Consider the following 72,089-nt stretch of genomic DNA (forward strand, 5'->3'; position numbering starts at 1 on the left):
ACCGAATGGGAGATGTTTTGTGACTTCACAGCGTCTTCGCGTAAATCTAAATCCCATTCCTCAAAAAAGAGAAAAAACCCGCCCAAGAAGGCGAAGAAATCCATCCCTACCCAAGTTTCCACATGAGAGGCATGTTTTGGAGTAGCAGAGGTCTTTCAGACTTGGCTAAAGATAAACACATCGGTGATTGTGTGCGAGAACATGGGTTGGATTTCGTGGCAATTTCCGAGGCTGGTAAATGTGACTTCCGTGCACATGTCCTAGACCACTTATCAGGTGGTTTCGACTTCACATGGCATATTCTACCAGCACGTGGAAGGTCTGGAGGAATCTTACTTGGGATACAAACTGCAACCATGGAGTTGTTAGCCTTTTCGACTGGTGACTTTCACATGAAATTCCACCTTCGAAATAGAGTTGATAATTTTACATGGAGTCTGGTTGCAGTCTATGGGGCTGCCCAAGATGAGCATAAATCCGCTTTCCTTCGGGAATTGGTGAATCTGGCTAAAGATAACCCACATCCAATGCTTATTGGAGGGGACTTTAATATCCTTAGGTACCAGGAAGAGAATAATAATGACCGCTTTGACACTCACTGGCCTTTTCTGTTCAATGCTGTAATTGACAGTTTGAATCTTCGAGAAGCTAGTTTGTTTGGCCGACAATTCACTTGGGCCAATAACCGTTCTGTGCCAACATACGAAAAGCTTGACAGGGTACTCATGGATACCGAATGGGAGATAAAATTTCCTCTGGTAACTGTAGGGGCCCTAGAGTGTATCGAGGCACGATCGGATCATGCGCCCATAATTCTTGATTCTAATTCTACAAACCCATCCGCTCGCCGCCCTTTCAAGTTTGAATTGGGATGGTTGCACCGAGATGACTTTGCAGACATAATCAAGAATATATGGGAGAGACCAGCAATTGGTCGCATACCTATTCAGAGATGGAACTTTAAAATAAGAGCCATAAGGCAATACCTATCTGGATGGGCAAAACACACCAATGGAATATACAAAAAAGAAAAGCAACGGCTCGCCACCATTATTGATGACCTCGATAAAATCACAGAAACTCGCATCTTGTCACAACAAGAGATTGAATTGAAAAATCAATCCAATGAGAAGATTGCACGTCTTTCGCGAGAAGAGGAAATCAAATATTACCAAAGATCCAAAGCCGACTTAATCTTGAAGGGAGACAGTAATACACGATACTTCCAACTTGTCGCCAATGGTCGGCATAGGAAGAAGTGTATATTCAGTCACCAACAAGATGAGGGGCGGATCGAAGGTCAGGCAGAGCTCAAAAGTTATATCTCGAAATACTACAAATCTTTGTTTGGGGCACCTGATGAAGGGAACTTCACCCTTGACGAGACCCGAACAGATGATATTCCACAAGTCACAGCAGAAGAGAATGATATCCTCACGGCACCTTTCTCTAAGGAGGAGGTGAGAGTGGCGGTGTTTCAAATGGAACATAACAAAGCTCCAAGCCCTGATGGCTTCCCCGCAGAATTCTATGAGAATTTCTGGGATATCATCAAGACTGACCTATTGGAGTTGTTCAATTGTCTTCATGTTGGCCAACTTGATCTATTCAGGCTTAACTTTGGCGAGATTGTTTTGTTGCCGAAAATTAAGGATGCTGAGCGAATCCAGCAATATAGACCCATATGTCTCCTTAATGTCAGCTTCAAGATTTTCACCAAAGTGGCTACTAATAGGCTCAAAACGGTTGCTGACCATGTCGTCCGGCCATCTCAAACGGCTTTCATGCAAGGTAGAAATATACTCGATGGAGTAGTAATCCTGCATGAGACCGTTCATGAGATGCACCATAAACACATGAGTGGAGTAGTGTTCAAGATTGATTTCGAAAAGGCCTATGATAAGGTCAAATGGTCGTTCCTTCAACAGGCCCTAAGAATGAAAGGATTCTCCGATAAATGGCGCCAGTGGATCCAAAATTTTGTTGCTGGAGGTAGTGTGGCTGTCAAAGTCAATGATGACATAGGCCATTACTTTCAAATAGAAAAAGGACTATGACAGGGTTACTCCATGTCTCCAATGTTATTTAACATCGTGGCTGACATGTTGTCTATTCTGATTGATCGTGCCAAGCAGGACGGTCAAATTGCAGGAGTAGTGCCCCACCTTGTGGATGGTGGCCTCTCTATCCTGCAATATGCCGATGATACAATTTTTTTTTATGGAACATGACCTGGATAAGGCTCGAAACCTGAAATTATTACTTTCAGCGTTTGAGCAGATGTCAGGTCTTAAAATTAACTTTCATAAAAGCGAATTGTTCTGCTTTGGAGAAGCCAGTGAGGCAGCGGCTGAGTATGCCGACCTGTTTGGTTGTCTGCAAGGCCAATTCCCGATTAAATTTCTGGGAATTCCGATTCATTATCGGCGACTCACTAATGCGGAGTGGAAACATGTAGAGGAGCGCTTAGAGAAACGGTTGAGTAGTTGGAAAGGCAAGTTGCTCTCTGTTGGAGGACGACTGGTCTTAATTAACTCAGTCCTCACAAATATGGTTCTCTATATGCTCTCTTTTTTCCAACTCCCAAGAGGGGTCTTGCAGAGGTTGGATTATTTTAGATCCAGATTCTTTTGGCAAGGGGACAGTGAAAAGAAAAAATACAGGCTAACCAAATGGAGCGTGGTTTGTAGGCCGAAAGACCAAGGTGGACTTGGTATTCATGACCTTCAGGTCAAGAATGATGCCTTACTTAGCAAATGGTTGTTCAAACTACTTACTGAGGATGACGTTTGGCAAACTCTGCTGCGCAATAAGTATCTAGGCCAAAAAGCTGTGTCACAGACCTATTGGAAACCTGGTGACTCACACTTTTGGGCTGGTCTAATGACGGTGAAGAAACACCTTTTCCGTTTTGGATCCTTTGCAATAAAAGATGGGTCGGAGATTCGTTTCTGGGAGGATAACTGGCTGGGCAATGCCAGCCTCCGAGAACAATATCCAGCTTTGTACCGCATTGTTCGCAATAAAAATGATACTCTAGTGCTTGTGCTAATGAAAAAGGGCTATAGATGGGATTGACAGTAATGGCGCACCTGACAAGGGGTGCGCCATTAGTAATGGCGCACCTGGCACAGGGTGCGCCATTAGTATCAAATTTTTTTTTTGGAACTAGTGCGCCTGTCCAAACATACTAATGGCGCATCCAGACAAAGTGCACCATTACTAGTTGTAACTAGTAATGGCGCACCTGTCGGAAAGTGCGCCACTAATGTTGTTTTTTATTATATTTTTCCCTTTTTTGCAAAACTACTAATGGCGCACTGTCGCACCGTGCGCCATTACTAGTTCAAACTAGTAATGGCGCACTGGTGGACAGTGCGCCATTAGTAAATTTTTTTTTGCAAAACTAATAATGGCGCACCACCAGAAGGTGCGCCATTAGTAACCTAGATTACTAATGGCGCATTTTGAGTTGGTGCGCCATTAGTAAGTGGGCAGCAACAAGATATTTTGGGGAGCCTCTCCTACCCACACTCACTTTCTCCCTACTTCATTCACTCCACCTCCTCCTTGTCTCGGGTGCCTCCTCTTTTTCACCTCATTTCCACCATAGATTCATTCAATTTAAGTGGTTAAATTACCTTGTTTTGATAGGTAAGTAATGGGGGAAGCTATATTTATGTATTTCTCCCTACAACAATGTGCACATATGCACTTTTTATAGCCTAGCTAGATCTATGTATGTTCGTGGTGTTGCATATGTTTGTGGTGTTGCATATGTGTTTGTGTTTGGAGGTGTACCGGTATTTGAAATGCGATAGTTGCCAACATTTTGCCGGAATGTTGATTCATTTCCGTTTCGGCGAGAATTTTCGCATTAAGCATTCTTTTTGGTCCTATTTTTAGGGGAAGTCATGCCAAATGTTTTCTTGGTTCTAAAATATCGTTTTTCTCTACCCCGCAGGCGACCATGGTCCGCATGATGACCGAAGGCATCGTGAATAGGTTTTTGAGGTCCGCGAAGGCCGAGATGCTTCAAAAGAACGAGACGGAGATAAGATGTCCGTGTCGAAGATGCAAGCTGAAGAGCCTTATTGCGGACCCGGAATCCGGGCAGGTGCGGGACCACCTGCTCTTGCATGGTTACATGGATGGCTATCGGTGGCAAGGTGATGAAGATGACTACGAAGTCGTTCATGGGGGCCGGGCCAGAAATGAGGAAGGGCAGCAAGACAACCACCGCGGCTCGGGCGGGCGAGAAGACGAAGAATCCCCAGGAGATGATCACGATGGTGATGCTGTACACAGTCATCATGTAGAAGATGCAGGACATGATGATGAGGAAGATGCCGGAGCAGACGACGCTGGACCATCGATGGGCTGGGTGCAGGACCCTCATATTCAAGAGCTGCTTCTCAAGCAGACGGATAACGCAAGAGCTGCCTCCCGAGAGAAAGCCAAGATGGATCAACTTGAGTTAGACGCGGTCACTCCATTGTATGAAGGATGCAGGCCCGAGGATACCTGCCTGAAAGTAACGCTCATGGCTCTGGAGATGAAGGTAAAACACAAAATGACCGACGCATGCTTCGACGAGAACATGTCATTCTGGCACGAACGTCTTCCCAAGGGGAACAAGTACCCGACCAGTTTGGAGGAGGCGAAGAAAATCGTGTGTCCTCTGGATTTACCGCACGTGAAATACCATGTGTGCATGAACAATTGCATCATTTATCGGGACGAGCACGCGGAGTCTACCATATGTCCGGTGTGCGGCGTCACTCGATACAAGAAGAGGAAGAAAGCTCCTCGAAAAGTGGTGTGGTACTTTCCTATCACTCCTCGTCTGCAGCGGTATTTTGCGGACCCTAAGGTAGCAAAGCTCCTGCGTTGGCACGCGGATAGGGAGGAGAAGAAGCGAGAAGATGACGCAAATGATCCGGAGATAGATAAAAAAGACAAGATGCTGAGTCACCCTAAGGATGCGAGCCAGTGGCAAGCGTTGAACTTCGAAGACCCAGAATTTGGGAACGATCCAAGGAACATCGTGCTGGGCGCGAGCACCGATGGAGTCAATCCGTTTGGCAGCCAGAGAAGCACACATAGCACCTGGCCTGTGTTTGTGTGGATGTACAACCTTCCCCCCTGGTTGTGCATGAAGAGGAAGTATATTCACATGAGTATGCTAATTGAAGGACCGAAACAACCAGGGAACGACATCAATCTGTATCTGGGGCTGCTAAAAGAGGAGCTTGACACGCTGTGGAAAACTCCAGCCAATACGTGGGACGCCGCAGAGAAAGAATATTTCCCTATGAGAGCCGCGCTGCTCACGACGGTGCACGACTATCTCGGTTACGGATATGTCGCGGGGCAGGTGGTCCACGGATTTTCTGGATGCGCCAGGTGCATGGATGACACAACGTATCGCCAGCTAGATAGAGATCCCGGGTCTTCGAAAACCGTGTTCATGGGACATCGAAGGTGGCTTCGCGACGATGACCCGTGGAGAAAACGCAAGGATCTGTTCGATGGTGAAACCGAACCCCAAGGACGCCCGCGTACGAGGAGCGGCGAGGAAATAGACGAGCTGTTGAAAAATTGGAAAGACTGCCCACTACCGGGAAAGAAGCAAAAGGCGTCAGAGCCGGGAAAAAAGCGAAAGGCGCCAGAGCCGCTGCTGAAGGTATGGAAAACGAGGTCTGTTTTCTGGGACTTGCTGTACTGGAAGATCCACCGTGTGCCTCACAGCCTTGATGTCATGCATATCACGAAGAACGTGTGCGAGAGTCTGCTTGGTACCCTGCTCAACATGCCAGAGAGGACCAAAGATGGGCCGAAAGCAAGGGCAGACTTGAAATCAATGGGCATCAGGCAGGAGCTTCACACTATATATGATGATCATGATGATGATGATGATGATGATGATGAGGCGAAGCAGGACACGAAAAGTCGTCGCAAAGGCAAGAAGGCCAAGAAGACCGGAAATGACTACCCTCCCTCGTGCTTCACTCTAAGTCAGGAGGAGATCGAGCAGTTTTTCACCTGCCTCGTAGGAGTAAAACTTCCTTACGGTTACGCGGGGAAGATAAGCAGATACCTAGACCCAGCGAAGCAAAAATTCATCGGGATGAAGTCTCACGACTGTCACGTGCTGATGACGCAGATACTTCCAGTTGCAATCCGTGGGATCATGGACGCGCACGTCCGTGAAACCCTATTTGGCCTATGCAATTTTTTCGACGTCATCTCTCGGAAGTCTGTTGGCGTGAGGCAACTCAGAAGGCTAGAGGAAGAGATCATGGTGATACTATGCGAGCTTGAGATGTACTTTCCGCCCGCATTCTTCAACGTTATGGTGCATCTGCTGGGCCATATCGTGGACGATATCATCCAACTCGGGCCGACGTTCCTGCACAGCATGATGCCGTTCGAAAGGATGAATGGTGTCATCAAAGGATACGTTCGCAACATGTCACGTGCAGAGGGAAGCATAGCCAGGGGCTTTCTAACCGAAGAGTGCATCTCCTACTGCACGAATTATCTAGGCATCGAGAAACCCGTTGGTCTGCCCGTGAACAGGCACCTCGGCAGGCTCGCTGGATGGGGTCACCGTGAGGGTCGTCGCGAAATGCATGTCGACTTCGAGGGTCGACTCGCCGACTTTGAAAGAGCAAACCTAGTCGCGCTACAACACATAGACGTGGTCGATCCTTGGGTGGTACAGCACAAAACCTTTATTAAGAAGACGTACAATGACCGAGGCCAACAGAGGACGGACGGAGATATACTCAAAGAGCACAACTCATGTTTCACGCGTTGGTTCAAACAGAAGCTTCTGTCGTACCCTTTACATGAGGATTCTTCCGCGGAAGAACAACTCATATTCGCCTTGTCACAGGGCGCCGAGCACAACCTGATGACCTATGAGGCGTACGATATCAACGGCTACACATTCTACACCGAGGCCAAGGACATGAAGAGCGATGGTTATCAGAACTCCGGGGTAACGATGGAATCCTACACCGGTAACGACAAGGACTGATACTACGGAAGGATCGAGGAGATTTGGGAGCTGAGCTACGCAGGAGAGAAGGTCCCGATGTTCCGTGTCAGATGGGCCAAGAGCGTCCTAAAAGAAGACCGGTATTTCACCACCATGGTTATACCCGAAGCCAAATCCAAGACCGCGGGTGCAAACGTCACCGCGAAAAATGAGCCATGGGTACTGGCTTCCCAAGTGGACCAATGCTTCTTCATTACCGACCCGTCAAAGCCCAGTCGTGTTGTCGTGAGGAGAGGCAAAAGGAAGATCATCGGAATGGATGGAGTAGCCAATGAGCAAGACTTCGACAAGTATGGCGACCCGAGGATCGAACATGACGACGATGATGAAGTAGCAGCATACACCACAAGAAGAAGCAGGACCACCCTACCTAAAGTACGTCCGTTCCACAGAAGAACTCCATTTGCGAAAAAGAAGGGCAAGAAGATTGTGAACAGATAGCTAGCTAAGATCGATTGTATTTAAATCGGAGCCTTCATTTCTCGATTGTATTTCATGGGCACTTTTTGAACTATCATGAATATTTTTAAATCTCATGGACACTCAATCTCGATCCCCCTCCATCTCGATCGCTATCCCACCTCGCCAGATCCGGTCCTCCTCGCTGCCGAGCACCCCCCGGTCCACCGGCCGCCGCCGCCGGCCCCCCGCACCCTCGATTCCCCTACTCAACCGCCGCCGCCGACCCCCCGCACCCCTCCCCTACTCAACCGCCGCCGCCGACCCCCCGCACCCCGCGCACCCTCCCCCGCTCCACCGGCATTACTGTTTGATGATATTATTTAAAAAATTATTACTGTATTATAAAAAATATTACTGTGATGATTTAAACAAGTTTGAACATATTTAAACACAAATAAGTATCAAACAGCATTTTAATGCATAAAAAAATTGTGGAGCCTGGGAATTGAACCCAGGACCTCCTGGTGTGAGAACTAGCTACTAACCAGTCGAGCTAGTAGAGGCAACTTGGTGTCTATCAGGTCAGGTGGAAGATAACCTGTTGGCTCGAGCAGAAATTAAAAAAAAATACTGATGTCGCACCACGGTGAGGTGCGCCATTAGTATGGATGTACTTATGGCGCACCGAGGGGTGGTGCGCCATTAGTTTTGTGCCCGGCCCCATCCATATTCCCTCCCCAGCCGGCCCCTCCCTATCCCCTCTCTCTCCCTCGCTCTCGCCCTCGATCCCCTTCCCCTCTCCTCTCCCGACGCCACTGCCCCGCCGCCTTGACGCTGCCCCGCCGCCCCGACGCCGCCTCGACACCGCCCCGCCGCCCCGACGCCGCCCCGACGCCGCCTCGACCCCGCCCCGACGCCCCGACGCCGCCCCGACACTTCAGCCCCGCCGCTGCCCCGACGCCGCCTCCCTCCTCCGCTCCTTCTCCTCCCAGGTAACCCACGCTTCCCCGCCCCTCTCTCACGCGCCGTTCCTCTGCCTCGCCGCGCCGTTTCTCTGATCGGTGCTGTTGGGTGTAATGAGCAGGGGAGGCCCTGACACCCTCGCCGCCCCTGACCACCTGCCGCCCCGCCGCGCCGGTCCACCACCACCCACCCCGCCCGAGCCGCCGCCATCCCGACGCCCTAGCCGCCCCAACACCCCGCCGCCCCGGTACCCTGGTGAGCTTCCCCCTGTTTTTTCTATTAGTTTGTGATTGGGCTGCCTAGAATGTTTAGGATGTTAGTTTACTCGTAGATTTTGTCTCTGTGGTAATCTGTCAAGTCAATTAAGCCCAATGCTGATGAGTTTCTGATTTAGTTTGTTTGGCATCTTCATGCTGCAATTTTGCTTCTTTAGTTGTTCTCATCAATTTGCACAAGTTTGGCGTGAGTTTTCTAGCATCTTAGTAAAACTGCTTGTAGTGTTAAGATTTATTGGGGGCAGCTTTCAGCCGGACTTGCAAAGACTTCTTAGCACCCCCTTCGATGACGGGTGAGATGGCAGCACCCATGGAGTTCATTTGGTTCAGTTTCTATAGTGCAGTTAAGAGTATTATGCTTACCGTTATTGAGTAAAAAAAGGAAAAGACAAGCAAGGTGAAAGAATCAGATTACGTGTGGTAGAGAGAAGTTCCTTCATTTTTTTCTAAGTGCACTGTAGTAATTTGGAGCAGTTGTTCTATGGCTTTTTTAGCACAAAAAGTCTGATTATATAAGCAAAAACAATTGTTAGCTTTTAGATGTTGTGGTGGTTCACTTGGGGGTATGTGTAGCAGTTAGCAAAAACAGAGGACTAAAGTGCTCTGTTTTGGCAAACCAGTGCATGCATGCCTTTTTTCTTCTTCATTTTTAGTAAAGTGCTTTGTTCTGGGTCATGCACTTTGTGCCATGGCCACATTGGTTTTCTGTTTGGCCTCAATTTGGCCTGACAAATGATGGTCTACTAGCTGGCAAGATGCTTGGTATATATATGTTGTGTTCAGTTTTGGCAGGAGTTCAGAACAACTTATGAAGCTGTATTTCTGTAATGTGGTGATCTTATCTGCAAGAATGAAAATGATGAGCTATGTTTCTAAAATGTGGTGATGATCTTATCTTAGCTGTATTTCTGAACTGGTAGCTAAGTCTATTACTTGTGATGATGCTGCTGCTACTGTACTACTTGTCAAGTGATGCTGCTGCTGCTTTCTGCGAGTTGCTGCTGCTAGTTGTGATTTTGTCAAGTGATGCTGCTGCTACTTGTGATCTTCTAAAACGACCCCTTTCTCCTGAAACGTTGATTAATTTCCGTTTCGGTTGAGAAATGGGGCACTCCAAGGTCAAGAAAATTAGCAAAGGTCATGCCCAATTTTCTTGATCTAGAAGGTGCCCGATTATCAACTGAAATAAAAATTAATTTGCTTTAGTGGTTGGATTAGTTTAGTATTTTTTTCACACACTCAGACACCCTTGCTTGCCATGTGTGTGAGAGAGATAGTGAGAGGAGACAAGAAGATTGGGCAGCTAACCATCTCCCCCTTTTCACCCCTTTTCCTTTGTCTTTTGTGGGTTGCAAGGAAGCTACTGTCTTAGCTAGCTTAGCTTGTGCACAAATCCCAGTGTTACAATCTAGAAAATTAGCCTGCAAAGATGAGGTCCCATGCTGGCTATACCACTTCATCATGCAAAAGTGCCTTCAAGATCCAAGGCAATATCACAAACATCATAGGCAATTTGACCAAACTCACAACCTTGTATCTTTGCAGCAACCAACTTTCTAGACACACCCCTCAAGAACTAGGTTACCCTGAGAACGTGGACTTGGACCTTAGCAACAACACACTAACAGGTTCTATCCCAAAACACCTAGGCAATATCACAAACATCTCTCAATTGTTCCTTGACAATAACCAACTTTTTGGCGACATTCCTCGAGAATTAGGTTATTTGGTCAACATAGAGATCTTGTTCCTTGACAATAACCAACTTTTTGACCAAACTTTGTTCCTATTTAGAGAGAAACATGGCCAACAACGATGAGGCCGGGGGTTCGGGCGTCAAGGCATTCTGGGAGCTGTCCCAGGAGATGGAGGAACAACCTCACTTGTATGAGGCCGCCGCCTTCCCCACCGATCCTGAGACCACTGATGGTACCGCCGAGGATGACCCCACTGATGCCACCACTGATGGTGCCGTCGAGGATGCCACCACTGATGATGGCGGCGCACACACAGATGGCAGCCAACCGAAGAGGCAACGGAAGGACCGGCGCCCAACCGTGCTCCGCACCCTCAAGGAGGAATACTGAAGTGGACTCTGACGGGAATCCAACGGCGCCCGAACGAATAGTCAAGGGGTACTCGCTTCAGCTCGGGTGCATTCTCCGGAGCACCGTCTCGATCAACACCGAGAACCTCAGGCATCCTGACCGAGGGAATTTGCGCAACCTCCTCTTCACGAAGCTGCACGAACAATACAAGTTCCCCGCTTAATTTGAAAACACAAGCCTTAAAGGGAATAAAGTGAACAATGTTGCCCTCACGAAGATGAGCACGGCCCTGTCTACTTGGAAAAGCAATGTGAAGAGAATGATCCAGAAAGGTGAGAGTTATGAGAAGATCAAGGAGAAAAATCCTTCGATCACCGAAGATGACTACAACGACTTCAAGATCAATTGCTCGAGCACCGCAAGCTCCGATTCAAGTAAGTGGGGGAAAGAAATGCGGGAGCTGAACTTAGGGGAACACACACTCGGTCCCGGCGGTTATAGAGTGGCGGAGCCTATATGGGACAAGGAGGATGCGGACCGTGCCGAGCAAGGCCTACCGCCCCTCTTTGATAAATACGGTGACAAGCAGACCAGGAACTTTGTCAGGGCCCGGTACAAGAAGGACCCGAAAACAAAGGAGCTTACCACGGATCCGAAGACCAGGGAGCTTGAGCTTGTTCTGGTAAGGAATACACCCCCGCGTAATTAGCTTCATATGGTTGCATTCTAATTAATGAAGCCAAATTTCTAAATGGTTCACATTCCTTCCGCAGGCGACTGAAAGCAGTAGCGCGGGGTCGACTAAGAGCAACCCTTGGGACACCACTCTAAATAGGGCGTTGAATGTAACGAAGAACAAGGATAAGCTCAGTAAGCCGACGTCAGCTGGTCGTGTGGCCGGCAAAGGCTTGTCGACAAAATGGTCGTCATACTATAACACTGGTGGGCGAAAGGAGAAAAAGACTAGCTCAGAAAGCCAGGCGCGCGAGGTTCAAGAACTCAGGGCACAGGTGGCGCGGATTCCGGAGATGGTCCAAGAGCAAGTGGAACAACAACTCGGAAGGACGATGACCGCCATTGTGCCTACCTTGATCCAGGGGATTAGTGCGTGGATTGCGGGCGGCCAACAGGGGCCGCCCCCGATTCCTAGCTTCACGTCCAGCAACTCGCAGAACGCGATGGCGGGGCCATTGGTGTCTCCGACGGAGGCGGCATTGGTGTCTCCGACGCCGGCACGGGAGCTTAATGCACCCGGGTGTACGTCGGCCGGCACCTCTGCAGCAAGCGGCCCCTCCGTCAACTGCACGCCCGCCGTTGGCGGTGCCTCGACATTAGCCGAGCTCGACGCCATCATTACGGTAACTAATTAAGCCTCTCTCGGCCGAGGACTTCATCTCCTTGCCTTTGACTGGGCATCCCTGACGCCCTACATGTTTTCGCAGGGCGCCGCCGACGTTCCGTGCACTCTCCTGCACTTCGTGAACAACGAGTTGGTCGATGTCGCCAAGGGCAAAATCGTTCAACCGGGCAACCCCTTGTTCCACGGTACCCAGATGCCACCCAACTTGTTTAGGGTTCAACTGGTTCGGGTGCTGCCAGGTTGCGACGATTTGTTACCTCCGATTTGAACCGTCGGGGCCGACGATGATGACGTGATGACCCTCAGCGCCTGCCTGAGCTGGCCCCTGCTTTGGCCGAAGAGCCAGATTCGTTTGGGGGCGGGGGACACCACCCCAAAGACAACACCGCCAGTCGTGCCGGCGCCAAGCCGGCCCCATGGCAAGACCGCCGCAACGGTGCCGTACATCCCTATGCCACTGGATCCAAACATGCATATGGCACAGGATCAGAATGACGACGACGACGATACATTTGCCAACGTCGATCAGTACTTTGCCGATCATGGGTACAGTGGCGACTTCATGGGGCCTCCTTCTCAAGAACCCAACCCAACAAAAGACGTGCGTGATCTAGCTGGTACCGCGGAGAAGCCAAGTTGCAACAGGCGTCGTCTAGCGTTCAGCTCTCAGGAGACGCCTCCAGCTGCCGACTTCACCGAGCCTCAGATAGGCGAGGAGCGAAATATTATCAGCCCCAACACACTCCAGAAGGCGGTCCGTGAGCAGAACTCGGTCCCATTACAGGAGAAGAAGAAGGCACGCAAAAGAAAGACTAACAAGGGTGCGGGCCAGCCGGCACCGAGTACGATCCGTGCTCAGGACGGGCCACCTGCACCTGAGGATATCTCGAGGAGGGTGCATGTGGCGGGTAGGCCGATGTTACCGAGAAATATGCTCGATGCTGCAACCGGTGCTATGCGGAGTCTGCATGACAGTGTTCTTTCTTTGGAGAAGCGGCGTCTCGGAGAGAAGGATGTGGCATACCCGGTTTTCGCGGCCAAGGTGCCAGAGGGCAAGGGCTTTGTGGATAACTCCATCGGGGGTACGATCGTCCTGCGGTTTGATGACATCCACGCTATGTTGAACCTTCATCCGCTGCACTACACCTTCGTTCGGCTATTTTCGCTGAGTATGGAGATGCGGATCATTCGCGACAAGACCCCGGACATCGTGATAGTAGACCCCTTCTACATGCGTGCCAAGATCTTGGGCAGCGCTGGGGACCGGCAAGTCGCGAGTTCTTACCTCGAAGGCGTCATTCTGGCAAACCAAGATAAGGATAACTTCCTCGTGCCTTACTTTCCCGAGTAAGTCCTCCCCTCAACCGCCCCGTAACATATGAATTCTTAGATTTCGATCGTTTTTCTTTTAACATTCCGTGTTTTCTGCAGTGACACACGTTGCACGCTCATCCTCCTAAGCCCCAAATATTCCTTGGCCACATATTTCGACCCAGACCGTCAGTCGAATGTAGACTACACAAATGTCAAGAAGGTTCTTGATGATGTTCTCCCCGGCTACGTCAAATCTGGAGGCACCTTCACCAGGCCTATTCGTAAGTACGGCAAGCACGTCTTCTCCCACAATACGACGTTCTGCTGCGTCAAGCAGCCAACTAGCGGTCAGAAGGGTGCCTACTACGCCATCCATCACATGCGGGCGATCGTACGGGACCATCATCAACTTTTGCTACCGAGTAGACTCAAAGATTGGGCCGCGAGCGTTTCGGCAATCCAGGACGCGGACATCAGACAAGAATTCTTTCGCATCCAGTCGGAGTTTGCGGAAATCATCCATCAAGATGTCCTTCGTACCTCGGGGCAGTTCTACCTCAGAAATCAACCGTCCAACAGTGGCATCGACACAATCCTACAAATGCAGGCTGACAACGCCCGTTGTTTCATGACTCCCATGATAGACGGCGGCTTCATCCACGCTCCGGTCCCTTGAGTCGAGTCGAAAATAGTGATGCTGTGTCTAGTTCTGAAACATCGATTGGCTCATATGTTGTAATTAAACTTTAATGAAATTGTAGTATGTCTCTTTCGTTTCGAGAGTCATTCAACTTAGATGTAATCGATGCTATTAATGTATTGTCTGTGAATTGGTACTAACGTTTCGTTTGGCTACTGCATAGCGATGACGTGGTATGTCGTGTACAAGGGTAAGGTTCCCGGAGTCTACAACGACTGGGAGGAGTGTCGGAGACAGGTTCACCGATTCAGCGGTAACAGTTACAAAGGGTACACCACTAGGGCCGAGGCCGAATCTAGATACGCCCGCTATCTAGCGGGAGAGGGGAGGGAGCGTTGGAGGAACCGGATGAAGACGAGTTTCATCGTGATGATGCTCATCGTGATGACCGCAGCTCTCTTCTATGTGATGGTAGTTTAGATGATCGATATCGACTTGTAATGTGAAGACAAACTCGCGGTCTCGAGACTTGTAATATAATGTTCTATCTTTGTTCGGTCTTTTCAATTTGGAGACTAATATGATGAATTGTATTCAGAGACTAATCTTCTATTTTATTTGATAAATCTGTTGTTGATGTGTGCTGTCTATATTTTGTCCAATTATACATTTTGTAACTTGTGCAAAAAATAGAAAATTAAAAAACAAAAAAACCTAATATTCATACTAATGGCGCATCACATCATAGTGCGCCATTAGTGTGCCAAAGGATACTAATGGCGCATCATTAAACAGTGCGCATTAGTATGCCGAAGTTACTAATGGCGCATACTGTTGTTGTGCGCCATTAGTATGCCAAAGCACCAGGGTATACATGGCCCCCTGGGAGGCATACTAATGGCGCACCGTGGACTATACTAATGGCGCACCGCGTGGTGCGCCATTAGTATACCAGATACTAATGGCGCACCAGTGGTGCGCCATTAGTAAAATATACTAATGACGTGCTACTAATGGCGCACCACTAATGCGTCATTAATGGCCAAATTAGGTGCGCCATTAGTAGGCCTTTTCCTAGTAGTGAATATTTCTTTTAGGCGGGATTTGATTGGCCCGCGTCTTATGTCATGGCAAAATTTATTGTCTCGATTGGAGTCGATAAGCCTGACACAAGGACGGGATGTGTTTCCTACATCTGGGTCCTTCACAGTCGACTCTATGTATCGTGCGCTCACGCATTCAGTGGTCCCAGTGGATAATAACAAGAAAATTTGGATGTCGAAGATTCCACTAAAGGTTAAAATCATTATGTGGTATCTTCGAAAGGGAGTTGTGCTAACCAAAGACAATCTTGTCCGTCGCAATTGGTTCGGAAGTAAGAAGTGTAGTTTTTATACTCATGACGAGACAATCAAACACCTCTTTTTTCAATGCAAGTTTGCGCGCTCTACATGGTCAGTTATCCAAATAGCGTCCAATTTGTATCCGCCCACAAGTGTTGCCAATATTTTTGGTCATTTGTTGGACGGCATTTCAAATAGGTTCAAAATGCTAATTCGGGTGGGAGCATATGCCTTATTATGGGCACTCTGGCTATGTAGGAATGATTTGGTTTTCGAGGGCAAAAACACCTCTCCTTTGCAGGTTATTTTCCGTTGTACGCACTCGCTTCGTACGTGGTCTACACTACACCGACCGGAGTATCAATCGCTATTCAAGATGGTGTGTACGCGGTTGGAGCGGGTGGCCAGGGAGGTCTTCACTCAGCACGGGTGGCAGCATAATCTACGGATAGCCGCACCAACTCCTTCGACATAGGCGGACTGTCGGTCCTATATGAACTTACAATTGCTGATATGTCGTCTTTTTTATATTCTTTCATTTTGTTTTTGTTTGGCAATGTGCATCTTAGTTATGCAGAAGCTGAATGATGCTCATTATGTTTTGTATCCGCTTGATGCTACATTTTGAGTTAATAAAAATGCCCTTTATCAAAAAAAGTGATCCCTTCAATCACGCCTTGGCCTCCCGTCTCTTTCCCCGCACGCACAGGGACCACTGCACCGTGCGTGACAGCGTGTGCGTCCCGCCGCAGCCATCGCCTGGATCGCGTGGTCTCCTGCCCGGCTTGCGCCGTCTTCCATCGCGTCGTCTCCCCACCTGGATCGCTCCGTCCCGCCGTCACTGTTCAACAGCACCGGCTGCACCAGACCCTGTCGTCGCCGCCAACAGCACCGCCCTCCCCCGCTGTCGCCGCCGCCAACAGGTCTCCTACTGAAGCGGCCGGCAGATGGATTCTTTCTAAATTCCCTTACAGGTGGATTCTCCAACACCATCCAGTGAACGTATTCCTTTCAAAGAATTGTCCAACTCCATCAACGCAGGTAATATTGATTGATCGGATAAATTGTAGATGTACCATGTGTTGCACAACACCTAATGATTACATTATGTATTTTTTAGGCGTTGTCAACCTTGAAGGCCAACCTACGGCTGCGGGAGAACGGAATAGACAATGTGCTAGGGAGCGATATGTGCAAATGGATCAACCGAAGAAAGATGAACTACTTAAGAAGCGTCGTGAAGCCTACAGAAAAAAGAAAGGTCAAACATCAATTAATTCCGAAGAGGCACACTTAGGGACAACTCGACTTATGCCCTCCCAACTGCAAAACAAGTGAATTGTTGAAGGTGCACTTCACGATCAATAACCTCATTAGTGCAATCATACCACTTATTGGTTCCATTTTTCTAACGTAACTAAAAAATCTGGTCCTTGATTCTGCCTAGGAGACAAGGCATGGAATGAGGAAAATGTGGACCACAATGAAGCTAGCGAATGGTTAAACATAGATGCCACATACGAACGTCAAACAATCCATATGCCATCTCATGGGCAAGACAACCTCCTAACTGGTATGAAGGCAACTAATTCTTTGTTAAAATGAGTGCATATATACTGATAATTCATGCCTTATGGGGCTACACACGTGAAGATTTTTTGCCTAAGTAGATATTGTTGGCATACCTAATTGCAATAATGATGGGCTCCCATCATCCATCATTGAGCCACGACGTACAGATGCCATAGAGCGGAAGAGGCAGCGTGATAGGGATCGATATGCACAGATGGATAGCACGAAGAAAGCTGAACTATTAAAAAGGCAACGTGAAGCCCATCAAAAAAAGAAATCATCGACAAGGAACAAGGAAAATGAGGTTCCTGTTGAAGATAGCGAGTGGCTAAACAGAAACGACACATACCAGAGGCAACCCGTTCATATGCCATCTCAAGTGCAAGAAAACATCATGGCTGGTATGATTGAACTAATTCCTCTTTGAAATGAGTGCATCTATGTTAGTAATTATGTCTTGTGGTGACAAAGTATGTGATGCCATTATGCTATGTAGATATTGACATCAATAATTTTAGAAATGATGAACCCCCGCCATCCGTCATTCAACCACAACCCCTAGATCCCAAAGAGTGAAAGAGGCAACGAGATAAGGAACGGTATGCACAAATGGATATCAAGAAGAAAGATGAACTACTACAAAGGCAACGTGACGCAAGGAATTCATCGTCAGGCTGCGTTTTGATTTTCGGCCGAAAAAAACAATTTTCGGCCGAATTTCAGCCATCTCGCCTGGGCCCGACATATGGGCCTTTCGGCCAAACAATTCAGCCCAAGTTGAATTTATCTGGCCCGACCCAGCTTCTAGAGCCTTCCTGTTATGCTTCTGCTCAGATAAAACAACGAAACCAATCGCCCTAACCCTAGTTCGCGATTTCCTCTGGCTCCTCCGGTGTGCGGCGCCGCCGCTGCACATCGAGCAGACACATCTCACTCGAGCGCTGCTTCTCCCGTCTCCCGCGTCCTCCGCATCTCGCCGGCGCTCACTAGCCTCCTGGCCCCCTCCACGTCTCCTCGCATCCACCCCATCCACTCCTTGTCCATTGCATCTTCAAGACGGCGGCATGGTGCTCGGAGGCTGCCGCAACGGAGGTGATGGTGCGCGAGCCGAGCAGTTCAACGGTGGCAGGAGCACAGGGCAGCGGCAGCAGCATGGAGGGCGTCCTCTTGGTTGGGAAGGTACAGATGTTCTTGATGCCTTTATATCTTCCTACTTGAAGCAGCAATCTGTACAAAGCTAGCTAGCTATTACGAGCAGCTTGATTAATTGTACGTACAAAGCTAGCTAGCTATTACAAGCAGCTTGATCGATTGTTCTACGAGTAGCTTCCTGCTTGTTGCTGCATCAGACTTGTTGCTTGCTAGTTGGGTTCGCCCTCTACTTGTTGCATCTGCTGGCATTAGAAAGATTTTCCTTCTACTTGCTACTGCATATGCATGGAATACGACGAGTCGGCAACCAACAATTAAGGAGCCTGACTGCGAAAGGATGGAAGAAGCAAGATGTGCTCTATTACCATGTAATTTTGTATGATTCACATGTGTTTTCATGCATATCTTGCTCACGATCTGGTAATATTTATTTTGGTCCAAAAGAAAAGTGGGTTACAAACCTTGTTATTAACATCCTCAAATATACAATCGTTCATAAATCTGGGTTGTGTGCTTGTGTTTTGAGCTGTTGAGATGATTCTTGTGTGCAATGTTATAGTGTCTTTTATCACATCGAGCCACTGGCTTGTATATTTGAAGAAGCATCCGATGTTTGAATCGATCATTTATTTAGATCTACATCACGTCCAATAAAAAAGCAGTTGTGTTACGTGTGTATTTAAGTAAGTAGATGTTTACCCAATGATTAATTTCAATGTTCAGCAATACCATTAAGTAAGCAAGTGACACCCTAGTAGATCGGGTTGTACTGTTTTTGTTTATCATTCATATGGGGACACCCTAGTAAACAAGTGTGGCTTCCTTAGTCATAACTGACCGTTGTTCTTTTGTCATGTGATTTTCAGGTAATGGAAATGCAAATAGGAGTGGTAGTGGCAACCATGATGCAAATGCAAGTGATTCCCAAAGATCTTGGAAAGGTATTACTATGCTTTTCTTGTTCACACGATGCAAATGGAACCATGATCTTGATTTTCTAGCTTCAGTTGAAGTGATGTTGTTTGTAACTTTGCAATGCAGGAATTAAAGATAATAACTTGTATGATCCTTGGAACCATGCATGGCCGTATTATGGGGGGTTTTGATTGTGTGTACTACAGCCTAAAGCACAAAGGTGGAGGTGCAACCCGTGTCACGGAGCACCTTGGTGGTATTGTAGGTAATGTGAGGAGCTGCCCCAATGTGCCAAGAAATGTGAGAGATGCTATGAGAGAGTGCTGGGATGAATCAAAGAGGAAGAAAAGAGACAAACAAAATAGTAGGCTGAGAATTGAAAGAAATATTATGGAAGGGTTGTATCAAAAAGGAGGGGTGATTAACATACTAGATGATGTTGAAGAAAAAATTCAAATGAATATTAGAGAGGCCTTGCATGACCCGAATGTCTCCCGCAGAGTTGAAAGGAGGATTGGTAGGGGGGCGTGGGTGATGTGCGGGTTTCTGTTGGCAAAAAGAGTATCACTCCTATTTTGACAAACAATTATCCAGCAACAAAGTATCTATGCAGCCCAAGATCACTAGTGCTTTGGATCCTAATTCAAGAGATGCATTTGGCCTAGCTTGGTCCAAGTTTTTTCATGCCAATGATATTGCTGGACGTAAAGCTGATTGCCCATACTTCCGAGCTGCTGTGAAGATCACTCAACAATTAGGGCCTGCTTCTATACCAACCGGGAAGGAGATTAATGGGAAATATTTGGAGGCTAACTATGATGAAGCTACTTTGTTTCTTCAAAAATTTAAACAAGATTGGAAAAACTTCGGTGTGACTCTTATGTGTGACTCTTGGACAGGTCCAACAGGAATGAGCCTCATAAACTTCATGGTATATTGTAATACACAAATGTTCTTCCTCAATACCATTGATGCATCCGGTCAGACTCAGAATTCAGGTTACTTCTTCCTCCTCTTCTTCGCATTCTACTTGCTTCTTGAACACTTGTATTTGTCCTATACATGCATTTCACATATGTTCTTAGAATACTTGCTTCTTGAATACTTGGATCTGTTTTAGGATTGTTTTATGTTCTCAATGCCTTGTTCTAATTAGGTATATATGCATTTTACATATGTTCCTACAATACTTGCCTTTTCAATTCTTGGATCTGTCTTACAATTGTCTGATGTTCTTAAAATACTTGCTTTGTTCTAATTAGGTATATGCATTTTACATAATTTTGCAGACTTTATCTATAGAGAGATTGAGAAGGTTGTAGAAGAGATAGGCCATGAACATATTGTTCAAATAGTAACCGATAATGGGTCCAACTATAAGAAAGCTTGCAAAACCCTTATAGAAGAACCAAAATACTCTCATATTGTTTGGCAACCGTGTGCTGCCCAGACCATCAATCTTATGTTAAAAGATATAGCCAAATTTCCCGAGGTTGATGTGATAGTCAAGAGTGCCAAGACAATCTGTAGGTTCTTGCATAAGCACAATAACCTACATGATAACATGAAGAAGAACATACGTGGTGAACTAATTAGACCAAATGCCACCCGTTTTGGGACTGTCTTCATGTTCCTTGAGAGTTACCATTTGAAGAAAGATAAATTTAGGGAGTGGATGGTTTCGACTGATTGGAAGGAGTGTCAGTGGAGGTATGAGCCTGGATATGTGTTTGCTGAAGAATGTTTGTCTAGTAATGTTTGGTCGAACACACTAGAGTGGGTATTGGGTTTGTTGAGGCCACTTTATAAGGCCATGAGGTATGCTGATGCACAGAAACAATGCACTCTTTCTGGATTCAAGAAAAGTATGATGCTTGCAATACAATGGATGGAAGCACATCTAGGCCCTACATCAAGGTTGTACCTTAGTTTCATGCGCAAGGTGGGCAAGAGGATAGATGCAATGGAAGAAGATACATTTATGGTTGCAGGTATTCATAAATGAATGGACTTTCGCAATTTATATTTCTCTTTTTTCTGTTTTTAATTCATGTTGCTCTATTTTTATGCAGCTGCCGTCCTTGATCCATATACAAATTACCAGCTCAACCTTTTCAACCATACAGATTATGCTACCTCACTAACAGATGCGATAGCGAAGATATTAGATCCAAAGAGTGCTCTTTTAGCCATTGATGAAGTAAGTAAGTTTAGGGAGTGCCAAGGCAGGTTTGGGACCAGATTAGCAGAAGAAGCTACGGCGAGAATGGAGCAAAGTAAGACATGGTCCTTTAGTTTTAGAATTTTCATCTCCTTTTGGTTTGCAATTCTGAAAATTTCATTGGTGATATCTTGCAGCCCAATGGTGGTTTCAATTTGGAGGGGATGTTCCTGCATTGCAGAAGTGTGCAAAGAGAATTTTCTCACAATCTGTCTCATCGAGTGGGTGTGAGAGGAATTGGAGCGCTTTTGTTTTGGTGCACACAAAGCCAAGAAATCGTCTTTTATATGACAAGCTCCACAAGCTAGTTTCTGTCCGCTACAACCTAAAGGTATAAACGAACTCATTTTACTTTCTTTATCAACCTTGTATTGTCATTGCATGTCATATAATTTACTTGCTTTACTATTCAAACTTTTAAGATACCTGCTGAAGAAGATCAAGAGAAAGATATATATATAATGAAGTTGATCCAAGTGCACTATTGATGGACACACCAATGTTTGAGAAGCAAATCCAATAATGGAGTGGCTAAATGAGGATGAAGAGGATCCAATTGTTGATGGAGCTGATGCAGCCAGTGCTGTTTTTGAGAAAATAAGGCGTCTCAACTCAAGCAGGAAGGATTCTTATGTTGGTACAAAGGGTAATAAGAAGAAAAGAAAGATGAATCATGATGAGGAGAATGAGTATGCCGAAACTGAGAGTGAGGATGAAGATGAAGAGAATGAGTATGTTGATAATGTGAGTGAGGATGATGATGGGGTGAGTGAGGATGACGAGGATAATCAACAAGATCAGCAAGAGACACACATGCAAGTGGAAGAAGAGACACAAGTACAAGCTGAAAAGGAGACAACAGCAAGTGTTGGCAATTTGGAGACTCGTAGATCTGGACGACTAGTTAGGAAGAAGACCAAGGAAGTGAACAACCTCTACTTGTAGATTTGGTAAGTCTCTTATTTTCGGCGTTTCCGCTTCAAAACTTTAGCTTGATGTTTTATATGTTTGAAGCAAATATCTTGATGTGCATTCCTTTCTTTAAGTAGGTTGATCTTTAATTGGTATGGTGCTCTAATGTTTATGCTCAGTGTGTATGATCAGTACTTGTGTATGATTAGTACTGCTGCTCTAATTGCTAGTACTTGTCAATTATCACCTAGTAGTGTTGTTATAATTGCTACTTATCTTCTTGTTTTGCTGTTGTAGTTGCTACTTATCACCTATCAGTGTTCTAATTTCTACCAATCACCTAGTAGTGATGTTCTCTATTAGTCCATTTTATTTGATTATGCACAAAGTGGAAGAAGAAAATTCTAATGTTGAACTACATCCATCCTGATCCTTTCTCTGTTTCTCTAAACCAGAAATGCCACATGAAGAACTAAGGATATCAAGACGCTTTTGGATGTATGCAAGCTTGGAGCTGCTGTTTTATAGGTATGTTAACCACTATATTTATCCTGCAATACCTTGAGCTTATGCATGATTTTTTATTCACATTTTTCACCGTGGATTTTCCTTCTGTGTGACAATTGACAAATGGCTAGTCCAAGCCAACAGCGGGATGTTTGTGTCTATGTTGCTTTCTTTGTATCCTTAGAGTTTTGTTGTGCTGGAGTAAAAACTATAAACTAAAATTCATCATTCTAGTATATGGAGGCATAACCTTTGCTCCTGAAGCTTTTTGGTGAATAAAAACTATATTGCTGTAGTAGATTTGTTATTTCATTCATGAGCATGCATGACATTTGAATATTGTTCTACTAGCTACTTCTCGTGATAATCCATTTTATTTTTTGTTGCACAAAGTGACAGAAGATAATTCCGATGCAGAACTACCTCCATCCTGACCCTTCCTCTGTTTTCTCTAAACCAGTAATGGCATGTGAAGAATATCCAGGGATATCAAGAAGCTTTTGGATGTAGGCGAGCTTGGAGCTGCTGTTTCAGTGTCATGCTTTGATGGTTGTCTTTTGGAGCTGTTGTTTCTACGTGTAATCCTTTAAGTCTTTTGGCTGTACCAGACTATTTAAACTCCGAACTACGCTGTGATGGTTGAATTGATGTTGGACTGTTAAGGGTTATGTTGGAGGCAACTTTATAACTAATGTGTGCCTGCTATGTTGGATAGATGCAGTTTTATTAAACCCTAGAGCTTATTTGCTGAAGTTTATTCGATCCATGCTGATGGTTGTTGTGCTGCAATGTTTATGTTTTGTTTTATTTCAAATTTTGTTTGAATTTCGGCCGAATTTCGGTCGAATTTTGGGTAAATTTTCAAATTTTGATTTTGCAATTTCGTCCGATATTTTGCCGAAAAATTTAAAATTCCCTAAATTCGTCCATTTCGGCTAAGGACGAAAAAAACACAAACCGAAAATCAAAATGCAGTCGTCAGGTAGGAATTGCATAACACCGACCACTAATAGCATGCAACACATTTTCTATGATCTTTCCACACCAGCCAACCATCTTAATTATTTAGCATTATCATTAGAGCAAACCAATACTACACATGCAGAGGATAGGGCATGCTATGCCAGTATGACTGCAGAGAAAAAGCAAGCAAAGAGGGCTCTCCACGCGTCAGGCCGGAACATCAAGATTCCATAGCCATGGAGAACCCATAGTTTATCCCCGAGTTTGATCATATTAATGCGAACGCATCTTGTACTCATAGCTCCATAATCACACATGATTGGTCTATTCCCCAGGTCAATGGTACCCCTGTTTATATCCAATCTGCTTCTAAGCATATGTCGGGTGTGGAGATCCCTGATATGGATGTCAGTAAAGTACCACGAAGAAAACATGTGATACCCGGAGAAAGAAACGCTTTGATGGAGCACCGAAACCAAGCTTTCCACACAAGTGGTAGGAAGAATATGACCACATCAATGGATGAAAACCCATCAATTAACAATGGTAATATTTTTTACTTCATTTGTATGCTTCTCTAATATAGGTCACTGAAAATTGTAATGACCATACTTTATGTTGTATTCGCAGAAAGTACATCCCAAGTACCTGAGACTGACAAAATACATTCAACGCCGAACAATGATGTGGATCCATTGACGAATGAAAATCTGTTGATGACTATGGAAGGTTGTAGCCGTTTTGAACTTTCAACACAGTCAGAAGCCAATAATGATGGTATTTTTTTACTAAATTTATAACACAACTATTTGAGGCATAGGGCTCATAAGTAATTATAAAATAGGCAAGGAAGAGGGTGTCATATTGGAGGAAGACTTAGAAGACGAGGAAGGTTACATGTTTGCTGGGCAATGTACTTTTGCCAGGTTCCACGTCTTTGTGGATATATCATGTGTGTATTTTTCTACTCATGGTGTCAAGTACCATTTCAGAGGACACCGATGAGGATATCGATATGGATGAGGCTGACGATGACCCTGCTTCAGTATCAGGTGTTCTAGATCCAATGACATGGTGTATAGCAAAATCACGACAAACACGCACAAGCTGAAGCCAGTGGAAGACTGCAAGCATTGCTATGCATAGAAGATTGAATGTGAGGCCATAGGATTCTCCCGTCGTAAGGGGAAGATCAAACTAGCCAACACGGAAACACCACCCGAGCTCATGAGGCTGTGGACGAGTGCAGACCCTGATGCTATTCATTTTCATGACAACATCAGGTTTTTAAATAGCCATTTCTCATTCACCTCACTATATTTTCACCTTGATAGTGATACAACAAACACATCAAAGCACCCTATCTATACATTTTCTGCCCATGGCCAAATGTACCACAACATACAGTCATTTGGTAAACAAGAAGGTTTTGATCGTAGTCATCTAGAGCTCTACTTCTATGATGATGACCCCAGTTTAGAGCATAGGTACCACAGTTGCCGCAAAGAACAATGTCAGAAAGACAAACAAGTAATCACACAAGTGGTCGACATACTTCGTGGCAACCCATCCTCTGAAAACCATTAGAGTATGGGGCATGTTGATGACCATTGTATAACATTTAACCTTGACCAAAGGATGGACTAGAAAAAATATAATGCACCAACCACTTCAGAAGTAGCCGTTGTGTGGGTGGAGGGTAGTGAACGCCGAAGGCAGTTCGATAACAGCATCATCCTACAAGGGAATAATAGTGATATATATGGCATCAAGTCCTATCATGGATGATATGATGCCCTGTCCTACCCAATGTTCTTCCCTAGAGGTGACCTTGGGTGGCATATCGATATCCCAAAGGAAGGTGTGTCCTATGAAACTGTGATGGCAGCCCGTCTAGCTCGTCGTGATAACAATGTATCTAACAAACCCCCACTCAACGGCAACAATGATGATGATGAAGGTTAGTATTGCAATTAGTTGTTACATGAGTAGTCTAGTTTGCAATATTTTCTCCAGTTATTTTTTTGACTATCTACTGCAAGGCACAACCTCATAGTCCTTTATTCAAAAAAGCAAGAATCCAGTACAAGTTAACTATATACAAAAGAGGAAACAAAAGAGTGCCAAAGAAGGCAGACTTACCTAAACCTACCTATACAAAGAAGAACTCAAGGCAACCCATCCAACCAGGCTAGAAGGAGAGGTCTAACATGAGCCTTCACTCTATGAGAAAGCAAAGTTAGGTCATGTACAAATTTACAACGCCAAGCACTAAACGTAGGTCGTTCCCCTATGAAAGTCCTTCCATTCCGGAGTATCCAAATATTCCAAGCTGCTGTGAACACCACCTCAAAGAAAAAGCAGTTACCAAATCTTTGTCTGGCTAACGAGATGCATTGATGGACGTTGGAACCACCAGACCAGTCAATCTGCAAATAAGTCCAGATCCTTATACTGAAGTTGCATGAAAAAAACAGGTGGTGACGATCCTCATAAATCAGCTGGTGGCACAACACATAAAGATTATCGGCATCCCCGGCCCGCCAGTGTCTCCTCACCAGCAAGTCCTTGGTGTTGAGCCTGTCAAAGAATAGGAGCCAGGCAAAAACCTTGATTTTTAGCGTGCATCGACTACTCCATAACCATTTGCAAGGCTGAATGGTCACCATATGAGAGTGCATGATGGTATAGTAACTCTTTGATGTGTAAGCTCCCGAGGGTCCTACCCAAGACCAAACATCATTAGCCAATGGGTCCCTATCCAAATTGTTCACCCAGACTGTGAGCGAATCAAGTTCAATGGCAGCCTACTGGGAGATAGGCAACTGAAAGAAGGAGGCCCTATCATGGCTGTCAATGAAATCTGCCACAGAAATCTTGTCATCCAAAGCGTAAGAGAATAACCGTGGCAATCTTTGTCTCAAATGCATCGTTGAACCTCCCAAAGTCCAAGCATCAGACCAGAACAAAACTGAGTCCCCTTTGTTAACTGAGGCAGAGGCAACAGCTCTGTAATTATCAGCTAACTTAAAAATATCCTTCCACCAAAAGGAACCACAAAGGACGGTGGCATGAGGGACAACTCCGTCATAATATGAGTTCCACAACAAGGATACCCATGGTATATCCGCTTTGTTGTAGAATTTATGTAAGTGTTTAATAAGGAGCCCTTGGTTCTGAAGCTGGAAGTTGATGACCCCCAATCCTCCTTTCTCCTTGGGTCTACAAACCATATCCCACGCAGCAAGCGATTGCCTCGGGGTATCGGAGTTGCCTCTCCAAAGACATTGGCGCATAATCCGCTCTAGTTGCTTGATGATGCCAGGTGGGATGGATAGGGAGCAGAGGAAATATATAGGCATTGACGAAAGAACCGATCTCAGCAACTGAAGTATGCAACCTTGGTTTAACATAGCTGAACTTGCAGTCAAATGCCTCTCCAGAGCATCCACCAAAGGCATGAGATCAAGGATAGTGGGCTTCATGGTTCCCAAGGGGCGGCCAAGATAGGTAAACGGCAGTGATCCAAGAGTACATTGAAAAACCTGAGAAAGCCGAAGAGCCTCATCTCCAGGAACATTAATAGGTACCATCATGGATTTAGCAAAGTTCACTCTTAGGCCAGTAGATTCAGCAAAAACCTGCAACATATCTCTGAGGGCTACGAGCTGGGCTTCATCCGTAGGGAGTAGCATGATAGTGTCATCAGCATACTGGATTATTTGAAAATCTTTGTCATTGCCGTCAACCGACAAGGAAAGAATACCATCAAGCAACATCTTGTTAACAACCGACTACAACAGGTCTGCTGCCAAGACAAAAAGCAATGGAGAAAAGGGGTCCCCTTGCATAACCCCACGCTTACGCTTAAAGTGGTTGCCGGGGATGCCATTAAGAAGTACCTGGGAGTCACCAGAGGACAAAATTTCCTTGACCCAACCAATCCATTTAGGAGGAAACCCTTTTGCCATAAGGAGAGCCAGAATGGCCTCATGCTCAACAGTATCAAACGCCTTAGCAAAATCCAATTTTAAGAGGATCATTGGTTTCTTTGATTGCTTGCACTGATAGATGTACTGAAACGCCCATGCCAAACAATCCTGAATAGACCGCTGCTTCAAAAAGCCATATTGGTTCTTGTGTATGCACTTGAGAATAACCTTTTGCAACCGATTGGCCAACAGCTTGGTGAGGAATTTGAGGCAAGTGTTAGTTAAAGAAATAGGCCGGAAATCATTAGGGCCCATTGGCGCCAACATTTTGGGGATGAGGGTGATGAAGGAAGAATTAATATTCTGCAAACTGATCCTCCTTTCAAAGAAATCCTTAACTAACTTCGTGAAATCCATCAGGTCCAGGTGCCCGATCAGTAGGCAGATCTTTGAGAACCGCAGAAATCTCCTCATCAGAAAAAGGGGCGTCCAATCCCTCAAGACCCAAGACAAGGGTAATCAGAGAGGAGAGATCAAAACCCATGGAGATACCCTGTGCTTGACCCATTCTGGATTTAAAGGAGTTATATAAAATTCCGGCCATTTGGTCATGAGCACGGACAACGGAACCATCCTCTCTCTGCAGCGAGGAGATCGTATTACGTCTAAGCCTCTCCGAGGCCATAGCATGGAAGAACTTGGAGTTTTCCTCCCCCACCCTGATATATCTGATGGTGCACCTCTACTTCCAATACAAATGATGCAGTTTCAGTACTCGTTCATACTGTAGCTTGACCCTTTTCCTGAATTTGAACTCAGGCCTGGTAAGGGGTCTCAGTTCCTCCAGATTATCAAAATACAACACCACCTCCGAACAATTAGTAGCCAACTTTTTTAAGAAGGAAAGGTTGGTGCTCCACTTCTAGAGTGCAAATCTCAACCTCTTGAATTTAGTAGACAAAGTGGCAGGTGCAGATAATCCCACAGCAACGGGCTCCTCCCAAGAGGTCCTCACACAGTCAAGAAAACCTGTCATTTCCACCCAAAAGTTTTCGAAGCGGAAGATCTTCGATTTCGGAATAGTGGTATCGATTGACACCACACAGGGCACATGATCAGAGGAGGTTTTAGCCAAAGGAAACACTACTGTATTCGGATAAGCAGATATCCAGTCAGCAGTAGTAAAAAACCAATCCAGCTGCTCCAAAAGAGGCTGTTCCTGCATATTAGACCAGGTGTAGGCTCTGCCTTTCAGAGGCGACTCAAGCAACCCTAGATGGCCGATGATCTCATTGAACAGGAAAATATCATTAACATCTCCCCCCGGCCTATTCCTATTATCCAGAGAACGGATAAAATTGAAATCTCCAAGGAAGAGCCAGTTTTGATCCAATGGTATAGGGAGGTGATACAACCATTGAACAAAATCATCCCTTAGTGACCCTTGGCATGGGCCATAGACAGACACCAGAGTCCAAGTTTCAGAATTGTGCACAGACTCGAAAGAAATGACTAATCCAAAGCATTGGACCTCAACCAGATTGCCATTAAACACTGCTGAATTCCAAATAACCAGAATACCACCCGAAGCTCCCACAGAAGGTGAAAACGCAAAGTGATCGATCCTACGCGGACAAAATGCACGTATCGATCTCAGATCAAAATGATCAACCTTGGTTTCTTGCAGACATGTGATAGGACATTTGCTTTCTTCAATTTTAGCCCGGACATCCCTTTGCCTGTCCATAGAGTTCAGGCCACGCACATTCCAGCATAACACTCGCCAATTACGATAGGATGTATAATCCATAAACGCAGTAATAAAAGCAAAGTAGACTCATAACTGCATAACAGAACGAGTAGCAGGGCATAACATAGTTCACCCAAACGACCAACACACCGAAATTCAGAATATTAACAACCCAAAAGAAACGAGGTCCCTGAACCCATCCCCATCCGAAACAAACAAGATCAATCATCATTGGGAGGCTTGGTCGATTCATCAGACTCCGGGCCCGCCGTAAGCTTGGCCACCGTAAGATCTTCAGGAGGAATTTGCAGTGCTTCACCCAACAACTGCAGGGTAGGGATAGGATTTGGGGGTGGAAGCACAGCGCCATCTTCATTCGGCTCCAGCACAGGGATGCGTGGCTTCTTGGCCCGCGGTCGTCGTAGACTTGAAGTCCTCATCGGGATGGCAGAGGTGGGCTTGAAACCAGTCGCCTTGGCGCAGCTCCGAGTTGCCCTTCTGGTGGAGAAGTCTGGCTATACAGCAACCAACTGGGCAGCCTTGCGTGATCTACTAGATGTTCGCTTCCCAAGGACAGGTGGAGTCTGAGCCTGAAAAAGGAAATCCCCCGAAGTATCCTCGTTGGGCGGCTTCTCCTGCACGTGCTGCACCTCCTGAGTAGGCTGCTCTGAATCCGGTATGGTAAGCGGCTGTGGCAGTAGCGGCGCAATTGTAACTGAAGATCTGTTCCTAGGAGCACACAGGGCCGACGAGAAGAAACCAGCAGCTGCCGTCTGATTGATAAACTCCAGCTCAATCACCCAAGGCCAAAATCGCTTGGGCAAGACAAAAGGTGGGAGCGCTGACAAAGAAAGAGAGCAGGGTATCCGTGCAGTAACAATATCTGGTAGCATCGTACGGAAAGTTCATTCCCAAATCATCTATGGCGGCAGAACCGGCCCGTAAACTACACGCACAATGCCCAACTGTATTGGGTTAACCATAGGCTGGTGCACTTGCTGCTAGACTTCCAAATTGAGCACCTGGTGCTCCATCATTGCCACAGAGCCAGAGGAACCAAAAGAAGGCGCGTCCATAACCATGGAATTCTGTTCAACCTCCTCCTCATTCTGCGCGGCGACATGGTTCTCCTCTACAGGCTGGTTCTGAGCTTGATCTTCCCAAACTCCCCATCCCTCATCCTGCTGAACATTCGGTTCCCAAGCATTGAATGCTTGCTGAACTGGCTGATGATGTGGCGGTACGGCATTCCACCCCAGGGCTGGGTAAGGTGGCATAGCCCAAAATGGTTGTGGGGGGTTTTCTCCAGGCATCGGATGTGGATTGCCATCCAACGGCATCGGGTCCTCATCCGCCCCAATCATGGCTTTAGCAAACTCGGCAGACAGAATATAGCATGCAGACGTCCAAGACACAATCGTACCTCCCCAATTTGCGAACTCACGGAAAACCACATCACGGGGAACCAGAGCATTGTCCGAAAAAGAAGCTCGAACCAGGGAGCGGGCACGTCGACGGTCAGTGTGGTTCCAGTAATGGAACTGACCAAAAGTCCCAACCACATCAGCAAGTCCCTGCGTGTTTCGAGAATCCAAAGGGATTCCAATAAACATAAGCCAACCCGTACGATATCCATGCAGTGCACGAAACCCCTCTCCATGGTCATGCGGAATAAATCTGACAAAAAACTCATCACCCTCCTCGTCTAGGCCCAAAGGAAAAGGTGGATGCAGGGTAAAGGATCCACGGACTACTGGGTCTTCCATCTCAAACAGACCAACTCCATGAACCCATGGCTGAACTGAACGTACCGGAACTTGCAGATTCTGGGTGATGAAGTGCAGCACCTGTTCCCGCCTGATGGCCACTAGGTGAGCGGGTGGCACCGGCTCAACAATGGCCACCATGAACTGCTCATGCCTACGCGGGGGCGGCTGCTGAGAGGTGAAGTAGGTGCGCGGCAGTCTGTCTCCTCCACCATCGATGATGTCGTAGCCAGCCGGAAGAAAACGCCGCTGGTCAAGAGCATAGACTGCCATTGAGAGATCAGGCGTAGAGACCACTGGAGGTTGCAATGGAGGCGGCGACGGCGATGAAGAAGTAGCAGATTGGGGTTTTTTTGGGGGGGCGGGGGTGGATTAGAAGGCGGAGAGGCCAGCTGCTTTGCTCGAGCGCGAGAAATGAAACCTGGCGATGGGACTTTGGGCACCCAGATGGATGACTCGGGCGGCTGGTGGACGCAATCTTTTTTAATTTGACCAGACCTAAAGCACATGCGGCACCGGACCAAGTTTGTGCAGGTCACTGAGGTGTGGGCCATGCCCAAACAATTTTGACAGTCCCAAAATTTGGCAGCGAGGTCTTCAATCATCTCATCAAAACTCTGCAGATCAGAAACAATATCCTGTGGGGATGGAATATGAGCAGCCTGAGGTCCAACATCAATAGAATCATCATCAGATACGTCGATTGGGGCATTGACAGTATCTGGGCCCGGGGAGTCAGGGCTAGGTGGGCCAACCGTAACTAGATCAATATGAAAATCTTTTGAACCCAAGAATTTCGGCCCAACAATAACTTTCAAAATCCCTGAAGATCCGGACGAAGAAGGAACCGAAAGCGGAGATTCTGGAGAAGGCGGCAGAGATCCAAATTTGATGGCCACCGGCGGTGAGGGGGTGTGTAACTCCGACGAGGGAGGCTCCTCATCAGAATTAACCACATAACCGCCTCCCGAACAGTTAAACAATCTTGAGAGGAGGCAGGGTAACGATAACCTTTGCACGCCTCATAGTTAAGGAAGGCGGCAAACCTAAGCTTCTTCTTGGCCCCCAAAGAGGTTTTAATAGATGATTTGGCCGGAGGCTTTTTCATGGCTAACAAACCTAATTTGGCTCTGGCCTTAGAGGGACAAACCTATTTTGGCTCTGGCCTTAGAGGGACTAACCAAAATTTATCAGGGGTCCACAGGACAAGAGGCGTCGCTACATGGATGCTATAGCCTTAGTGCAGAAGTATGGCAAGCCGGATGTCTTCCTCACAATGACATGTAACCCAAACTGGGACGAGATTAAGCAACAACTCTATCCTGGTCAGACACCTCAGGATCGTCCAGATCTCGTTGTTCATGTTTTCAGGGCAAAGTTGGAGGAACTCAAGAATAAGTTGCTTCAAAAGGGCATCTTGGGCAAGGTGAGGGCTTATGTGCATGTGGTGGAGTTCCAGAAGAGGGGTCTGCCCGATGCCCACTTGCTTCTCATCATGGAGGGGCGGTACAAGCTCACATGCTCCGAGCAGTATGACCGTCTTATCTCAGCCGAACTCCCAAACAAGAAGTACCCAGAACTATACAAAATGGTCGTGAAGCATATGATGCATGGACCATGTGGTGCTTTGAATCGTGAATGCCCATGCACAAAGGGTCGTCCTATTTGCAAGAATCACTATGCTTGGCCTTTCAGCGCAGCTACCTTGCAAGGCAAGGACTCCTACCCTCTATACAAACGACGTGAAGACGGTCGCAAAGCAATGGTCCGAAAGGAATGATTAGATAATAGGTGGGTCGTCCTATACAACCCGCACCTACTGCATTACTTCAATTGTCACATCAATGCTGAGGCATGTGGAAGCATAAAGGCAGTTAAATACCTATTCAAGTACATATACAAGGGTCATGATAGGGCATCTATTTCTATGAGAGAGGCTGACAAGGGTGACAAGAATGGAGAAATAGATGAGATCAAACAATATAGAGATGCTAGGTGGGTGACTCCTCCCGAAGCCTTATGAAGGGTATATGGCTTTGAATTGAGTAAGAATTCCCCACCTGTGCTGCAGCTTCAACCCCATCTGCCAAACATGCACATCGTGTCATTCAAAAAGGACCAAGATATCGAACAGGTGGTTAACCGTGAAGGTGCTGAGAAGTCAATGCTTACCGAGTACTTTGAGGAAAACAGGTTACATGAGGAGGCCCGTTCTATCTTTTACAGGGACTTCCCCGAGTGGTATACCTGGCAGACAAGTCAGCAAAATAAATATTGGAGAAGAAGTCAACAAGTTGGAAGAATTATGGCGGCTCATCCAGCCGAGTGGGAAAGCTATTACTTGTTGATACGTCTCCATCGTATCTACTTTTCCTAACGCTTCTCCTCGTGTTTTGGACTCTAATTTGGATGATTCGAATGAAACTAACCCGGACTGACGCTGTTTTCAGCAGAACTACCATGGTGTTGATTTTTATGCAATAATAAAAGTTCTCGGATTGGAACAAAACTTTGCGAGGAATTTTTGTACAATAAAAGAGAATTTCTGGATCCAAGAGCCACCGGAGGGGGCACAAGGGAGGGCACAACCCACCAGGGCGCGCCCGTGGAGCTGGGTTGTCCCAACCTGGTGGCCCCGTAGGCCTCAACCCTCATAATATAATATCACATATTTGGATAAAAAATCAGGAAGAAAGAATTATCGCGTTTCACGAGACGAAGCCGCCACCACCTCCTGTTCTTCATTGGGAGGCCAGATCCGGAGTACGTTTGGGGCTCCGGAGAGGGGCCTCTTTAATCTTCGTCATCACCAACCCTTCTCCATCGTCAATTCCATGATGCTCCCCACCGGGAGTGAGTAATTTGTTTGTAGGCTCGCTGGTCGGTGAGGAGTTAGATGATATTCATCATGTAATCAAGTTAGTTTGTTAGGGCTTGATCCCTAGTTGATGTTGGATGAGATTCATTATGTTCTAAGATTGATGTTGCTATGAGTTTGCCATGCTTAATTCTTGTCACTTTGGGCCCGGGTGCCATGATTTCAGATCTGAACCTTTTATGTTATCACCATCATATCTATGTTCTAGATCCGATCTTGCAAGTTATAGTCACCTAGCTACTACATGTTATGATCTGGCAAACCTGGAGTGTCAAAAGTCAGGACACTTCGCGGTGATGACCGTAGTTTGAGGAGTTCATATATCCACTGTGTGTTAATGCTTTGTTCCGGTTCTCTATTAAAAGGAGGCCTTAATATCCCTTAGTTTCCAATAGGACCCCGCTGCCATGGGAGGGTGGGACAAAATATGTAATGCAAGTTCTTTCCATAAGCATGTATGACTATTTACGGAATAAATGCCTACATTATATTTATGAACTGGAGCTAGTACCGTATCGCCCTAGGTTATGACTGATATATGATGAATATCATCTAACGAATTCACCGATCCAATGCCTACAAATTTCTCTCATATTGTTCTTGCTAAGTTACTACTGCTATTGTTACTATTGCACTTGCTACAAAATCATTGCTATTACTATTACCATTACTATTGCTATTGCTACTACTATCAAAACTATCATATGCTACTGATCACTTTGCTTCAGATAATTAATCTCCAGGTGTGGTTGAATTGACAACTCAGCTGCTAATAGTTGCAAATATTCTTTGTTGAACAAATAAATTTTGGTTGAATACTCTACCCTCGAAAACCGTTGTGATTCCCTATACTTGTGGGTACTTCTAAACCATGTAACTGGCGCCACCTCCTATGAGGACCTAGGGACAGTTAATGGTGAGATCGTACCAACCTTTCGTGAAGCTGCAGAAAGAAGGGGGTTGATCGAAGGAGACAACACACTAGATGAGTCCCTCCCTAAATCTACGTTAGATGATATGCCATCATCTCTACAAAGGCTCTTTGCAACAATATTGGTATTTTGTGAGCGAAGCAATGTGCGTGGGCTCTAGGAGAACCACTTGGAGGCATTGTCAGAAGACTATCGCCCTAACAATCCATCCAAAGTTGCAGTTGAGCAAATGGTTCTAACAGATATCAGTAATATGCTACAATCAATGGGCAAGGAGATAGTGTCATTCCCTCTTCCCGATATTAACAAAGATTATGACACTGCCAATGGTGTGCCAAGGGAGATCTTCAAGGAATCCACCATCGAGCTCAACACTGAGGACACAAACCTCTTAGACTCATTTAATACGGATCAGAGGAATGCGTACGATGAAATTATATCTGTTATTGATGGTGATGTGGGTGGCGTGTTCTTTGTAGATGGACCTGGAGGCACCGACAAGACTTTTTTGTATAGGGCACTTCTTGCAACGCTGCGTATGCAGAATAAGATTGCTCTAGCAACAACTACATCTCGTGTGGCAGCTACCATAATGCATGGTGGGAGAACGACACACTCACGATTTAAGATATTGTTGAGCATTGATGATGGTGGTTTTTTGTAGTTTCACTAAACAAAGTGGGGCTGCCAAGCTCTTACAATCAGCTTCTCTCATTATTTAGGATGAGGATTCCATGACAAAGAGACGAGCAGTGGAGGCGCTAGACAACATTATGCGTGATATAATGGGCCGACCAAACTTGCCATTCGGTGGAAAGACAATAGTGTTCGCTGGAGATTTCAGGCAGGTACTCCCTGTCGTTCGTAAGGGTTCAAGGGCTCAGACAATCGATTCTCCCTTGCATAGGTCTTATCTTTGGGATTGCATGTGTCATCTAAAGCTGACACACAATATGAGGGCAGATAGCGACCCATGGTTTGCACAATACTTGTTGTGGTTTGGTGATGGAAAGGAGGAGGCCAATGATGATGGTAATATCCACCTTCCAGACAAGATCTGTGACGTGTACTGGGAAGGACACTGACCTTGATACACTGATATATAATGTTTTTCCCGGTTTTAGTGCTAACATGGCAGACCCAAACTACATCACCTCAAGAGCAATATTATTGACCCGAAATGATTGTGCGGATAAGATTAATATGACAGATGATCAATCAATTTCGGGGAGATGAGATGGTGTATCATAGCTTTGATTTTGCGGTCGACGACCCTCAAAACTACTATCCTTCTGAGTTCCTTTACACATTGAAACGTAATGGGTTGCCTCCGCATGCATTGAAAGTGAAGATTAACTGCCCTATTATATTACTTAGAAATATGAGATTTTTACATCTCTGCCCCTGGTTCCTTAACTCTACTCATTCATCCCCGCGCTCTTAACTTTTACTCAAATTTTCCCACTCCCTTGCCAGAAACCCTAATAACTGGGCACAACGGACGTTGCCGTCGGGTCAAAGGCTTGACCGTTAACTCTTACTAGTGGGGCCACGCTGGACTGTGCCGCATTGGGTGGTGTCCCTGTTCGATAATTGGGCCATGGTTTCGTTGGGCCGTCCCTTGCATTAAACGTCTGCGCGATCTGCCAGGACGAAAGCCTGCTATGCATGCACCCAACAAACCCTGCCTACATGCGTGGATCGAGCCTGCATGCGCCGATGCGGGTATGTAGCTTAAATAGTCGTAGTGCTACGTGTTATTTGGCCGTGGCAATAACTGGGTCAAATGTGAAGTTAGTAGCCCGTTGTCAAACCCACCGCAGCATCGGGTGTGTACACGCGTGGGAAACCGTGGTTTGAAAAGAAGAAGAAAAAGAAGCTAATTGCACGGGTGGGAATCCATGGTCATACCCTATATTATATGAACAAAAAGAGACAATTTTTGAAGAGCTTGTGGCCAATTTGAATGATAAAAATAAATTTGGCCCTTAAAAAGTTGGTAATTTTGCATGATAAAAAGAGATAGAGGGCTTGTGGCCATTATACAAATGCAAAATGACCCATTTTTTATAGTTTGTAGCCATTTTACATGATAAAAATAAATTTAGCCCTTATTAATTTGGTCATTTTACATTTGTATAGAACAAAAAGAACGATGCAAAAAATAGAGCAAACGATGCAAAAGTACAGAGCAAACACATTCACAAAAAACAGAGCAAACGATGCAAATTGGGCCAGCACATTCACAAAAAACAGAGAAAAAAACAGAGTAAATTGGGCCCAATAACAACGTTTTCTTTTCATGGAGTCAGTTTGGGCTAGCAGCCGTGCACAACCAATAGGATCGCCTCTCACGGATCGCCCCACGATCCAACGATGCGGAGCCGTCCTTGTCATCCAACGGTGTGGAGCCTGCACACAACCAACCCACCTAGTTCCTTCTAGAAGGCTAGATCTGAGGGTTGTGGCTTGGCGCGAGGGTATGATCGGATGGCTGACGTTGGGAGCTAGGGTTAGGCAAAACCCCGTGGGGTTTTGAGGGGTTTTGAGCTGGTCAACAGGGTTTCGAAGGCTTTGATTGAGCATAACTAATTTAAAAAAATCAAAAAAATATGAAACCTTCGCCGTTCGTCGTTTTATAAGACAAACTAATGAGGAAAAATACTAAACTTGGTCTATGATCGTTTTCATGAAAAAAAACCTAGCTGGCACGATCGAGGTCAAATGCGCGCCATTAATTTTAAAAAAATATAAAAAAACCTGCGCACAATGTTGTCTTATGTGACATGTTACCAACCAAAAATCATAAACTTGCTCTATGGTCATTTTCATGAGAAAACCTTCAAACATATGAGCTATCATCTACATGATTTCATAGGGTTCGAGGAGAGGAGGTGGTGTTACCTTCTGTTTTTGAGAAATTAAAAAAAAAACAAAAAATAGTGAGACTTCGAATCTACACTATGGAAAGTGAATATGTGTTAATAAAAAAACATTTGGCTCATTTAGAGTAGGTTCAAAAAAACTTGATTACAAATGGGTTGTTTACCCTAGCCTGGGTGCTCATTTGGAGGACATTTTCTCAAATTCACATTTATTTGACCTCCTCTAAATCACTTCAAATTTGCGCCCCAAACGCGTCGGCGCGGACGTGAACGGACGCCAGCCGCGCCTTCTCGCTGTCTGCCGCGTCCTCACCTGGCGGCCGCCCACTCGCGGCCAGCTTAATTTATGACCACGGGTCCACGCGTAAGCGACGGCAGTCGCCCTTTTTTAAGCCGACCGTGCGGCGGGGCCATCCTCATCCAAACTCGCCGTCCCCATCTAGGCACGCTCTCTCCCCCATCGCTGGAAAACCCTGGCCAACCCTGCCAAATGGGGCTCTTCTCTGGCGCTGGCAACAGCAAGTCCAAGGGCAAGGCCCCCACCGTCCCTTTCCCCTCGGAGTTCGTACCGCCTCCGCCGGCGCCGGCTCGCCTACAGAGGGTGCGAGTGAGCGTGCCAAGGCACCAGGCAGAGTGGCACTGGCAGCACCGCGTCCCTCTGTCGTACCCCGGCGTCACCCTGTTGCACGACTGGCATCTGGATCCAGAGAGGATCCCAGTGTCGGCGGCGCCGCGGTCGACTAGGGCGCACACGGAGGAGGTGTGGCGCCAGCGGGCAATGCTGACGCTGAAGTAGCGTCGCGACGCCACCTACGCCACCGACTCGCCTAACTAGGCGAGGTGGTTCGCCTTCGAGGACGAGGAGGCGTGGCGACTCGACGTGCGGGAGGTTGACCGCAGCGTGCCGCCGCCCCCGCTCGTCGTCCGGGAGGAAGACCAGGCGGCCCTTGAGGCTGTCTACCACGAGAGCGAGGAGTACGAGCGACGCAGGGTGGAGGCAGTGGAGGAAGAGGAGGCTCGCTACAAGGCGGCCATGGCGCGGGCCCTCGCCCTCTCCGTGGCCGGCGATTCCGCCGGGCCACCGGTGGCCCCGCCGTCCCCTCCCCGACGGCTCGTCAAGGCCGACCCGGAGCCGCAGCCGGAGCCGGAGCCGGAGCCGGAGCCCATCGCGCGCTTCTCCAGGACGGGAGTGGTGCGCAAGTGGGTGTCCGCGCCACCGGTTTGGATGGGGGCGACCCCGGAGCAGGAGGCGGCGTACCTCGAGATGTGGCGCCAGCGACGGCTCACCGAGGAGCGCCGTCCCGGCGAGTACGAGGAGATGCTCGAGCGCGACCTCGAGGAGGAGGCGCCCGAGGCTGAGGAGGAGGTGCGCCAAGCCACGGCCGCACAGCCCCCCGCGCTGGCACTGCCCCCGCTGGAATAGCTGCCCGCGGCCGACATCGCCGCCGCCTGGAAAATGGCGTTCCCCTGGGCTGGCCCTGTGCGCCGACGCTCATCGACCTCACCTGCCCTGAGGACGACGACGACAACGACGCCTAGGGCACGCTAGGCAGCGCCCCGCCTCGTAGTTAGGTTGTTTTTAATTTCTTTTAATGCTAATGTGGACGCATGGACTCTCGCCGGCCTTCCTATGGCCGGCTTTAATGTCTAATTAAGTTGTTTTTATTTCAAATATGCAAGCATAGTTTTTTTGTCGGCGCCGTTAAAATGGGTCAGGCCAGCGTTGGGCGCACGAGCCAACCCAAACGCGTTGGGCGCAGCGAGGGTATTTGGGGAAAATGGTAGGGGTGATGGAGGCGGTTGCCTCTTTATATGATGTGCTACCCCACGACCGTGGTCTTGCATGCACCCACGTATACGCGGCCCCACTCGTCAGCTAACAGTCAAAGCCTTTGACCCGACGGCAACGTCCATTGTGCCCGGTTATGAGGGTTTCTGGCAAGGGAGTGGGGAAAAGTGAGCAAAAGTTAAGAGCAAGGGGATAAATGAGTACTGCTAAGGAACCAGGGCATGGAAATAAAAAAATCCTAGAAATATTGACCCTGCAAATGGACTTTGCAACCACACGAGGCTGGTTGTCCAAGGATTCCAGTGGAATGTCATCGATGCTCAAATTGTGTTGGGGCAACATGAGCGTGGTCTCCACCCTATCACAATATGTCTAATGGTCAATCCCAAGGCGATGATCTCGGCCACCGCATGGCTCACCCTCATTGAACCGCGCTAGTGATAGAGAATGTTTGGAACATCTTTTAGTTTGTTAAAATACTAGCTTAAATATCATGGAGCACCGAGCAAAAAAATTGCCCGTTGAACTATTAGCCACAATAGTTGCTTCTAAATTGATGGGGCTTCCTTCTACTTGCGTCTTGGGTATGAGTGAAAAAATATTCAGTCTCAAAAGTCAACAAATAAATGAGAGCAAAAAAGAGAGTATTATTAAAATTGCATGCGCGCCTTATATATTCAAATGAGACTGAAGAAGCAACATGCCCTTTAGTCATATACGCATAGAGGCATAGAGCCATTTAGAAAATGTTTGAATTATAAGCATCAACTTGTATGTTGTGCCACTTACAATGATATATTCTACCAATTGGTCCACAAAGATTGGCTCATCATTCTTTAGGGACCCTCCCTCTTTTCAATAAACCCTAGCGATACAACAAACACTGTGAGACGCAACCTAATCAACTATTAGACCTGGAGCATAAAACACACCGCATCATGCTTACTCAAGCACATGTAGGCTGGATCAAGAGCCAATCATGAACTTTAAATTGAATTTTAAAATCATCAATGACAGATCAAAAGTAGATCATGAAATTTAAAAACCATCAATGAACTCCACCCATCCACCTCATCATTGGTTCTATCTACCTTAACCTCTGCGGCAAGAGGCTCATGCCATAGACGCGATGGCGGCCTATAACCTCCTCCTTCTTTATAGGGCATAACCACTGGGAGCGATCTGAGCGAGATGATGGCACCCTGATGTGGAACTACACCAACACGTCTCTGGCACACTCACCGTGGACCCCTTCCATGAGGTGAGGCTTGCAAGCTTCCCAGTCTATCTCCTTCTTCATCTCCTGCCAGTACCTCCATCGCAATGGAATCGTTTATTCCGGCAAAACCCCACTCGATTCCTCCTGCATAGAGCCTCCTCAACACCTCCGACATCCTCCTGGGCAAACAGCACATACGATAGTATGCGTAGAGGCGCTAAACTTTCTACGACACTTCCGGTGAAGAGCCTTGCCCTACAACGGTGGCGACAAGTGGCCATATGATGCAAATATACAACACTTCAGTTGCTGCCACATAATTTCCCCCAAATGGGGGACCATGCAGGACGTCAATAAAGTGGTTGTTTTATATCACTTTGTGCCGGAAACGCTGCTCCAGCAACTTCCCTAAAATAGAACACCCACAAAACGGCAATCACGGTGTATTTTAGGGCACCAAATTTAGACTGTTGTTTGAGATGAACATTTTCTGGTGCCCAAAAAAATCCCTTTTTGGTGCCTCATATTTTGCTCCGACTGTTTTTTGGTGCCCTATTATAGGGTTATGGTTGGAGATTCTATGAGTTTTCTAGGTTTTTTGAATTAGCTTCTCAATTTTGAATTTCCCCCATTGTCAAGTCTCAATAGAAAGCACCAAGAGCAAGGAACTAAGTCTACTCTCTTCTTCCCTACCAGATATTCTCTTTCAGCTTACATGAGGAAGAACAATTAACAACTAGGTTCAATGCAACTAGCACACCAAGGCCCTAAATCCACCATGCTCCTCCCTACCACAAACACTAGCCAGACCTCCTAAAAGAAGTTCTCATCTTCCTTCTTTCAGCAACCAGCAAAAAAACTTCTCCTTCACTCCACTATAAGATAGCAGCATTAGCGGCCCAAAAACAGATTCAGGCAACACAACTCTTCTCTACTTATTTGCTACAGTATTCGCTACACCAGCATCGCTACCTCCAGGTGATAGTATCCGTACATACCTCACCCATCTATACTTTTCACCATCACAAAACCAACACCGTAGACATGCACGTACTTTTACTTGCACGCACTATCGGCCGTCGTCTCGGATGAGCTTTTGATTTCGAGCAGCCAGCCAGCCACACATCCACCTCTTGCAGCTACCCCCAGCACCCATGACCTACAATTCCTGCATGCCTCAAGGAGGGGCCCCGGTCCCTGGTTGTACGCCAAAAGCTTCAATGCCAATTTGCTGCGCTACCCGACACTCCTAGCTACAAGCACCTCTTCACTCTGCTCTAGTCCACCACCACCAGAGGTTCTCCCCTCTACTCCAGACAAGTTCCTCTCCGCTAAAGGCTACCGCTCTGCTGCAGCTCCCCCCATGAAGTTTTCCCCTCACTCCAGAAGCTCCGCTAGCACCAGAACCTCTCTTCACCCACAACTACGACTACGAGCACCAACTTTCCTCTCGCCGCTAGCAATAGCTTTAGTTGTAACCTGGGTGTCATACCATGTTTTCTTTGACAGGAACCATACCATGTTGTTTATTGGGGGGCATTCTATAAGACTCTCTTTCTCTCTAGCTATAACCTACGGTATGAGTAAGTATACACAAGGGTGGGCCTTTGGGACAAAACCATACACACACGCCACACATATGCTCCCAACATGTATCCTTACTAGGATGTTGATTGGTAGAAGTTTGCATCGTGTTTCTAAGTTATGCAACCCTTTTACTACTCAATCCAGTCAAATCTCCATTTCCTTACATAACAGGTGTTCAAGCCTTGAAGTTGCAGTGTAGGACGTGAGATGATCTTGGTCCTTGAGGCATCACTTTTCATAATAGTACAGAGAAAGCACATACATATATTTTCTATTGGTACTAATTAGTGGGCATATTGTCAAAAGATATCAAACTCCAACAAAACGAGATATGTTTCTCCATTGTCTATTCACAACAAAGGGGTCTCTTGGTTTCTTTCGGATTACAATCTCAACGATGTCTAAGTCTAAGTAGACTAGCTACTATTACATATATATTTTCCTTTTCACTATACTTTTTATGAAATATGTTTCAAATATATGTCCTCCAGAGAACATCTTCTCGACAACTTTTACCAAACCATATTTCTTCAAGTAGTGTAACTAATAAATATTTATATAGGACCACAGCATCTTATTATTTTTTCAAAACAAAAGATGGCATTTCCCCTACAAAAAAGTGAAATACAAAGAATTCAATTATGTTACTATTACTAGGAAGAAAACAAAGGAAAAATGCATAGTAAAAAATTATTTCCTTTATTATCTAATTATTTACAAGAATTCAATGATGTGGTTATTCTTTGCTCGACAAAAAGAATCTATTGAATAGTAACACTAAAACCATTGAAGAAGCTTATGTGAGGAGTGTGAAACCATCAAATAATGTGATAGAGTGTGAAGAAACTATCATAGCTTTCCCAGGTATGGTACCTTCCCCCTAGAGAACCATAGAGAGAACCACCAACATGGATAAATTTATCTAAAGGCCAACTAACATTGGACATTGGCAAAGCAACCCGTATTGATGTCCATCGTTTTTCCACATGTTACTCATGATTTAGCTACCTTGAGTTATGTATATTTCACATCGAGTCAAGTAGATGTTCACTTTCACAGTTGAGCTATTGCTAATTGTCATGTACAAAACATAACTAATCTTCCTGACAGAATTCTCAGTATGGTTCGTTCATTCACTATAAATCATTAACTATTTCTAGAATTGTCGTTACTCATAAAAAATTACAAAAATGTTCAACACCAAATTAATTGAAGCAAAATTCAAGTGCGTCAAGTCCACTTTAAATAGCATATGAGTGAATTTATCCTACCAACACCGTCTCTTGGGAATCAATGCCCATGCAAAATATTACTAATCCCTCAGAGTATAATTCACATCATTTTACCAAGAATTTTATGTACTAAAAATGATATACACAGAAAAAGATTTAAAACACAATTAAAAAAAGTTGTATCATTTCATGTTTTTATAATTAGTATATAACACAAAAATAAGGTAGAATATATGGAAAACACACATTTTTTACGAAGAGAATAAGTGTAACCTAATACGACATTGTAATTTCATAATAAGTTGACAACGGATAATGATGATCCCCGTGCATCAAACATGCCTAAGGCAAAACTATGTTCACCAAAGGCGCATATTTGAGAATGTGATCACATTTGGATGCAGGTTTCCTTAGACAAATTAAATAATATGTATTCACGATACAACTTCATAAAATTCTAGCCCACACATTGGGTGGGCCATTATGCTAGTACAGTGAAAAGCACAAACATACATAAGTAATTGGAAAGCGAGAACACTAATTACCATTGATCCTTGGGTTCCTTGTTTTATAGTAGTTTGGCACTGACCCCTCTCTCTGAATAATAGTCACCATGCTAATGTCTACCAAAACTTACTCCTTAAATCTCAAGTATAGGATACTACCTTTTCTCGAATATTTTCATGTCCAACATAAATAGTCAATGCATTTTTGGTGCTTTTATAGAACTAAATACCACATACTCTTTCCATCTTTCTGACCTGAAGATCATGTCTTTTTTCAATGAAAAAATAGTGCGCAATTTCTTTACTAGTAGCACGCTATAGCATACGAGGAGAGGCCACACTAATGTTTGGCAATTTTTCTTATGATGGGGCTATTCGTGAAATAGCACGGTATATTGCGCTAAAACGGTATAGCTTGTAGTGTGTTGTTTTATTGGCAGCCCATTAGCCCAAAGATACAAGTCTGACCTAGACCAAATAGGAAAAATAGGCAAATCCCCATCCGACCAAGCGCTTTCGGTCCCCAACTCTCTACTTTATTCTCCACTCAACCACGCGGTCATGTGCTAAAACCGGCGGTGACTTCTTTTTCCTCCTATTCGGCTCGTCTTCTTCCTTTCCTCGCTGGTCTTCCTCTGTTCTCCATCGGTCTTCCCCCGTTTGTGGCGGCACGATGTCACAGCCAGCTACGCCGGTGACAAGTGAGGCACTAGGCATGTTCTTCGGCCTCGCGGGTCCGTGATGTATCTGTTGGATCATGATGTTTGCTAGATCTTAGTTTCCGATTATGTTACAAGTTATCCATCTTAACTCCTAGCACTCGATTGATTGATCGTCGCTTTGTTAAAAAGCTAGCTACATGGATGATACGTCTCCAACGTATCTATAATTTTTTATTGTTCCATGCTATTTTATTATCTGTTTTGGATGTTTTATATGCATTAATATGTTATTTTATATTATTTTTGGCACTAACCTATTAACCTAGAGCCTAGTGCTAGTTTCTGTTTTCCTTGTTTTTGTGTTTCGCAGAAAAGGAATACCAAACGGAGTCCAAATGGAATAAAACCTTTGCGATGATTTTTCTTGGACCAGAAGACACCCAGGAGACTTGGAGATCAAGTCGGAAGAGCCACGAGGCGGCCACAAGGGGGGAGGGCGCGCCCCTTGCCTTGTGGACCCCTCGTGACTCCCCTGACCTAATTCTTCATCCTATATATTCACATATATCCCCAACCCACCAGAAGCATCCACGAAAACACTTTTCCACCACCACAACCTTCTGTACCAGTGAGATCCCATCTAGGGGCCTTTTCTGGCATCCTGCCGGAGGGGGATTGAATCACGGAGGGCTTCTACATCAACTCTATTGCCCTTCCGATGAAGCGTGAGTAGTTTACCTCACATATACGGGTCCATAGCTAATAGCTAGATGGCTTCTTCTCTCTCTCTTTGATTCTCAACACCATGTTCTCCTCAATGTTCTTGGAGATCTATCCGATGTAATCTTCTTTTGCGGTGTGTTTGTCGAGATCCGGTGAATTGTGGATCTATGATCAACTTATCTATGAATATTATTTGAATCTTCTCTGAATTCTTATATGCATGATTTGATATCTTTGTAATTCTCTTCGAACTATCCGCTTGCTTTGGCCAACTAGATTGGTTTTTCTTGCAATGGGAGAAGTGCTTAGCTTTGCGTTCAATCTTGCGGTGTCCTGTCCTAGTGACAGTAGGGGCAACAAGGCACATATTGTATTGTTGCCATCGAGGATAAAAAGATGGGATTTGCATCATATTGCTTGAGTTTAGTCCTCTACATCATGTCATCTTACTTAATGTGTTACTCTGTTCTTCATCAACTTAATACTCACTGGTGCATGTCGGTCCTACACAAACGGTTTTAACCCCTTTCTGCGACGGCATTTGGAACCGTCGCCAAGTGAGTATGGGCGATAGGGGGGTCCTTCCCACACGACCCAGAAACAGTCGGGGATAGGGCCCCTATAGTACTCCTATTCATTTCTGCTCGCATTGCCATCACAGTCGATATTCTGTGGTGCTACGTTTATGATGCGAGGCCGATCACAAACGGTTCACCGTTAATAAGATTAGCTAATCGTCGAACGAGTGTTGGAAAGGATTACAAAAACTCGAACCGTCATAACATCGTCGTACACGACAACTATCGCACACGCTATTCTGTGGTGCAACGTTCATGATGCACTACAAGAAATATGTTAATCCATGACGGATTTCCCATGACGTTCGTGAAAACTGTCATGGACGACCTAGTACAGCCCCGCAAGCCCGCTCAAGCCCACTGAAGCCCGCCTAAACATTCCCATATATAAAATGCTAACCCTAGCACTCCTCCTCGGCCCCCTCCTCTCTCCCTCCCCGCAGCCCAACTCCTCTATCTCTAGCCACTCTTCCCCAAGCAATTCCTCGCCGCGGCCGCCCGATTTCGGCGACTTCCGGCGGCTATTGCAGGCGCGCAGCACACCCGCATCTTCCCCTCGCTCCGCTCCTTCCTCCCCTCCGGCTAGATTCAACGCTGCCATCCACCAACGCTCGCTTGCAATACCTCCCAATGGCTAGGGTTTCGGTGACGGTGTGGCTCCGGCAGATCCTCTCCATCGCCTACCACCTGCTGGATGGTGCTCCTGGAATAGGACGTCGCGAAGGCCTCCTCCCGTAGGATGTGCTCACACTGCGCGCCCTGCATCGGCTTGCTTGAGACGAGCGCGGGCGTGACGGCCTAGTCCCGCTTGAAGATGGTGGGGGCGAGAGTTGGAGCTCTTCTCGTCCTCTACCTCCAAGAGGTGCGCGCCGGTAAAGCAAAGACATCCCCGCCCCTGTACCCCGTCCACCCATCCGGTGATGTACAGGTCATCCTCACTCGCGTGGATTCGCCTCCTCCTCGAGGCGACACTCCAACATGGACGTGGTGAGTTTCCTCTCCCACTCCCCCCTTCCCATCCACCCCCAAATCTGGATGGCACTTGCATCTGTACGTACATCCATATGAATAAGCGCCATTGTTTGGTTCAGTTTGTCTGGTTCCATTTTAAAAACTTTGACTGAAACTATCTAGATGGCACCTGCATCTGTAGATGCATAAGAATAAACACCACACCTTGGTTCAATTTCTATGTGTCAGTTTGGTTTAACTTTGACTGAACATATATATGAGCAAACATATTATTTTGTTTCAGTTAATAATGCATGGATTCTGTTCCTGTTACCTCCACTTTTTTGCCTCAACAAGCAAGCAAAGCAAGGACCCATTGATGCCTGTTATGGCCACTGAAAAATTTAATTGCACGTAGTCTTGTAGGTTAATTATCTTAATATCTGAAATTATATGGTTGGTTCATAGCTATTGTTCAGGTCACTTATTTATAGGTTAACATTGTTTCATTCATGCATATTTGTGCAGGAAGGATTGTGTAGAACAAAGGAGAAGGGGCACATGATACCATCCCAGTTTGTTGGCAAACATGCTCATTTTATTTGCTTTGCACATATGTGAGTTAAGTAGGTCCATACCATATAAAGTGAGCTAACAAAAGATGGTTCTCTTCTCTGGTAGAAAGACATGGCTGTGTTGCTGTAGCGCTCTGTTGCTGTAGCAGTCAACAACACATTGAGTAAAAGGTTGCTTCTCTTTCATCCGAGTGCAAATCGTGTATTGTTAAGGTTATGATAAGTTTACACATACTTGTTAGTTTTGACCATGCCTCGCTTAAGGATCGATCAGTATTCATGAAATTTGTTTGCTGCATATGTTCACACATGTTCCTATCTAAATTAATGTTGGATGTTTTTTTTGTGTGTGTGTGACATTCAATTGACATATTTGCAATATATGTTTGTATATGTTGTCTGAAACTTCTGCCATTCGACACAGCACAACAAGCTTTAGAAGTAGCTTTCTTATATCTACAAAAGCTGAGGGGGAGAAGGAGAGGCACACAAGTTTACCACTGAATAAGCTGCTCCTTAATGCGAGGCACAAAGATTTACTACTAAATAAGCAGCTCCTTTAGACATGATTGATGCTATAAAACAAAATAATGATGTATTGTAACAATCTGCATCTTCGGGATTTAGAGGTGCACATAGATAATGCAGTTTTAATTTTTTTGCGCCAAATAAAATGTGTCGGATATGTGAGACAGATGTTCCAAACATCGTCTCTTACTTGTTGGAGAACTAATTCGTAATTTCTTGTGGTATGCATTTTTTCCTAATGGTATTCTTAATGAAGCTTGATATCTTCCTTTTTGTATTCTTTTTGTTGAAAATTTTAGTGTTCTTATTCTGGTCTGCATGTAATCCTTCTGATGCTGATTCTTCTGGTATGGATTGCAGTTGGGCTCCCCTGCCATTGGGTTGAAGAGTAAGGATGGTGTTGTCCTGGCTGTTGAGAAATGTGTCACCTCACCGCTGCTAGTAATTTTGCATCTCCACTTGTTAATTTATATTGTTTCTGTCAAATACTAATTATTCAGCGTATGCGTGATAACTGTTGATGTTCTCTTATGGTTGCAAGAGAAATGCATCCTTGGGAAAAATGTCCATATTCTTATATAGGTCCATTGTTGTCCCCTTCACAGCCTTTTGATTTTATTTTTACTACATATTTTTTGTTCTAAGCTTCAACTGTTAAGTGTCAATAGATGCAGATATTATTCTACAGGGTATATCCAATTTATTAATGCTCTAACAGGGTAGGTTATAGTTTTAACCTAATTTATACAAATCCGTGGTAACAAAAGGTGACATTCTGCCAAATATCGACAAAATGATCCATGCCTACTTACCAGACTAGGAAAATAATGCACTACTAGACAACTATAAAAATATGTACCTGTTTGTTTTCTCAACGCAACTATCCCTTTGTTACCTTCATAACTTATCGTCAAGGATCAGTGGACATATGATAATTGAATGAATTTTGTGTAATACTTTATTTATTGTCCCCCTTTGTCAGTCAAGTGTTTTTGTTTCTTGTTTGGATGATATGCACAAGTACCTAGCACTTCATTTTTTACCCGTAACTTGGCTATGTTAATTAATTCAGATATATATGAAAATTATATGTCATAGATACTATGTTATCCTCATTTGTCGGCACTATAAGATTTAAATTTTTTGGGTAGCATGTAATTCATTTTCCACATGTTGCAGTTGTCTTATTTCTAGTATCTATTCATATCTGCAGATATCTAATGTTCTTGTAAATATGCTAGGTATGATTGGGTGGCGGGCTACTTGGTGCTTCTCATCACAATTCGCCACGACCTGATAGTTTCCATCAGGAGGGCCGATGGCAAGAACTTGAATTACAACCGCAATAGTTTATATATTTTGTTTATGTAAACTGGAGTGTACTATTTCTTAACCATGTTGTGTGTATATTTTGTCAGTCGACGTTGTAAATTATCCTTTCATGGAGGATTTTGTGAACTACAAATGTTGTAGATACATGTGGAAGGGTGCATATTGATTAATATATGTGTGTATGAAATTATGGAAATACTTATCTTTGCTCAAAATTAGCAATATGATCTGTGTAACGCATTATGCTAGAAAATACTCGATGAAAATTGGGCTAAAAGAAAGAGGCTAATGGGGTGTACCAAATTTAAATTGTGCCTACATCCATGACGATTTCTATGACGAAAATAGTGTCCACGTAGGAAGCCACGTCATTCCAATGTGTCACTTGAGAATCCTACATAGCATGGGTCCATGACGGTTCTTTCCGTCATGAAGGTTAGGGCCTGGTTTGGGCTGGGCGGGCCTCGGGCAGATCCTTGACGGTCAAGATCCGTCATGGATGGCATGATGTCAAATTATGACGCAGTATACATGACGGATCCGAATTCCGTCATCGACGAGCACCCATGACAGTTTTTCCCTTATCTATGACGGACAAGTATCGTCATGTATTAACAGATTTCTTGTAGTGATGCATACTTCATCAGAAACAGTTCATGGTTGCTAGTCGTGTTCGATAAGGCAACTAACACAAATGTTTAGTTTGCCCGCACCGTTTGTGATATTGTCTGACATCGCACACGCTTTGCAAGCGGCAACTGTGTGCATGCTTGCACACATTTCCTCTTTGTGAACCGTCTCGGATTATGGTGCATATCGCAAACGTTTGTGTATTACCAAGCGTGTGTGCCATAACAACCTAGAGAGTGTACTTTCACCGTAATTTAATTGATGCTTTTCCAAATTGTACCGGATTTGGATTTGAATGTATGCTACAACTTTATTCATATCCATCAGGTTCAAACAACCAATGCATTATTCGATTCATAGGTACATATGTTCAAGAATTACATAAGAACCAAATAAAGAATGATGAACCATAGTTGTATACTTGTACTATTAAAGACGGTAAAGAAAGATGCGAAATATATTCTGGTTGCTGAACAAGGTGAAGAGGAATGCCCATATTGTGCCCTCCTCCATGTAGAAGGCACGCACGACTCTTGTCCAACCCCTTGTGATGGCCGACTGCCCATCCTTCATGGTCTTCATGAAAACATCTAGATAATCATCGTGTTATGGTAGAAATACTTTAACCTTTGCATGCCCACCAATCATGTAGTTTTGAGAGGTAATCTTGAGTAAACTGCTTTGGCAACCTCTGCAAAGGAAAAACATTCAGTCATTTCATCTAACACAACTTATTATGGGCGGTAAAAAGAAGGCTGCAAATTTCCTACTTACCATCCTGCAGTTCGCTGTTGTCTTGGATAAAGTGTAAACAAATAGTTTAATTGCCATCTTTGGACCCATTTTACCAACAATCTTTATCAGCTTCCTCACTTGATGCTAGTTCATCAATATCTCATTGCCCCATACGCAGAAAGGGTCGGAATGCGGATCTTTACCAATGACATATGTACCTAAAAGCACCAAGTTGATATTAGAAGCTAAACACCAATTACACAATGATGTAGTACAACACTCTTTTATAATATGTCTATATACATCAGTATGTGGTAGTCCATTTGAAATATCTAAAAAGACAAATATTTAGGAATGGAGGGAGTATCTTATAACATCCAATATACTCACATATTAGATGAATTAACATCTTATATCATGGGCCGGAAGGAGTTTAGTTTGTTATTACAAATTATCGGCTGATTAACTGCTGCTGTATCCATAGGTTACAATTACTTTCAGCTAGTTCGGGCTCAAATAGCCCTAAATTATATCTAAACATGAGGGCTAGTTTGAGATAGTTGCATCTATAACCCACCCAAACAAACTGTCCAACCCAAGAGGTGCTAATTGGAGCTAGTTCTCCTAGTGCATTTATTGTCAATCTAACCCTGCCATCCAAACAACTCTTTAGATGGAGTTAGTTCAGGGTTAGTAATGAGCTAGAAAGTAACTCTAACCTCTAGCTAAGTTGAGTATCCAAACAGGGATGTGTTGTTTCTGTTGCTGCTGCTGCTGCTCTTCTACGTATATCTAGACATCATTAGAACATTAATGTAACACTCTTCCTTGTTGCTACGTAGCCTAGGATTGCATATTTAGACATTAACTATAGTGCATGTTGCTACGTAGCCTCAGATATATTACATATGGCTCTAGTTAATCTATCAAAAAATGGGTTGCAAATATATTCAGTTAAAGTGCGACTCACCGATTAGTCCCTTATCAGCCGCCGGCCTATATGGTACCAGCTACCGATATCCTGAACAGTGAGCAGATATAAGCCATGGGATGAAACTAACCTCGATAGAAAACAACAGTCGTTCCCAAAATTATCCTGTGTAGGTACATCGAGAAGCATGTTAAGCACAACAGGCTAAACATCAACCAAAATTATACATGGCAGACAAAATAATCTCCAAAAGATAGCTTCAGTGTGCAGGTCTAAGCACACTAGTAAAGCAAAACAAGTGGAAATGTGTGCTAGCTACAACAGGTCTAACATTTAACAACAAGCAAACATAGTCATTCAAACTGGTATTGTGGCGGTCTAAGTACACTGGTTATGGTTAAATAAAGATGGAAAGGCGTGTTAACTACAAGATGCAGCAACCAAATGTAGTCATTCATAATGGTATTGTTAAAACTGGTACTGATGAAATTGAACAGCATAGTTCATAATTGCACATATAGAACATCACGTTGTGAATAACTGGAATAAACAAGGCATACTACGAACAAGCAAAGATAGCAATTGTGAAACTAAACATATACTAACTACAAACAACCAAACAATCAATAAACTTTAAAAGAGGCACATGCTTGCTATAACAGGCTTAATAGCAAGCAAATATATGCATTCCTATCGGTGTGTTTAAAACTGGATTGATGAAATGTACTACACAGTAAATAATTGCACATATAGAGCATCACATTGTGAACAACTGTAATAAAAAAATCATGGGTTTCCTCACTTGTCACAGATGGGCTGGTTCCCATGGGAAGAGCACGGACCCTGGATGAGCTCCATGTTGTCGCAGATGGGCTCCTTCCCTTTGGAAGAGCACGACTGTAGGGTCTCCTCCCTGATGTCGCAGACGGGCGCTTTCCCCTTAGAAGAGCAAATGTGCTCTTTCCCCTTGGAAGAGCCGGAGAGGGTGCCCTCCTCGTGGTCGCCGTCGATGAGGTCTGACTTGGAAGCTGTGGATCCCAAGCTAGCATCGCAGAACGTGTCCTTTAGAAATGACAAAAGGGGCTCGATGGCGATGTAGAATGGCAAATTGTTGACAGCGAACCAGTGGAGATCAGCGGCGGGGCCATGGATGAGATCAACGGCGGTTGAACCCGAGGGGTTGGGGGTGGGCCACTTAAACTGTGACACAACCCGCCTCAGACCGTCGCTGTCGATGACCTCAATGTCATAGCTAGTGGCCGAGACATGCCTGCATACTCTAGCCCGCTGCTTGAGTTCCTTCCACCAGTAATGGTCGTCAGCTTCCTCAGCGACGTCGGGCGAAGAGACCGCTATACACCTCTTTTGGGCCAGTGGCTCCTCGAGCTCCATGGGAAGCGTAGCCGGGCTTAGGCTGCCACACTCTGGAGTGGGGGATGTGGATGGGGATGGGGATGGGGATCTGTGGGAAAGGGGGTGTTTGGAAGGCGTCATCTAAGAAACTCAGGGCAGCCTCGGTATGAGATCAGTGGGTAAGTTGCATAGGCAAATTGGCAGATGCTGACAATGGACGCCTTGCGGCGGCGGCGGCAGCGGTGGCGGGGACCTTGCTAGGGTTTCGAGCGAGGGTGTGTGTGTGTGCGCACACACGCCCGAGGAGGTTTTGGTGTGTGTGTGTGTGTGTGGAGGGGGGCGGGGTGTTTGAGGAAATGACGCGGGTACTAAAAATTTTACTACGCGGGAGTCAAACGCGGGAGTGAAATGTCGGGCTATTGAAAATTTTGATGATAGTGCATCGCACACGGTCTGGAGATAACGAACGTGTGTTATGAAAAAGAAAAACCCTCGAGGTGGGCAGATATTTTCTAGGGATGCTGGTGGGATTGGGAACAAGAAACATCGCACACGGTCCGGAGATAAAAACCGTGTGTTATGAAATTGAAAAACCCTCGTGGCGGGTAGATATTTTCTAGGGATGCAGGCGAAATTGGGAACAAGAAACATCACACACGGTCCGAAGATAACAACCGTGTGTTATGAAACAGAAAAACCCTCGATGCGGGCGAATATTTTTGAGAGGGGGAGCCTCGTGGAGCCCAATGTACTATGCGGATGTGTACGTGACAGGTGCACCGGTGTGGCACATGGTTAGTTTGAGTGAACCGTGCCTGTTGCGTCATCCAACTTGTCTAATGTCATAAATTTGGCAAAAAATGACGCGGGAGAGGGTCAGAACACCAACACACTTGCATGTGGACCGAATTTATGTATCAAAACGGTGGTTTGATTTTGAAATACCAAATGCAACTTCGATGTGGCACATCTCTCGCAAAGCGCATGGTATTGCTTGCCCCCCGCGTGTCGGCCCGAAGGGAATCCTAAGCTATATATGAATGCATGCGCCCTCCCCCCAACCGAGGTTCACCTAGCAAAGTGCGAAGTAGCTAGCAGGCCCCCTCCTCCCTCGTGTCAGCACGAAGGGAATCCTAAGCTATGATTGCATTGCCCCCCAACCGAGGTTCATTCACCTAGCAAAGTGTGAAGTAGCTAGCAGCCACCCTCCCTCGTGTCGGCACGAAGGGAATCCTAAGCTATGAATGCATTGCCCCCCACCAAGCCGAGGTTCTGTTGGGGAACGTAGTCATTTCAAAAAAATTCCTACGCACATGCAAGATCATGGTGATGCATAGCAACGAGGGGGAGAGTCTGATCTACGTACCCTTGTAGATCGCAACGGAAGCGTTGACACAACGTAGAGGAAGTAGTCGTACGTCTTCTTCCCGATCCGACCGATCCAAGCACCGTTACTCCGGCACCTCCGAGTTCTTAGCACACGTTCAGCTCGATGACGATCCCCGGGCTCCGATCCAGCAAAGCTTCGGGGAGGAGTTCCGTCAGCACGACGGCGTGGTGACGACCTTGATGTACTACCGACGTAGGGCTTCGCCTAAGCACTGCAACGATATGATCGAGGTAGAATTTGGTGGCAGGGGGCACCGCACACGGCTAAGGAACGATCTCAATGATCAACTTGTGTGTCATGGGGTGCCCCCCTGCCTCCGTATATAAAGGAGCAAGGGGGAGGGGACGGCCGGCCTAGGAGGAGGCGCGCCAAGGGGAGTCCTACTCCCACCGGGAGTAGGACTCCCTCCTTCCTTGTTGGAGTAGGAGAAGGGGAAAGAGGTGGAGAGGAATAAGGAAAAGGGGGCTGCGCCCCTTGTCCAATTCGGACCAGAGGGGGGGCGCAGGCCTCCTTCCTTTTGGCCTCTCTCCTATATTCCCGTATGGCCCAATAAGGCCCATATACTCCCCGGCGAATTCCTGTAACTCTCCGGTACTCCGAAAAATACCCGAATCACTCGGAACCTTTCCGAAGTCCGAATATAGTCGTCCAATATATCGATCTTGACGTCTCGACCATTTTGAGACTCCTTGTCATGTCCCCGATCTCATCCGGGACTCCGAACTCCTTCGGTACAATAAAACTCATAAACTCATAATATAACTGTCATCGAAACCTTAAGCGTGCGGACCCTACGGTTCGAGAACAATGTAGACATGACCGAGACACGTCTCCGGTCAATAACCAATAGCGGGACCTGGATGCCCATATTGGCTCCTAATTATTCTACGAAGATCTTTATCGGTCAGACCGCATAACAACATACTTTGTTCCCTTTGTCATCGGTATGTTAATTGCCCGAGATTCGATCGTCGGTATCCAATACCTAGTTCAATCTCGTTACCGGCAAGTCTCTTTACTCGTTCCGTAATACATCATCTCGCACCTAACTCATTAGTCACAATGCTTGCAAGGGTTATGTGATGTGTATTACCGAGAGGGCCCAGAGATACCTCTCCGACAATCGGAGTGACAAATCCTAATCTCGAAATACGCCAACCCAACATGTACCTTTGGAGACACCTGTAGTGCTCCTTTATAATCACCCAGTTACGTTGTGACATTTGGTAGCACCCAAAGTGTTCCTCCGGCAAACGGGAGTTGCATAATCTCATAGTCATAGAAACATGTATAAGTCATGAAGAAAGCAATAGCAACATACTAAACGATCGGGTGCTAAGCTAATGGAATGGGTCATGTCAATCAGATCATTCAACTAATGATGTGACCTCGTTAATCAAATAACAACTCTTTTGTCCATGGTTAGGAAACATAACCATCTTTGATTAACGAGCTAGTCAAGTAGAGGCATACTAGTGACACTCTGTTTGTCTATGTATTCACACATGTATTATGTTTCCGGTTAATACAATTCTAGCATGAATAATAAACATTTATCATGATATAAGGAAATAAATAATAACTTTATTATTGCCTCTAGGGCATATTTCCTTCAGTCTCCCACTTGCACTAGAGTCAATAATCTAGTTCACATCGCCATGTGATTTAACAGCAATAGTTCACATCACCATGTGATTAACACCCATAGTTCACATCGTCATGTGACCAACACTCAAAGGGTTTACTAGAGTCAGTAATCTAGTTCACATATCTATGTGATTAACACCCAAAGAGTACTAAGGTGTGATCATGTTTTGCTTGTGAGATAATTTTAGTCAACGGGTCTGTCACATTCAGATCCGTAAGTATTTTGCAAGTTCTATGTCTACAATGCTCTGCACGGAGCTACTCTAGCTAATTGCTCCCACTTTCAATATGTATCCAGATTGAGACTTAGATTCATCTGGATCAGTGTCAAAAACTTGCATCGACGTAACCCTTTACGACGAACCTTTTTGTCACGTCCATAATCGAGAAACATATCCTTATTTCACTAAGGATAATTCTGACCGCTGTCCAGTGATCTACTCCTAGATCACTATTGTACTCCCTTGCCAAATCAATGCAGGGTATACAATAGATCTGGTATACAGCATGACATACTTTATAGAACCTATGGCCAAGGCATAGGGAATGCCTTTCATTCTCTTTCTATCTTCTGCCGTGGTCGGGCTTTGAGTCTTACTCAACTTCACACCTTGTAATACAGGCAAGAACTCTTTCTTTGACTGCTCCATTTTGAACTACTTCAAAATCTTGTCAAGGTATGTACTCATTGAAAAAACTTATCAAGCGTCTTGATCTATCTCTATAGATCTTGAAGCTCAATATGTAAGCAGCTTCACCGAAGTCTTTCTTTGAAAAACTCCTTTCAAACACTCCTTTATGCTTTACAGAATAATTCTACATTATTTCCGATCAACAATATGTCATTCACATATACTTATCAGAAATGTTGTAGTGCTCCCACTCACTTTCTTGTAAATACAGGCTTCACCGCAAGTCTGTATAAAACTATATGCTTTGATCAACTCATCAAAGCGTATATTCCAACTCCGAGATGCTTGCACCAGTCCACAGATGGATCGCTGGAGCTTGCACATTTTGTTAGCACCTTTCGGATTGACAAAACCTTCTGGTTGCATCATATACAACTCTTCTTTAATAAATCCATTAAGGAATGCAGTTTTGTTTATCCATTTGCCAGATTTCATAAAATGCGGCAATTACTAACATGATTCGGACAGACTCAAGCATAGATACGAGTGAGAAGCTCTCATCGTAGTCAACACCTTGAACTTGTCGAAAACCTTTTGCGACAATTCTAGCTTTGTAGATAGTAACACTACTATCAGCGTCCGTCTTCCTCTTGAAGATCCATTTATTCTCAATTGCTTGCCGATCATCGGGCAAGTCAACCAAAGTCCAAACTTTGTTCTTATACATGGATCATATCTCAGATTTCATGGCCTCAAACCATTTCGCGGAATCTGGGCTCATCATCGCTTCCTCATAGTTCGTAGGTTCGTCATGGTCAAGTAACATGACCTCCAGAACAGGATTACCGTACCACTCTGGTGCGGATCTCACTCTTGTTTACATACGAGATTCGGTAGTAACTTGATCTGAAGTTACATGATCATCATCATTAGCTTCCTCACTAATTGGTGTAGTAGTCATAAGAACAGATTTCTGTGATGAAATACTTTCCAATAAGTGACAAGGTACAATTACCTTATCAAGTTCTACTTTCCTCCCACTCACTTCTTTCAAGAGAAATTCCTTCTCTAGAAAGGATCCATTCTTAGCAACGAATGTCTTGCCTTCGGATCTGTGATAGAAGGTGTACCCAATTGTCTCCTTTGGGTATCCTATGAAGACATATTTCTCCGATTTGAATTTGAGCTTATCGAGATGAATCTTTTTCACATAAGCATCGCAACTCCAAACTTTAAGAAACGACAGCTTAGGTTTCTTGCCAAACCATAGTTCACACGGTGTCGTCTCAACAGATTTAGATGGTGCCCTATTTAACGTGAATGCAGCTGTCTCTAATGCATAACCCCAAAACGATAGTGGTAGCTCGGAAAAATACATCATAGATTGCACTATATCCAATAAAGTACGGTTATGACGTTCGGACACACCATTATGCTGTGATGTTCCAGGTGGCGTGCGTAGTGAAACTATTTCACATTGTTTTAACTGAAGACCAAACTCGTAACTCAAATATTTTACCTCTGCGATCATATCGTAGAAACTTTTATTTTCTTGTCACAATTATTTTCCACTTCACTCTGAAATTCTTTGAACTGTTCAAATGTTTCAGACTTATGTTTAATCAAGTAGATATCCCATATCTGCTCAAATCATCCTGTGAAGGTCAGAAAATAATGATACCTGCTGTAAGCCTTTAATATTCATCGGACCACATACATCAGTATGTATGATTTCCAACAAATCTGTTGCTTGATTCATTGTTCCGGAGAACGGCGTTTTAGTCATCTTGCCCATAAGGCATGGTTCGCAAGCATCAAGTGATTCATAATCAAGTGATTCCAAAATCCCATCAGCATGGAGTTTCTTCATGCGCTTTACACCAATATGACCTAAACGACAGTGCCACAAATAAGTTGCACTATCATTATTAACTTCGCATCTTTTGGTTTCAATATTATGAATATGTGTATCACTAAGATCGAGATCCAATGAACTATTTTCATTGGGTGTGTAACCATATAAGGTTTTATTCATGTAAACAGAACAACAATTTATTCTTTTACTTAAATGAATAACCGTATTACAATAAACATGATCAAATCATATTCATGCTCAACGCAAACACCAAATAACACTTATTTAGGTTCAACACTAATCCCGAAAGTACAGGGAGTGTGCGATGATGATCATATCAATCTTGGAACCACTTCCAACACACATCATCACTTCACCCTTAACTAGTCTCTGTTCATTCTGCAACTCCCGTTTCGAGTTACTACTCTTAGCAACTGAACTAGCATCAAATACTGAGGGGTTGCTATAAACACTAGTAAAGTACACATCAATAACATGTATATCAAATATACTTATGTTCACTTTGCCATCCTACTTATCCGCCAATCACTTGGGGTAGTTCCGCTTCTAGTGACCAGTCCCTTTGCAGTAGAAGCACTTAGTCTCAGGCTTAGGATCAGACATGGGCTTCTTCACTTGAGCAGCAACTTGCTTGCCGTTCTTCTTGAAGTTCCCCTTCTTGCCTTTGCCCTTTTCTTGAAACTAGTGGTCTTGTCAACCATCAACACTTGATGTTTTTCTTGATTTCTACCTTCATTGATTTCAGCATCACGAAGAGCTTGGGAGTTGTTTCCGTTATTCCTTGCATATTATAGTTCATCACGAAGTTCTACTAACTTGGTGATGGTGACTAGAGAATTCTGTCAATCACTATCTTATCTGGAAGATTAACTGCCACTTGATTCAAGCGATTGTAGTACCCAGACAATCTGAGTACATGCTCACTAGTTGAGCGATTCTCCTCCATCTTTTAGCCATAGAACTTGTTGGAGACTTCATATCTCTCAACTCGGCTATTTGCTTGAAATATTAACTTCAACTCCTGGAACATCTCATATGGTCCATGACGTTCAAAACGTCTTTGAAGTCCCGATTCTAAGCCATTAAGCATGGTGCACTAAACTATCAAGTAGTCATCATATTGAGCTAGCCAAACGTTCATAACGTCTGCATCTGCTCCTGCAATAGGTCTGTCACCTAGCGGTGCATCAAGGACATAATTCTTCTGTGCAGCAATGAGGATAAACCTCAGATCACGGATCCAATCCGCATCATTGCTACTAACATCTTTCAACACAATTTTCTCTAGGAACATATCAAAATAAACACAGGGAAGCAACAACGCGAGCTATTGATCTACAACATAATTTGCAAAATACTACCAGGACTAAGTTCATGATAAATTTAAGTTCAATTTAATCATATTACTTAAGAACTCCCACTTAGATAGACATCCCTCTAATCCTCTAAGTGATCACGTGATCCAAATCAACTAAACCATGTCCGATCATCACGTGAGATGGAGTAGTTTCATTGGTGAACATCACTATGTTGATCATATCTACTATATGATTCACGCTCGACCTTTCGGTCTCCGTGTTCCGAGGCCATATCTGTATATGCTTGGCTCGTCAAGTATAACCTGAGTATTCCGCGTGTGCAACTGTTTTGCACCCGTTGTATTTGAACGTAGAGCCTATCACACCCGATCATCACGTGGTGTCTCAGCACGAAGAACTTTCGCAACGGTGCATACTCAGGGAGAACACTTCTTGATAATTTAGTGAGAGATCATCTTATAATGCTACCGTCAATCAAAGCAAGATAAGATGCATAAAAGATAAACATCACATGCAATCAATATAAGTGATATGATATGGCCATCATCATCTTGTGCTTGTGATCTCCATCTCCGAAGCACCGTCATGATCACCATCGTCACCGGCGCGACACCTTGATCTCCATCGTAGCATCGTTGTCGTCTCGCCAATCTTATGCTTCCACGACTATCACTACCGCTTAGCAATAAAGTAAAGCATTACATCGCGATTGCATTGTATACAATAAAGTGACAACCATATGGCTCCTGCCAGTTGCCGATAACTTGGTTACAAAACATGATCATCTCATACAATAAAAATCAGCATCATGCCTTGACCATATCACATCACAACATGCCCTGCAAAAACAAGTTAGACATCCTGTACTTTGTTGTTGCAAGTTTTACGTGGCTGCTACGGGCTTAAGCAAGAACTCATCTCACCTACGCATCAAAACCACAACGATAGTTTGTCAAATAGACTCCGTTTTAACCTTCTCAAGGACCGGGCGTAGCTATACTCGGTTCAACTAAAGTTGGAGAGACAGTCGCCCGCAAGCCATCTATGTGCAAAGCATGTCGAGGGAACCGGTCTTGCGTAAGTGTACGCGTAAGGTTGGTCCGGGTCGTCTCGTCCAACAATACCGCCGAACCAAAGTATGACATGCTGGTAGGCAGTATGACTTGTATCACCCACAACTCACTTGTGTTCTACTCGTGCAAGTAACATCAAACCATAAAACCTAGGCTCTGATACCACTGTTGGGGAACGTAGTAATTTCAAAAAATTTCCTACGCACACGCAAGATCATGGTGATGCATAGCAACGAGGGGGAGAGTCTGATCTACGTACCCTTGTAGATCGCAACGGAAGCGTTGACACAACATAGAGGAAGTAGTCGTACGTCTTCTTCCCGATCCGACCGATCCAAGCACCGTTACTCCGGCACCTCCGAGTTCTTAGCACACGTTCAGCTCGATGACGATCCCCGGGCTCCGATGCAGCAAAGCTTCGGGGAGGAGTTCCGTCAGCACGACGGCGTGGTGACGATCTTGATGTAATACCGACGCAGGGCTTCGCTTAAGCACTGCAACGATATGATCGAGGTGGAATTTGGTGGCAGGGGGCACCGCACACGGCTAAGGAACGATCTCAATGATCAACTTGTGTGTCATGGGGTGCCCCCCTGCCTCCGTATATAAAGGAGCAAGGGGGAGGGGCCGGCCGGCCTAGGAGGAGGTGCGCCAAGGGGAGTCCTACTCCCATCGGGAGTAGGACTCCCTCCTTCCTTGTTGGAGTAGGAGAAGGGGAAAGAGGTGGAGAGGAATAAGGAAAAGGGGGCTGCGCCCCTTGTCCAAATCGGACCAGAGGGGGGGGGGGCGCAGGCCTATTTCCTTTTGGCCTCTCTCCTCTATTCCCGTATGGCCCAATAAGGCCCATATACTCCCCGGCGAATTCCCGTAACTCTCCGGTACTCCGAAAAATACCCGAATCACTCAGAACCTTTCCGAAGTCCGAATATAGTCGTCCAATATATCGATCTTTACGTCTCGACCATTTCAAAACTCCTCGTCATGTCCCTGATCTCATCCGGGACTCCGAACTCCTTCGGTACATCAAAACACATAAACTCATAATATAACTGTCATCGAAACCTTAAGCGTGCGGACCCTGCGGTTCGAGAACAATGTAGACATGACCGAGACACGTCTCCGGTCAATAACCAATAGCGGGACCTGGATGCCCATATTGGCTCCTACATATTCTACGAAGATCTTTATCGGTCAGACCGCATAACAACATACGTTGTTCCCTTTGTCATCTGTATGTTATTTGCCCGAGATTCGATCGTCGGTATCCAATACCTAGTTCAATCTCGTTACCGGCAAGTCTCTTTACTTGTTCCGTAATACATTATCTCGCAACTAACTCATTAGTCACAATGCTTGCAAGGCTTATGTGATGTGTATTACCGAGAGCGCCCAGAGATACCTTCCGACAATCGGAGTGACAAATCCTAATCTTGAAATACGCCAACCCAACATGTACCTTTGGAGACACCTGTAGTGCTCCTTTATAATCACCTAGTTACGTTGTGACGTTTGGTAGCACCCAAAGTGTTCCTCCGGCAAACGGGAGTTGCATAATCTCATAGTCATAGGAACATGTATAAGTCATGAAGAAAGCAATAGCAACATACTAAACGATCGGGTGCTAAGCTAATGGAATGGGTCATGTCAATCAGATCATTCAACTAATGATGTGACCTCGTTAATCAAATAACAACTCTTTTGTCCATGGTTAGGAAACATAACCATCTTTGATTAACGAGCTAGTCAAGTAGAGGCATACTAGTGACACTCTGTTTGTCTATGTATTCACACATGTATTATGTTTCCGGTTAATAGAATTCTAGCATGAATAATAAACATTTATCATGATATAAGGAAATAAATAATAACTTTATTATTGCCTCTAGGGCATATTTCCTTCAGGTTCACCCTAGCAAAGTGCGAAGTAGCTAGCAGCCCCCCTCCCTCGTGTCGGCACGAAGGGAATCCTAAGCTATGAATGCATGCCCCCCAACCGAGGTTCACCCTAGCAAAGTGCAAAGTAGCTAGTATCCCCCCTCCCTCGTGTCGGCACGAAGGGAATCCTAAGCTATGAATGCATGCCCCCCCGACCGAGGTTCACCTAGCAAAGTGCGAAGTAGCTAGCAGCCTCCCCCTCCGTCGTATCGGCGCGAAGGGATTCCTAAGCTATGAATATGCATGCCCCTGAACCGAGATTCACCAAGAAAAGTGCGAAGTAGCTAGCAGCCCCCCTCCCTCGTGTCGGCACGAAGGGAATCCTAAGCTATGAATGCATGCCCCCCCCCCCAACCGAGGTTCACCCTAGAAAAGTGCGAAGTAGCTTGCAGCCACCCCTCCCTCGTGTCGGCACGAAGGGAATCCTAAGCTATGAATGTATGCCCCCCATCCGAGGTTCACCTAGCAAATTGCGAAGTAGCTAGCAGCCCCCACCCTTGTATCATCACGAAGGGAATCCTAAGCTATGAATGCATGCCCCCTCCCCCCAACCGAGGTTCACCTAGCAAAGTGCAAAGTAGCTAGCAGCCCCCACCCCCTCGTATCGCCACGAAGGGAATCATAAGCTATGAATGCATGCCCCCCTATCCGAGGTTCACCTAGCAAAGTGCGAAGTAGCACCCCCCCCCACACACACACTTTTAGTCAGCGGGCCAGAGAGGCATATATCTCACTAAGATGGATCGTAAAATGGACCAAGAATAATCCACCATGGTCGTACATCCTCTCTCTTATTGTTCGTCAAAGTGATGGAAGTCCATGCGACCCTGGAGATGGGCTAGCTCGCCAATAATCACGCAAGTAGCTAGTCCCCGAAGGCAACCACTGCATGCATGTGGCGCAAACATATGTATGGGGAGGTGTGTTTTTGAGCAACAATGGAGCAACTTTGATGTGGCACCGTGATTTCGAACTAGAAATCCCCACACTGAGTGAGGGTTAGGTTGACGATGCATATGTATGTTAAACCACACTTCAAGCCAACGACGGGGATTCATGCATGCATACGTACATAGTATATGCGCTCAAACTTAATTAGGTCTGAATATCACCTGACCTATACTACAATAATACGTACCAAATGAAGAATCCTCCATGGTAACCTATCTTGTTGTTGGTGAAGGTGATTATGGATGTCCACGCGGGCGCACGAATATATAGGCTTGTCGTCGATAACCACGCGATGGAGTGTACCGTTCGAAGGCAACCAGTACATGCATATGTATGGAGGTGATGCGTGCATGCATGTTTGAATACACACCATTTATGTGGCGCGTGTGTCGAAAATCATACACTAGCTCCCCACACAGAGCGAGACCGGTTCATGATGTGTCGTTGTAGTAGCCACTTCGACTAAATGAGACCGGTTCATGATGCATGTGTGTGTGCTCAAACTGTATCATGCATGTCATCCCAGAGCAAAAATAATAATCCTCTGCTAAGTCAAATTAACCTCTCTTGTTGTAAGCCAAAAAGTAGTGATGGACCAAGCGGACCCACAGATGGAAAACATCGATATCACTGATAACCGCTTAAGTGGGTGCAAGAGAACAACCACCAACGCTTTGCATGTGGGCCAAACATATGATGGTCCAGATGCCTCAAAAACCGTAAACCATGCACCCACACATAGCGAGGTTCATATCAAGCGTACTACATATATATGATGGTCCCCTTCCCCCATCTTCACCACATACTATATGCTCCTGCCGTAATATATGTTCAACCCAAAAGAATCCTCATCGATGGTGAAATTAATTAACCTCTCCCGATGTAGGTCAAAGTGATGCATGCATGCATCCACGATGGCCTCGTGGGCCCACAGATGGAAGCGTCACACGTGAGTGTCCTAGCTAGGATATCCATGTGGCCCAAAAAGGTGTTGTGTGATGTTTGAATAACCAATTTCACAATTTTGATGTGGCACGTGCCTCGGTAACCAAAAAGTCCTGACACTGAGTGAGGTGTACTTGTTCACGGATGTGTACGTATAGTATATATGCTAGTACCCTCCCACCTCTTCGAGGCATACTATATACCACCATAACACGAACAAAAACGATTCTACCTTGCTGGTCAAATTAACCTCATCACCGGCTATTCGTCAAAGTGATGGACGACGACCTCGCGGGCCCACAAAAAGCGTCACACGTCAGTATCGAGTGTCATGTACGACGACCTCACGGGCCCGTTGAAAACATTTATGTACGAAAGGGTTGTGTAATGTTTTAAATAACAATTTTCACGACTCTGATGTGGCACCGGCCTGCCTAACAAAACGGCCAATCCACACGGTGGCTCATAACTCGTAGTGTACTACGAGCCAGCCGGCACCCCCAGACGCACATACCCACACACACAACGTGAATCCACCGCAACTACGATGTATGTTACATTAATTATCCCACGGTGAACATACATGTTACCAAAGGAGGGACGTTATAATTTCAAAAAAAAATCACAGAGATCATTAAGACGTTTTAGTACATTGATTGATTGATTTTCTACGGGTATAATGTGCAAAAATCAAATATGAGCTACATGCACACGTAAAAGTGCACCCAAATGGATTGCAAAAACACATGTGTCTCACTTGGTGCATGTTTACTCCCCATACAACAAATTTCAAACACTGAGAATCTTGATTTTTAAATTCTAGTACATCCAAAACTTATTTGAAGTTCATGAAACTTATCATGTTGTCATATGGACACCAATACAAAGTGGCAGTGTACTTTTTTGTCAAATTTGAGACCAGTTTTGATGTAATCTTTATCTAATTACAAACGGGAGATTATTAATAATTGGGAACCAATATTCCAAACAGATTATTTAGTCGAACCGTGAGTGCTAGACCAACAATGGATACATGCCATGCTTCGGTTAACCAATAAAGCGGCAGCATTAATCATCTAATAGAAAAACAATATACGTGCCGCCGCGCGACCCGTGTGGCGTGCGAGCAAGCGTGAGTTGACGGGACGCATGCGAGTAGTCTGTCGCGCAGGCAGACGGAGAGGCGTGCTTACAGATGTGTGAATTGACGGAGGCGTGCTCGCTGCGCAGTGTCATCGGGAGGTGTGCGAGTAGCTGCGTGAAACTTTGGTAGGCATGCCAGTACTCCGGTGCGCAGGCTCACCAGGAGGCGAGCCATCGGTTTGACCGCCGCCCGCCTCTCTCCCACAACTCCCACTACTCCATATTAATGGTGCGCCCGAGCGGCCACACCCCCCATCCTCGCTATGCGCACACAATCTGTCTATACACTTGCATCCTCAACGCTGCTCTCAGTCCTCAAAGCCGTCCGTGTATTAGGATGCCGCCGAAGGGCCCCATCGGATGGAGTGGCGACACCGGGCCCGCTAAAGCACCGGAGCACAGCGTGGAGATGGAGACAGAGGTTGCCGTCACCCCCGGTGAGTTATCGCTGCACCCTGACGTCATCGACAGCGTCGAGCTTCCACAGCCAGAGGTAGAGTTCCATATCGACTTCGACAACCACTCCGACGACGACTCCGACGATGACAGACAGCTGGTTAGTCATCTATACCCATTTATGTGTCAAATAGATAATAGGGTTTCTCTGGTTACACCTGCGTCCCCCCCACTCTTGGAATAAAAATCCAGTGGTTATGTTCTCCCAATCCATGAAATCTGAGTAAGTTTTGTTAGATCCGTGTATTGTATTGATTGATTGAATGGTATAGGTGATAAGTGATTAGTTGTTTTATCTGTGTAAACGATTTCTGCTAGTAACCCAAATAGGGTTAGTGTTCGTGCTAATAATTCCTAGGCAGGACTTGACAATTGATTTTGAATGACCTACATATGTTTGTGCCATTATTTTCTTCAAGGTTGGTTTGTACATAGACGACTATGCTTAAAAGTCGAATCATAATCTCTGGATATGTATAAATAAATAGCCATAAATTTCTAATCCTACTTCAAGGCATGTAATCAGTGATTTGATACCAAATTTGTTTTACTATTTGTATAGGTGATGTCTGACGATGTGGACAGCGAGGATGAAGATGCCTAGAGGAGGTACAAGAGGCGAATCCTGAGGGAGCTTTATGCGGGAATGCATAACAGGCGTATTAGGACCTGGAACGATCGCTATGGATGCCCATTTTGCAACCACAAGCTTCATGATGCGTATCGAAGTGTTTTGGCGCATGGAAGAAGACGGGCCGTTGGCTCCTTCAAGCAGAAGTATTCTCGCAGGGTGGCACACGGCGCGTACGCCGAGTACCTTGAGAAGGTTCAGGATCGTGTCGGCCGCATGTCAGATGGATCGAACAGTGTACGCTTGAGTATGCTTAATGACGGTTGAACTATGTACTTATGGTTGAACTATGCTTATGTACGTGTACGCTTATTATCTATGTCTAAGTATGTTAAATATTTGGTCAAAATTTTAAAGGGGGACCAATAAACCAGGAAACGGAGGTAGTACGTCAATCACACATGGTTCCCAAAATTGGAACCGTGTGAAATGGTTTTTATTTTGCCCGTTGCGTCAATCACACATGGTTCGCTCTAGCAAACCGTCGCCCCCGAAATTCTTTGTGGGACAGAAAACCCTCACCATCCAATTCATAAAAGAAAAAAGAAAACCCTCACCATCCCCACGTCACAAAAACCCTCACCCCGCCTGCCACCCCCTCCAGTACGGTCCCCATTCACACCTGCACAAGCTCCTCCGCGTCTATGCCATGGCACCGCTTATCGCGGTGGTAAACACTTAGCTCGACGCCTGCAGCATCCGCCAGGCTGCCGGCAAAGCCCACCGCATTTCGCCACTTCCGCTTGCCGCCGCCTATTGCCATCGACTTTCTCGACGCTGCTCGCAGTGGACCCAGCTCCGCTCGGTTGGGGAATCTGCCGGACTGAGGATTCTTTCTCATGGACGATGAGGTAACTAATTTAATGAGATCTTATCTCATCTCTTATCCTAGTTCATCTTCCTCCTTTAATCACCCAGTGGAAATCGCCATGAATTCATTTTTATTCGAGCTAATTTGAGGGTCTTCTTTCATTCACAGAATGTATAGTGCGCCGAGACTTCAGGACTTTGCGACCACCGCCAGAGATTCCATCTCACTGTACCAGATAACTTGAGGACGCGCGCGGTATGTTCAATTTCACCCTAAATCGGTTGGCATGGCCTACTTTCCTGAACATATTCTAAATATTGCTACATTTGGATAAAAGGTGCCACATGCACCATATACATTAAAGGGGATTTCCCCCTGTTCTTTCTATATTACACAAATTAATGATGTATTGTTCTTTCGATTACTCTCGTTTTTCCATGACATCATGTTTACCCTATCTGTTTAATTATAGATTTTTGTCCTTCGATTTCAACTACTGTACAGTTCTTTCAATTGGACCCATATTTGCATGTTACCATATTTTCTTTTACAATCCTACAATTTTCTGCAGAACATCCCTCGCTTTGCAACAGATTAGGTAGTGCACAATTTTTCCCTTTACATAGATCAAGGCTCCACGGATGTCATACTGCACACAAACTATGGATTTAGAATCATTGCTACTGTATGACTTGATGAATGTGGTGACTCCTATTTTGGCACTGGCTTTTGGAATGAATTTGCAAAGTTTTATGTACTGAAAGCTGGCACTAATATTGCACTGCACATACAAGGGCCTAGTCATGAGATATATGCTAACTTCCCCGACAAAATGATCCGTCCAGAATTTGTTCGAAGTAAGTTTTCTTCTCAACTAGCTGCATATGTTGACTTAGCCAGCAATGTCAAATGAATTGTGTAGTATTTAAGCAACCAATTGTTATTCCCTTTTTTTTACTATATTCCTACCTAATAACTTCTAGTTACCAATACACTTTTCTATTGCCCTGTTTTAACTAAATATTCCCTGTACTCCCATTTCTTTCAGAAAGCACCGTTGACAAGGCGACTCGGAGGTGGAGAACGGGGCTGCCAACAAGCGGAGGCGGGGCGAGCTTGAACCGCAAGCGACTCCAGCAGGCCTAGACTCAATCAGCAGTATCCCTAGATGATATGTTAAGAGTCATCATCTTCCTCCTCCCAATCAAATATGGGGCACGGGCAACCCTCCTTTCCGGCGGTGGCGCCCCCTATGGAACTCCAGCCCTCTCGACCTCATCGACACCCACGAGCTCTGCCATGGCTACCGCAAATGCTTGGATGCGTTCTCCAAGATCCTCGGCAGTCACCTTGGCCCAACCAAAGGCCTTAGAATGGGCAAGTTCCATTCCAATGGCAAGGACCGAGGCAAGCTTGACGACTGGTTCCGATCCCCCGCCCTAGATCAGCTCGAGAAGCTCCCTTTTGATGATGGGCATATGCGGTCGCTGCCAACATCCGCACTCCGCCTCGCGCCCACGCTGCGCATCGCCATGTTCTGGAACTGCCATTTCCCGCCCTTTAATGATGCGCCCGCTCTTATTCTAGCACGACTGAAGCACCTCGAGCTCGTCGCCGTCTGCCTCTCAAAGGGTGACATGGAGCGCCTAGTCCATGGCTGTGCTGCACTCGAGTACCTTCATCTTCAGGCAATCAGCGGGTTGAGTACCTTCCACATCACCTCCATGACTCTCCGCACTATTTATGTGTGTTGCTGGTGCGAGAGGAAGACATCACAAAAGGTGGACCGCATTATGGTCATCCAGGTCACACCTGCACTTGAGAGATTACTTGTAGTTGATCAAGAATGTCCAACAAGAATCAATGTCATTTCTGCGCCGAAATTGATAGTGGTGGGCTATTCGTCTGACAAATACTCCGAACTTGTTATTGGATCCACAGCCGTTCAGGTACAACAGCCACCTTCTACCTCTCCTTCTACAAATTGACATTATTTCTAATTTTGAAGGTGTTTATTCGTCTGTCATTCAGAAAATGATTCCGACAAGCTTGACCCCGAAACGGCGCATAATGAAACTCTTGGCACTAGAATCTATCGGGCCCCACATGAAGCAAGTTGTTAGTTTACTGAGATGCTTTCCTTGCTTGGAGAAGCTATATATCGAGGTGATGTTCCTTTCCTGTTAAATGTTAACCATAAGGGAGTTCAATTTCTGACACCTTTTTCCAAGTTTAAAATGACAATGTACTACGATTTCTGAAGGTTCTTTTGGAGGATTTCAGTACATACATGCCCCCCATATTGGTTGCTTGATCCACATGGTTACAATCAATAAGCATTTCTCCTTTGGATTGGTCTGTACTAGTTTTCTTAGGGAACTTTTCATCCACTCCAACCTCCTGTGAAGAAGGCTACATTTTTCTAGAATGTAATCAAATGCCCATGTTAATCATGTCAGATCAAAGATGGCATGTTAGTGTATTTTACAAATCCTGCAAACCAAATAGCTAGGCATGTAGTAATATTCAAAACTGCATGTAGGCACTTTTTCTTTTTTTGCAGATAAGATTAGGCCCAGTGGTCGATAATGTGATACAATATAACAATCACATCGAATGCCTAGCTCTGCATCTCTCAGAAATTACTTTGAACTCCTACCGTGGTTCTTTGTTCTTAGAGCAAGGGTGCTGAAGGAAATGAGGTTTTCCCTACATTTATTTCGCAAAAATGAATGGTTTGTTGATCAGCGCCGGCGCCTGCGGCGGAATGGAGTAGGCTCCAAAAATGCTGAATTTCATTTTGGAACTTCAGATGGCAGAGTAATCGGAAGTCATCATGTCAACCCCATACATGACTTCTCAGTGGCTGACCCCTTTGCAAAAATTGTGAGCTTTCGAAGCCAGACTTAGAAGCGGTGATATTAGTTTGAACCTCTCTGATATCCATGTTCAGCGGATCAGCGCGAACGTTTGCAACCGATGAGCTGAATTTCATTTATAATATCAGTTTGAACCTTGTAATCATCGAATTTGAGCCATATAACTATGGAATTTGAACCTTGTAACATTTCAAGTTTTTGTGGTACAATCGTTGAAATGGCATCGTATGAGACGCGTATATTGCTAGCACTATTTTGACCTTAATATGCAATGGTCTTAGATTTTATTAACCATTCTCGAATCAGTTTACCTTGTCGATCTCACAACACACAATTTGTATAGCTAACTCGACTGCGATCTTCGACATTATTGCACACAGTTGGTTTCTTCCACTGTGTGCACTTTAGAGCGCAGAATTAATTATCGCACTCGAGTGTCCATCATCACCCTTCTATGTAACTTTGACCTCATCACCGAAGGGTAAACTTATGACCGAAGTCATTCCACACACTTTATTTTTACAAAGCCTTATGCCGATAAACGCCCACGATTTGTCCCTCTTCTAGCCGACGCGTGGCGAAACTAGCCGGGCGGGAAGCTTACGCAGTAACCAGCGTGGTAGCGCGGGAACAGGCTCACCGATGATACATTTGGCGCCTCTTTGAGCCCACGTGTGCGGCGCGGTGTTGTCAAGCGTGCACTGGAATCCTCCAATATGAACGTCGTGACAAGACGTGATGATTACAGGCGGGCCGACCCCATTTATTACAGCGGCAATTTAACCTACCGTTGTGTCTCTTCACCCTTTCGATCGTGCCCCACCATTGCCAGAGGCACACCAACCATGAGAAATTCTTTGAAGGTATCCTACGCGGCTCCAATGCCGCTCCGAGCGGCTGACGACGAGGAGCAGCAGTTCACCAGGCGTGCCATGGTGGACACCCACAGAAGGTTCGTGGACCTTTCGGTGGTGTACACCAATGACCCGGTCTGGTTGGAGCACTCCATCTACATCATGGAGTTCTTGCTTGCTGAGGAGAAGTACAAGGTGGTCGGGTTCGACCTCGAGTACACCCGCGCTCGTGCCGGGTCTCGTCCCAAGGTCGCCGTCGCCTAGATGTGCGTGCGCCACCACATCCTCATCTACCACTACTGCCTGGCCACAAGGCCTTGCGGGCGTTTCACCAGTTTTGTCAATGGCCCCCATTACGTGTTCTCTACGGTGGACATCACCAACGATGTAAAGGCGCTAGAGAATTCGGGCATCGCCTGC

Source organism: Triticum aestivum, chromosome 6A (assembly GCF_018294505.1).
Source record: "Triticum aestivum cultivar Chinese Spring chromosome 6A, IWGSC CS RefSeq v2.1, whole genome shotgun sequence".
NCBI lineage: Eukaryota > Viridiplantae > Streptophyta > Magnoliopsida > Poales > Poaceae > Triticum > Triticum aestivum.